Source organism: Rhinichthys klamathensis, unplaced genomic scaffold (assembly GCF_029890125.1).
Source record: "Rhinichthys klamathensis goyatoka isolate OS25496 unplaced genomic scaffold, OSU_Roscu_1.1 h1tg000068l_1, whole genome shotgun sequence".
In the NCBI taxonomy this organism is placed as follows: Eukaryota; Metazoa; Chordata; class Actinopteri; order Cypriniformes; family Leuciscidae; genus Rhinichthys; species Rhinichthys klamathensis.
In genome coordinates this window covers 5519537-5591625 of record NW_026606611.1, presented here as the reverse complement: position 1 = coordinate 5591625, position 72089 = coordinate 5519537, and the positions used below count along the sequence as shown (strand labels likewise).

Sequence of the window (72089 nt, the reverse complement as noted above, 5' to 3'; positions counted from 1 at the left end):
TTTGAATATTTGGTTACCATTAAAGTCCATTCTGTGTAGAAAAATCCTGGAATGTTTTCCTCAAAAACCTTAATTTATTTTCGACTGAAGAAAGAAAGACATGGATATCTTTGATGACATCAGGGTGAGTAAATTATCAGAATTAAATCTATATATTTTTTTTTTTTGAAAGTGAACTAATAAAACACAGTGCAGTTTACCAATCAGTGTAAGGCTGCAGTTCACTCATGCTCTTGCTCTTATCTTGTGGAGCCCTAAGAGGAGCCCTATGCCTAGTCAATCATGGTCATACTGTATAATTCAACATTAGATGAAACACAATATTTAAAACTACACACACAAGCACACATTTTAATTACAAAAATTATTTATTAGAGTGTATTCTACAAGATACAGTTGAATATTTTACATATCAATAGTTTTTTATTTTAAATTCTGCATCACCAGATTTCATTTTCATTTGTGACAATTTCTCTAAACTTTATCACAGTACTAAGATAGTATACTATTCTTAACCCAAACATAAAACTTTCCTTAATGTCGAAGTGATTCTTATGCATATCACCACCAGAGTTCATGTCACATATACAAAAATATATTCCAGCCAATTTTCAACATTTTATTCACTGTTCTAGAAACATATTTGACTCAACTTTGTTAATTTGCCGCACCCTCTGATCTAAATAACACTGTGACGAGTCACATCCGGGACATTTACCCGCTGAGCGCGACGAAACGAGCGAGCCCGTTCTCATCCCAAGGCGTAATATACAGCCCGTTCTCATCCCAAAGCGTTGTAATATACTGACTCTTTTGCCAAAGCGTCTATATCCCACGCACATGGCACCCTTTAGCGTCATATGAGACGCAGATATATGGCGCCTCCTAGTGGTCTAACCCTAACACTACCCCAGACCTAAACCTACCCAAAACCGAAGCGTGTTATATTGACGCTAAAGGGTGCCATCTTCACAAAAGAGTCAATATATTACGCTTTGGGATGAGAATGCGTTGAACGAGCAGAGACTTTTTTCACAGACGCCATTTTCTTTGATTCGCGAAGCAAGGCATACGATGAGGGAAAACGCATGGATTAAGTGTTTTATCGCATTTATATATGCATTTTATAACGTCTTATTATTGTTTTATAACAATGTGTATGTGCTGTGCACGGCTAAACCGCTCTCAGGGGGGCATTTCCGTTGACGCGCGATGCAGATCAGACCAGGATGGGTTTGCTTTTTAACAGGAAAACGGCGAAAGTAAGTGTTTTATCTAATTTACAATATGTATTTTATAATATATTGATTTATAGCAATATTTAAATGCTTTGCGCGCTTAAACGAGCCGAAACTTTTCTTAAAGGCGACTATTTTCTTTGAGTCAAGACGGAGCCGACGACGAGGAGGTTTGCTTGTAACGTTAACAGGAAAAACACCGAAAGTAAGTGTTTTTAACCTAATTTACAACATGTATTTCATGGCATTATATTGTTTTGTAACGATATGTATGTGATGTGCGCGCCTAAACCTTTCTCACAGACTAGGCCCACAGACGACTAGGCCTGCATCTTCTTTGAGTCGTGACGCAGTGCTGACACGGATTTTGCTTTTAACAGTAAAAACATATAGTAAGTGTTTTAACTCATTACAATACGTGTTTTATGACAATATTTGTGAAGTGCAAATATTAAAAGTATGTATTTATCCTCAAACTATCTTTTACTCTCGTTTACCAGCACACCTAGTAGCACTACAAGTTAACTGAAAAACAGAAGTACAACACTGACTGCAGACCAACAATGCACGTGAAATTGTCACTTTATTTCCTTTTTTGGAGGACCAATTTTCAGAGAATGGGTAACTAATTCTTTCAGATTAAATATTTATGCAAAATGTACTTATCAGAATAACTTTTGATTGATGTTTGGTGGTTATGCTTTCATGTTTAAATGTATTGATTTAGCTATTTGTGTTTGCTAGGAGCATTTCTATGATGCACTGAGTGGCTAAGGCTAAACCAGGCTTGGTGTTTAAAGAATGTACAGACTAGAACCTGGTGATGTTAAGATTTAACAGATAACATGAGAGAATCATGGGCACAAACATAAAAAAATAATCATAGCTTTGTTGCTATTTGGTATAACTAGATTTTCTGTGTTTCTTAACACTCATTTTGAATTTGTCCAGTCAAATTACTTAACAAAAGTCATTTTTATTTTTTACTTAAAATTAGTTTTCAAACCAATTGTTTTCATGATTTAACAGGTAGATGTTTTCTTGCTGTTTAATTTTAGACTCCACTGATTGGGAAATATCTGCCCATCACCTGTCCAACATCACAGCCACAAAAAGGGAACACAGATTCTTCCGGCGGCTGACTATTAGTGAGATTTCTTAAGGTGGGTGTCTTAATTTATTCTTAAAGGGTAACTAAACCCCTGGTCAGAGCCTGACTCCACCCACTGGAGTCAGGCTGCCGCTTCTCAGCACCAGCTGTGTGGAGAAGCCCATTTCCACCTCTACTGCATTACCATCCTGACCACTGTACTAAATACAGATAAATCTAACGTTACGCTAACTTGAAGCTATCCTAACTGATGCAATACTATACTACTAACTAACTATGCTTCTAACAATACTACACTAACAACTATGCTAATTAACTACATAGGCTACACGAAATAATCTAAATAACTATATAAATGCTATGCTAAATAGATGCTAAAACACTCTATCCTGATCGTTTTAAATACTCGCAATTCCAGCTCCTGACTCACAGTGGTTTTGACGAAACAAGATGGTATTTATACTGCCATGGGCGTGGTAGCTCGTACCAAGGGCGTGGTGAGCTGGAACCTGCTTACGTCACCAACAACCGCTTACGTCACGAACCACCGCAAACATCCAATAGGAAAATTCAACTGAATCAAAAATTCAAATTCAAATCTGAGAGCTTCCTGCCCCTCCATTGACAGTCTATGCAACTACCACTTTCAAGCCCTATAAAGGTACATCATTATGCTGCATTCACACCAGACGCGAATAGCTCGTCAAATTCGCGCCTACCGCGTCTAGTTATACGCTTGATGATTGATGTTAGATGTTTGAACTTTTTCCAACATAAACTTGCTGTATTTATAAAACACAAATTGTATTAATTGTAATCGGTCTGATTTTGTGTTGTGTTGTCTAGACTCTAGAGAACCAGCACTCCAGGATTTTTCGAGAAAGTTGGATCTGCGCAGCCATTCCTGCTCTATGAAACTCTACTGTTAGCAACTGGACACAACTGATCCACTCGTATCCTGCAACTGATCCACTCGTATCCTGCAACTGTTCTTCATCTGCTGAATGTTGTTGACTCGAGCACTGCTGTACTGTTGCAGAGTCGAAGGTACTGAATCAACTTCACTGACACAGGACTTACATTCACTGACATGTTCAGGATTTGAAGTATTACAGACCATTTGATAAGCAGCTTTCATATAATTCTGATGACAGAAATGCCTATAGTGTGCATTCATTGTTTATTTTAAAGGTTAACTCTCTGGGGTCGGCGGTCTCGCCGGCGATACCAGCTCACTTTTTTCCTTATCAGTGCAAAAGAGACTCAAATTACTCTGTTAATTTTGATCTTACATATAAGTGTTGTACATCATTCGATCCTGTTAAGTTTGTATTTTTTTTGTGGAACCTCATAATAAAAACAAAGTGTTGTGCTTTTCGCCTAATAAAGAAAAATAAACATGATGCGCGTTCTGCGTTCTCTCTGTCAGTGAAGTCCATTCTGAAACGCGTCCGAAAAATCATCTGTAACTCTGCAAATACTCAGTCAAACAGGTATACAGGCACACAGGCATGAAGCCTGAATTATCTTCTTTTAAATGAAGTAATTTATATAAAAAAAATTTTTTCTCATTTTATGTAATCTGTACGAAAAGAGAGAGATGATAGTCGTTCTCGTCTCAGCTCATTAAAGTTAATTTGACCACGCCCACAAAGCGCGCGCTCTATTCAAACACAAATGCGATCCACGCCCACATCAGCTGGATAACCCACGAAAGAGACTCAGATTTACGACGCTGTGAGGAATAATAGTTCTATCTTAATAATAATCCTGGAAAAAATTACCTCAGAAGTAGGCTACAGGTAGTTTCATTTGGAGGAGCAACGGATCCAGCCGAGGAAATAGGTACATTCTTTATTTTCAAGTGCTTTGTGCTAATCGCGCTATGGAATAGTGTCTGTAAACAAAAAGACTGTTTGAATCGCGTTTTTGTGTGTGAATGAATGAACAGCTTTTACCTAACTATATTCCAATAGTGAGATGAGTAAAAATCGACTGAAATATGTTGAAATAAAATATTTTTGTATAAGCAACGTATTAAACTGCAAATTAACATTTATATGTCCTAATCATAAAAACGATGTGTTACATATGAAAGACAAGATGTCGTTTTTACTGTAAAATACTGCCACATCAAATAAGCTTGTTTGCTAAGAAGTTATTATAGTGTTTGTTCGATTGTAAGCTATATTCAAACTAATTAATCCGCAACTGTGAAATATGTATGATAAAATGTATACTTTAGTATATAATACAAAGAAAGATTAGATTTGAAATATAGTTAAAATTTTAATTGTTGTTGTAATTGTAACCTTTTTATTAAAATAGCAAAAATATATGTAGGCTACATATAAATAAATCTTAGGTAAATCTTAAAAGCTCAATATAAGCCTCTTTAAATTATTTGTATTGTGTTTTATTAGTGACACATTTGGGATATATTCCCAAACTTTCTGTAAAAACAGTATGATAATTAACTGCACAATTACTAGACATTTTTACATTTGATATTATACAATTTGAAAGCACAATTTGAAAAATAAATAAATAATTGGAACTGTGAACCAATTTTGTATTATATAGGCATATATATATATATATATATATATATATATATATATATATATATTGTCATTGCATTCTTGTGGCTCAGTGACACACCTGTATGAAAGGGTCATTAGTATGCAGCCCCATTATGCGCTCATTATGCGGGCCATTGTCTTCTCAGGTGTGAATCACAGCAGGTCACACCCCTGCGCATATTGCCTTTCCAAACAAAAAGTGTCATTTTTAAATTTAAACCAATCTATTGTTTTACGGAATGATAAGGCAGGATGATTTTCAGATCATTTTGAAGAAAAAACTCTAGGCGACAACATCCATTAGTCAAAAGTCTTGTGGACAGATATTTAGTATGTGTTTTGTGGCCTTATTTCAGAAACTTTAAGTTTTAGTTTTTTCAATAACCACGCATAAACAATATTCTCTCAAAAATACAAAAATGTACATACATGTTGATAACACATTATGGTAGCCCTGTGTGTGCTAAATAGAGTGTAATTACACCTTTGCCAGTAATATGTTTATAAGCAACTGAAAAAAGCACAAATGTCAGAGTATGTCAAAACATCTCAAGGACCCAAAAAACACCTTGGACCCCAGAGGGTTAACCTATGATGTAAAGGGGCTTGTTCGTTAATAAAATAAATAGTTTGTTAAAACCACTGTTTGCATTTTGCCTTTATTTTTTACTTTACAATGAACAGAATTCTGCTATAATCCCAGACTAAGGTTACAATTTAACTTTCTGGATTGTTTTGAAATAAAGTTTTGAAAGAGTAATATAGAGTGATGTGTTTATTTCAAAGTGAATTTATTCTTTTCAGATTAAATGATTTGTTTATTTTACAGTTCTTTAAAGTAGGTAATGCAGAACCCTAATAAGAAAAACTGGTAACTCCTTTAGTGTTGTTTTTCTTTGTAAAAAGGTGTTCAAACACCAGGATGGTGTAATACTCGACTCCTAAGGCTGAGAAGAATTCCATGATGAATGATTTTCATCTTCTTTTAAAGTGTTCGGTCGACACCAGAACAGTGTAGAATTGTAACTCTGCCAGTGTTTGCTACAAAGCTGCACCCAGCTCTGCAACAGTGTTGTTGTTCTCTGCATTGGTGGTCATATTTTACTCTTAGTGTTCATATTGTAACACTGTGTCAGTGTTGCGAGTGGAAACACTTTTGAAAGTGTTGAGATTTCCAGATTTAAAATTTACTGTCCACATCCTGAAGGAAAATGACCAGTCCTCATAAAGGTCAGAGATATCTTGACACTACATCCTCCAACCAGCTTCTGCACTGTACAATTTCCAAACTTCATATAAGTGATGTAGGTCATCTAAACATGTAATCTGTATGACACACTTTATATAACACGTATAAAAAAATGACACAAAATGTGTATAAATCCTATAGGACTTTAATTTGACTAGCATATGATTCAATATAAGAACTTTAAATGATTTGTATATGAATTTAAGTTATTTTCTACTAATACCATATACGATTGCATATGTTTGTCATGTAAAACTCATATGATTCAATATAAGAACTTTAAATGATTTGTATATGAATATCGGGTGTTTTCTACTAATACCATACACCATTGCATACTTTTGTCATGTACAATTCATATAAGACTTTTAACAGTATTCATATATGACGCAAAAATCCCCTATAAGTTGTATGTGTGCTATTTAGTATGAAAGGGGCCATAATCGGTCTGATTTTGTATAAGACATGTAGGCTATTGGTCTTACATGAAACACATAAGGTAATTCTGTCCAATTTAAGTAAGGAAGATATATGGTTGCTGTATATGAACCATGCAGGTTTTTTTTCATATGGGAGGGCGCATGTTAAACTGATCAAGCTGAGAGAGAGAGAGAGAGAGAGAGAGAGAGAGAGAGAGAGAGAGAGAGAGAGAGAGAGAGAGAGAGAAACGACACGATGGTAAGGTAGGGAGACTAAAGTTTTATGTGGAGCATTCGGAGATTTGTTTTTCCTGAATTGCCGCTGGGTGTGAATTGTGCTAAAATACGTTGCCTTATCTTCTCTGAAAAGTGTTCCGCACATTCAGCTGACATAATCACACTTCAAATAAACGAAAAAAACGATCCAGTGATGAAATGTTTTCTGTGATGACACACATCTTGTGGGATGTCCCAACTGCCGGGATAATCACACAACGCGCACACGTCCGATAATGACACGTCCAATTCGCGAACTAATGACTCATTTGAACCGATTCGTTTTAATGAATGGTTAAAACAACTGATCTTTCCAACACTGAACTCACGGGACGTTTAATCGGTGTATAACTAATCGGTAACACTTTACAATAAGGTTCCATTTATTACATAAAAAGTACAGTTTGCTTAGTCAAGTGTAGCTTTAAAACAAATAAAACAACTTGTTTTTTCCCCCGAAAAAGACTACTTTTTCCCACACAGTGCTATCAGGAATCGATAAGAGAATCGTTAAAGAATCGGATCGATAAGCAGAATCGTTAGTGGCACTGATATTGATAAAATCTTATCAATTCCCATCCCTATTTGTAAAGGTGTAAATCGCCCTTCAAGTGTAAGGAAAAAATATTTGCAGCTTTTAACAGTTATTCGTAAGTGTAAGACATTTGCAACAGTTTATTTTTTTACACAAAGTTTGATTTTACGCAATTCATCTGTTTTGCAGTTCCTGCCTCTGTTGTTTTCGCTTGCAAATTGTTGTTCACAGGCTTAGGTCCTCTGAAGAATACAGATCTTATTTATTTTTCGTTAGCAATGAAGCTGCAGCTTCAAAATACATGAATTACACTTACGAATAACAGTTAAAAGCTGCAAATATTTTTTTCCTTACACTTGAAGGGCGATTTACACCTTTACAAATCTTCTCTTGCGCATGCAAATTTATTTTACACTTGCAATCTTATGTACTCTTTCACAAATCTTACCCTGCGCATGTGATTCTTTATGACATCATTTTACCTTCATAATTTTGCAGCTGCACAGCTAGCACAGTGAGTGTCTGGCTCACTCATTGGCTGTGCTGCGGCAACTGCACATCCAATGGCGCGGGCGGCTCCAGCGTGTGTGCCAATGAGCTATCATTACGTCATACACGTCAGAGCCCGCCACAAGGGGCGTGGCCATAGCCCATAAAAGCCCCCGAAATAGCCATTATAGCAGGTTACATCGACTGAAGCGACATATTGCCATGCTACTCAGTGCGGCCGGCTACGCAATACTCGTTCCCTTACTCTCAGGGAACCAAGGTTACGTTAGTAACCGAGTATGTCCACTTCATATTTCGTAGCTATACGCAGTGGGGACGCCATGCAAAACGCCGCACCGAGTAGCTGGTTGAACTGCAGCTCTAGAACTCTGAGCTTACAGAGCCAGCCAGAAACCAGTGTATAAAAATAAGAACAGACACCGTCGGGCCTCATAATATACCTTTCTATAATGTAATGTCCAAACATTCATTTTTTCTAACCCCCTAACATAAGACCAGACACAGTCGGGTCTTAAATTTCACAAACATAGAAGGCGAGGACCAACCAGCCGCCGCACAGATATCGTGAATGGGAACCCCAGAAGACCAAGCCCAAGAAGAGGACATGCCTCTAGTCGAATGGGCTCTAGTACCTGGGGAAACCTGACCTACTGAGGTGTATGCCAGAGAAATAGCATCAATTATCCATCTGGATATCCTCTGCTTTGTGACGGGTGACCCCTTGGACCGGCCACCAAAGCAGACGAAGAGCTGTTCTGATTGTCTAAAAGACACGGAATGCTCCAGATAAATTTTCAGTGCTCTGACAGGACAGAGTAGATTAGCCTCCCCATTCTCTGAGGAAGGGGGAAGGGCCAATAAAGTGATAAACTGTGCTCTAAACGGAGTTGAAAGCACTTTAGGCACATAGCCGTGTCTGGGTTTGAGAACGACCTACCCTGGAGGTCTGGAGGGGTTAAGCCTCCTGGCTCCTTTCAGAAACTGTACCACCAAGTCATTTCTTCCTCGTGACCGGCCAGCCACCGGAGCATGATAAGCTGCGATGGCTGCCACATACACTTTGAGCGTGGACGGGGTCCTGCCTGCGTCTAATAGCTCTTGTAGGAAGGAGAGCACCACTGGAACCTCACATGACACAGGTTCAAAACGTTTGTCCAGACACTAGCTGGAAAACACTGACCATTTAGAAGCATACAGACCTAGTAGAAGGGGCCCTGGCTTCATTGATCGTGCTTAGGACCTTCTCAGGAAGGTCCCCGGGTACCCATTGAGGGGCCACACATGGAGAACCCATAAATCGGGTCGTGGATGAAGAACACTGTGCAATGAGTGTTGTTCTTTGAGGCAAAGAGGTTGATTTCGGCCTCGCCAAACACTTTCCATATCAGGCGCACCCCTTTTGCTAGCAAATTGTGTATTTCGGAGCGAAGCACGTGACCCACGTTGCTTCTCACCGAAGTCTCTAAAACCAACTGAAACATTGGGGGTCTGCGAGCGAATTGGAGCGAGTAGCCTCGCTTTATTGTGTTTATAATGGCTTGCCAGGCCAGGACATGTGTGGCTAGGGTTAGACACATGTTTTGGGACAGGCCGCCTAACACTGGGGGACCTGATACTCTTATGTTACGTCCCAGGACGTAATGTGTTATTTTTCCTTATTTCTTTAAATTCTTGATGTTGTGATTTGATGTTGTGTGCAGTTCGTTTTCTCTCTCTCTCTCTCTCTCTTTCTCTCTCTCTCTTTTTTTCTCCCTCTCCTTCTGTGCTAGCTCTCTTTACGACACAAGAGATCTACCGCGCCCTCTGTTTTGTACAGCACACAGAAGAGCGCTTTCTAAACAATGAAAGGTTCTCTCTCTCTCTCTCTCTCTCTCTCTCTCTCTCTCTCTCTCTCTCTCTCTCTCTCTCTCTCTCTCTCTCTCTCTCTCTCTCTCTCTCTCTCTCTCTCTCTCTCTCTCTTCTGTGCAGGACTTGATTGGGTTCAGCTGCGGCAGATTAAGTTGAGGAGCAGGAGCGCTTAAATGCTGAGGAAAACGCTGTGTTAAATGCTGTGTTGATAGCGTAGGTTCTTCACGTTATGTAACCAAACTCGATCTTTTAAAGGGATACTGGCAGGTGCCATTGACACCACGCCCCTCTGAAATCTCCGCCTTTGTCACGCCTGATGCATTCATGCAATATACGGTAATGGCTTTCGGGTTGCGCAATGCACCTGCCACATTCCAACGGTTAATGAGGATTGTGTTGTCAGAGGTACAAAACTGTGAAGTGTATCTAGATGACGTTGTGGTGTACTCTATGACATGGAAATATCACTTATGCACCCTGAGTTTAGTCATGAAACGCTTGGCTGAAGCGTCCTTGACACTGAAGCGTCGTTCACACTTAACCTCAGCAAGTGTGAGTTTGCCAGAGCAGTGGTGACTTATCTCGGTAAACTAGTTGGGCAAGGTCAGGTTAAGCCTGTTCAGGCTAAAGTTGAAGCTATTGTTACATTTCCTTCACCCACTAATAAACGCGAGTTGAGGTGTTTCTTAGGAATGGCTGGATACTACAGGGGATTCTGTAGGAATTTTGCCACAGTGGTTGCACCCCTTACTGACCTTTTAAGTACGGAGCCAAAATTTGTGTGGAACGAAGTATGTGACTCTGCTTTTTCTTCTGCCAAAGATCTACTATGTAATGCTCCTGTGCTTTCTGCCCCGAATTTCACTCAATCTTTCAGCCTGCAGGTGGATGCGAGTGCTCATGGCGTCGGTGCGGTGCTGATGCAAGCAGATAACGCTGGTATTGAACATCCCGTGAGCTATTTCTCAAAGAAATGTACCCGGTGTCAGAAAAACTATAGCACAATCGAGAAAGAAGCCCTGGCGTTGCTGCTGGCTGTTCAACACTTTGAGGTGTATTTGAGTTCCGGTGATCACATTGTGGCGTACACAGATCACAACCCTCTAATATTTCTGGCTCGTATGGCTAATTCGAACCAGCGTTTGATGAGATGGGCACTCATCTTACAAGAGTTCAACTTGGATATACGCTATAAAAAAGGTGCAGATAATGTCGTAGCTGACGCATTGTCAAGGGCGTATTCTAGTGATGCTTAGTTGACCGTTGAAAACGGTATGACTTGTTAAAAATCGGGTTTTGTAACTAAGGGTAATGTGTTATTTTTCCTTATTTCTTTAACTTCTTGATGTTGTGATTTGATGTTGTGTGCAGTTTGTTTTCTCTCTCTCTCTCTCTTTCTCTCTCTCTCTTTTTTTCTCCCTCTCCTTCTGTGCTAGCTCTCTTTACGACACAAGAGATCTACCGCGCCCTCTGTTTTGTACAGCACACAGAAGAGCGCTTTCTAAACAATGAAAGGTTCTTTCATGCGCGTGCCGGCTTCTTTCCCTCATTGAGAAGCGAAGGAAGAAGCGCGCGGTCAGATGTGCACGCGGCTATCTCTCTCTTTACGACACAAGAGAGCTACCGCTCCCTTACATTCTGTTCATCATGCAGAACCTTCTCCGTGATTCAGACACAACAGCGCGGTTTTCATGCCTGGAATCAACCATGCTGAAACTGTTCTCTCTCACTGCAATCCCCCGGCAGAAGTGCAGCTTGAGCATGGGCGGAATCCAGGCACGTGACGCACTTAGCATGCCCGTCCGCCTCATGCAGACGAGAGCCGCAAGTGGCGCATGAAGAGCGAGGCATTTGAAACAACGCTCGCTGTCCTAAAAGCAAAAGCAAAGGATATGCGTTGGTAGCCGGATAGCGATAGCAGAGAGGCGACAGGGTGCAGATGATGCAGAAATCCGCTGTAGATGATGCACACTCTAACTGTAGGGCTGGTTTCAACAGTGAAGCTTTCAGAGGACTCAGAGACGTGAAGTATGTCGCTGAAGGAGATAAAATCTGCTATAATGGCTATTTCGGGGCTTTTATGAGCTATGGCCACGCCCCTTGTGGCGGGCTCTTACGTGTATGACGTAATGATAGCTCATTGGCGAGACGCTGGAGCCGTCCGCGCCATTGGATGTGCAGTTGGCGCAGCACAGCCAATGAGTGAGCCAGACACTCACTGTGCTAGCTGTGCAGCTGCAAAATGCGTTTTACATTTTAAGCTTCAGAATTCGAGGAAAAGGAGTTTCCCCACTGCGTATAGCTACGCAATACGAAGTGGACATTCTCGAAAGGGAACATGTATGTGTGACCTGAGGGATCTTTAACCAGATCTAGGATTAAAGGTTCTTGACTACGCCACCTGGTGCCTCTCACACCAGGATATACTTTGCACCTTAACTGCTAAAAACCTAATCTAAGGCAAGCAGGTTCGTAGAAATACACCAAAGATAAAATAGACAGAGACGTGCTTTCAGTAGTAAAAAACAAAAACTTTATTATACAATGGTATAATTAAAAGAGCCGCACCGTCATACTAGAGGCACAGTACTAAAGCGAGAGACCAGACCTGGTATGGCTGTTACAAGGGGCAATACAATTAACAATTTAACTGGAAAATACTGATTCACAGTCAAGGCAGGTTACCTGTCCGGGACACGCGTGACGTTCACCGCCTGTGCTCTGGAATCTGGTGCCCATGATCACATGCATTCACACACACACGCACACACACACAGGCACAACCACTACAAGCCAATGATTCAATCGATATTGTGAAGTGCAGTTTACCACTACAATACGTGGTGCAATGCGCGAGGACGGAACCAGGAACCTCTCTTGTGAGCAGTTACTTTAGTACTCTGAAAAAAAGGAATAAAAGGACGAGAAAGTTACCACTAGCAGAGTAGATAGAGAATGTAAAACTATACACTACTAGAACAGCCATTACCACATCAGTCAGACAGAACATTAGACGGAGACTACGGCAAAATAACCACAATAAAGAAAAGAAAAGATATATATATAAAACTTAATTTAGGCAAGGCAAAGCAGCAGGAGCAATCTGCCTCAATGTTGACAAACGAACTGACACAGTGGAAAAACAGCCCTTTGCGCCAGTCTTCACAATCCTTCTTGATGTTGCTGCTTAATTGCGGTACAGCTACCTGGCGGGTGCTTTGCCCAAGACCTTCAGTAATACACAGCACGATTACCCGGAAGCGTCTGGCAATCAGTCAAACACCTTCGTTGCACAGGAGAACCACATACCCAAGTAGTAACAGACTGAAAATGTATCTGAACAGCAGAGAATCTCCAAGCCAAACAGTGTAGACTGTTTTATAGAAACTGGCCTAGAAGCAAATGAGTTGTTTAGCCACTCACGGCTAGCTGGGTGACTTCAGGGGGCTACCGTAGCTGCAGAGGGACAAACTTCAACCAGACAGCGACTACTCTGCCGGTTACACTCGCGTATATACATATGCAAGTCTTGGTTGTGGTTAATAAAGTTTAAGTAGGCCTGCTGACTTACCACAATTATATTTGACAGGATAACTACAGGGTGTTTCATGTAAATGGAATTATGAATGAATAAATATACCATAGTTTGTCACAATGTCATTCTTAAAGGCTATATATAGTTTTTCGATAAAGTGAAAAACTTAGGCTATATACAGTACATTGTCATTTGCAGTGTTAAATAAAATGAAACGTGTTGTAATGTCTTGACAAAACAGATGTCGCTCACTGAAGCTTTTATTCAGGATTAGAGATAATAACAAAAGCAGCGTTCCCATACGTGCTTTCTTCCGTATCCTATAATCCAATGCATTAACCCCATAAATGCTGAAGCAAAGAAAAGAACAACAAATTTCAACTATTCACAGTTTGACTGCAGCACCGCAGTATACCTGTAGGCTACAGTACTGTAGGATCCTATATAGTCGTCATTGGATCATATTTTAAAATATTTTAAGTATAGTATATTTAGGAAAAAATAAAGTTCATCCACGCTTTCTTAATCTTAGGCTCACAAGGATGGCAATGCACAACTTGGCACTGTAAAACATCTTGTAATCCTCAGAGCATCTCTATTGTTTTGTTGCTGCAGTAATCCTGTGTTTGCGTCTCTCGCATGTACTACTATGTGAAACACGTGAATCGGTAGGCGGGGTTAAATAGGCAATGATGTAGAAGTATGCTTTGATCTTCTGAGAGGCGGTCTTTCGTCACACTATGATGTTATAATGTGACATCAAGCTGTCAAATCCGAAACAAGCTGTTCGGACAGCTTAGACAGGTTCGGACAGGTTTCAATAAAAGCTGTATGGGACTACTGCGGAAGTCTTGAGTTCTGAAACTTACAGGATATCTTTATAGTACAATTATCTCTTATATGTCAAAAGATCAAGGAAAATTTGATTTCTCAATTCATGACCCCTTTAACTATGTCAGTGGGCCAAGAGCACATGAGTTGGTTAAAAAGACTTTATCTTTCATTTGCACTGAAACCAGAGACCTTGACCTGTCCAACTTCTAATTCTAGCAGGCTCAAAGGAACTTGACCAACAAGAACGCTCAGCCTTCTGAAATGAATTATAACCAGAAGTATCATGCACATTTTTTCTTTGGTCATGTCTTACAGTATATTGTTTCTGGGTGAAAAAAATGATCCAGACCTAGCTGCATGTGATTGTTTCATTTTTTTTTTTTTTTTTTTTTTACCAGACTTCAAAAGAAATGCATGTCCCAGCCTATTTTAGTTGTTTGTTCCTTGTCCCTCACCTTGGCTTAGACCAACAACCTTTTACAGTAAGTTGTGACACCCCCCCCCCCCAGCCAAAATAGAAAGCTTAAGAGAAAACATCCGAGGGCTGCAATCTCCCAGGCATGCACTACTCATTCTGTGTCAGAAACAAAGACTTTGTTTTGTCCCTGCAATGTTGGCTTTTAATTTATTCTGCTGACGTTTGACAGAATTTGCAGCCAAGCCTCTTCTTAACACCCAAACAAATACTCATTAGTAGTCAAGTCTACAATAGATGCACAGGAGACCTCTTGTAGTGCATGAAAATGAGTACAAGTACATTTGAGCTGCCTAGTTATTTGCACAGACAGACGGGGCTTTCTGTACCTTGCATGCAATCCGTTTTGCTGTGATAAGACGGCTGTGTTGTGTGGTTAAATGTTGATCACTTATCACAACAATAGCTGTTCTCAGAGACACTAATCAGAGAATCCTGAATTGCTCTTTTCAAAATCCTTAAAAAACCTTTTATTCCACAAACTTGCATTTCAAAGCAGCCAGAACATGGATTGCTGCAACGCATGAGTGGATTGCATCAGGGCCTCACCCATCTCAGGTCAGGTGACAAAGCATAAAAAGGCCCATCAATATGACTTTATTACTATGAGTGAGTTAATGATACTGTAAGTCACAATGGGCCAAATAGTCAAGCAAAACATTAAACCAGATTGTCTGCCATTTTGACTGCACCATTAGTGTGCAACATGAACGTCTTTTTAATATTTTTATTTATTTTGCATGTGTTTGCTCTCTGTATAACTAATTTCATGCAGTTGCAGGCAAAACCTGATTTCACCAAGTGCAACATTTCAATCAACCAATCAGATTTGATGGACAAGTTTACAATTTATGTCAACTTTAGGTTTACAACTACGGTTACGTGCTTCTACATCAGTGTTATTCACCTATCATTTCCCTCTAATTTTAAGGATAACTTATTAGGTTTGGGGGTAGAGATATGGTCATAATACATTTCCGGGCAGGAGTGTTGTTCCAAAATCAGGATGTGCCAGTCCCCAAGTTTTTAATATTGTTTTTCCCAACCCCAAGGCAACTTCTATATTGTGTTTGTTGTGTAAGCTCTAAGGGTAACACTTTACAATAATAGTACATAATACCTGAATTAATAATTACTTTGAGTCATATGAATTCCTGCATGAATATACCATCTTAACTACACGTTAGTAAATGCTTGTTAATTAATGCATTAATTAACATTTCGGGGTATACTAAATCAAACATGTTCTAGATCAGAAGAAAGATGTACTAAAAGGGCACAATGTAAAATTGTTCATAAATTTGACACCAGCAACTGTCACAAACACCAGTGAATGACACTAGATGTCTTGCAATGTTTACATTTAACCTTACTCGTTGAACACACAATGATGCATTCATCATTAAAAATAATTTAATCTCATTCTGTTTTAAGTGATTCCACTGCTGCCATCAAGAGTGAAATACCTACACTAACATATTCATTAACAGATGCAATTTTCTAAATTAAAATCAGTGTTAGCACAGATGATGGTTATTTATGTGGTTATTTTATGGATTGGTTTACTGTCTTTATATCATAATGCAGTTGGATGTTAGTCAGTTAGGTTTCTTGCTCTTCTTTTGGGCCACAAAATGTGTCCATTTTCTAGAGCAAGTTTGATTTAGTTTACCCCGAAATGTTAATTAATACATTAATTAACAAGCATGTACTAATGTGTAGTTAAGATGGTATATTCATGCAGGAATTCATATGACTCATGTCGTAGTTAAGGTTAGTTCCTCATTAGTACATGTCTTAACTCATCATTAGTTCATAGTAATTATTAATTCAGGTATTAGCACATGACTATTCATGTACTATTATTGTAAAGTGTTACCGCTCTAAGATGTTCTAAGAATGTTTTTATGAACCTCCCTATTAAGTTATGAATACATTATTTCTGAATGTTCTCCAAACATTAAAAATAAATATTTGTTCTTTGTTGTGGAACTTCCCATTAGGCAAACAACATGGAAATGTTAGTTTTGAATGTTCTCTGAACATTCTGACACAAGTTAAAAATTGTAAACTTAAACATTTCAACAACAAAATTAAAAAAAATTCCATTATCGATGTATAGATACTGTTTTTGGGCTAACATTTTGAGAACATTATTGAACTTAAAAAAATATATATATATATTTATTTTTTTGTATGTGTTCACTCTCAAAATTCTTCTTTCAATTCCATAGTATCTGTGTGTCTTGTGGTTAAGTCAGTTGTGCCTTGGCCAAGTTTATTTCTCCACCCAGCCTGTAAGGCAATCTCTTCATTACGTTTGTTGTGTAAAAAAAAAAAAAAGTGGTGACATTTTGACAATATTAAAGACCAGATAAATTTGAACGAATGCTCTATTAATGTTGCTGGAAGAATGTGTTTTCATAACTTTGAGAAAACCTTGCCTAAACGTTAGGGAAGATCTGAGAACATTCCCTTTTAATTGGATTTACAACAGAGTACAACCTATATCAACGGATAGAGTTCATTTTCTGTCTGAGACTCATAGTTTGTGCCAAAACTTTTTGGAGAGCATGTGAATCAACAATATATTTCACAATGAAGGGAATGTGATTTCAGTTTACACAAGAGAGGATTTCAGACTGCTGGGTTGCACATTTCCATATGGTGCAGGTGATCAGAATCAGAAATTAAATTGAAAGTGGTCGAAAAAGTGCAATGAACTCACTGCTGGTTGTACCATTGGCATCATTTTGATTTAAGGCACGAACTACATTTTCAGTTTTAGTGGGTTGCATTTTTTATCTCTTCTAAGTCATGGATATGTCCACATACAAAAGTTCGCAAAACTTCAGTACAGAACTACTTTCCATTATGCCAGTGACACTGACACTGCATGTAACTTTCCACATGGACTGAAGCATTATTTAGGCTACAGAACGTTTCTTTACATCTCAACCTATAACGTTTCATGTCAAGGACTTGGCCACTGGAGAGTAAATGATTGTCAAGATTATAATTTAGATACAAATCAAACATTATTTTCAAGAGAACGTTTGTGGTTTGTGAAAAACATGGTTTTGTTTTATTTTATGTACAGCACCACATTCCAGGCATTCCTCAATCTATAGAGGAACTCCGACGCTCCGTAAAGAGTCACATGATTCACGCACTTTACCCATTATATTACACGATAGTGAGATGTTTGCAGCAAATTGTTGTAATCAGATCGTTATGGGTGTTGTTGGACAAATCTATTTTCGTATGCCTGCAACGCCTCCATACACACCCTCCTCGCCGATTTAAATGTGTGGATGAGACTGAACTTAGTTACCTTTGCTTTTTTCGATCTGACGAACTGTTAGATGAAGTTTAGGGATGTTTAGCGTCAACATTTAAACCGTATCAACGCCGACTCTTATGTGGAAATCTCCAGTGTAGATTGAGTCTGTTGTAGGCTACAATGACAGTCTTTCATCTGGATGATTTTTTAGCAGGATGGATTGGAGGTGAGTTTTATTTGTTTTGCACTTAGTAAGAAGCTTTGTATGTTTAACATTGCAAACAAACCCCAACCGTACATTTTCGGAGAGTAGCCTAATAGCTATTGTGCGATTTAACAGCTTGTATGCGTGTACAGTTTAGCCTATACTTTTTTTCGTAAAGTAGTTACAAACAGATGTGTAAGTTTCAATTAAACTAGCACTTTTAGCTGTTAAAGAAGCATATTATCAGCTTTTTTAGAATGTTTTTTTTTTAAGTACCGCAAAAAATTGTCAATATAAAAGAGTAGAAAAACAAGTTTGATTGAGAGATGGCAAGAAGCCGCGTGAGGGGCGTCGTTGAGTCGTGTTTATGTTTATTAGTTAGGTGTTGTTTCTGTTGTTAAGTCTTACATTAAAACACATCCGTGTCCATTTTTAACGAAATTTGTGTCACTTCACTTGTAGGCTACGAAACCATATCAGTAAAGTGTTACAAATCTTTGCTCCATCAGACAAAATATTTCACTATTTTCCGCGCTCTTGCAAACAAGGCAGATTTCGTGTTTTGGCAAAATTGGTCTACATTTCTCAGCCTTAAACGGTTTTTGGTGGAAAAACGGGTTTTGGTTCTAGAAAAGAAGAGTGTATTCTGTAAAGCCCCAATAATGTGCATGTCCTGCCCATCCACCATGAAATGTTCAAAACAATGTAACTTATTCATGAAAACGGACACTGTGTTATGCAAGAAGAGCCTCCCACAAAGCCATGCAATACATCTATCATTATAATTGTCTTTGAAGGTTTGTCACTGTTTGTGTTGCAGGAGCATCCAGTGTAATTGTAGGACATCCGCTTGACACAGTCAAGGTAAGGTTTGTGATTTGTTTTGTGTAAGATTAGTAGGCTACTTATTATATATTTATAAAAAGTTAATAGGTTTTACTCTCCAAGTGACTTCATAAGGCATTATTTTTCTATTTTTACCCACAGGGCAGGCATAACATTTTTTGGTTAGGAATGAAGTCAACCCAGGAAATAATGAGAAACATTAATTTGTGCTCTTTTACAGACTCGTTTACAAGCTGGCAATGGATACAAGAATACTCTCCACTGTATTGTATCCATCTACAAAAAGGAAAATGTAAGAATTTACATATTTATAAACTAAATGAAAAAAAAATATATTGAAAATATATATTTTTTTCAATAACCGTATCACAATTACCCCAAAGGGGCAGACAGCCTTGTATTTATTGAGCCATTTCTGTTTTGCTATACCTTTACAGCTATTTAGAGCTATAACCTCAGGCTCTTTAACTTTATAACATTTATAATATATAAAAAACTTATTTACAGAATGAAAATATTGTTATTACAGCATGGTATCAGCAAAGTTAGCCATTGTTCAGAGATTGACACTTAGCCTGAATAGTTAACTTGGAGTTACAGTAATTTAGATTTATTTAATTTAGAATTTTATTTACTTTAGATAATTTATATTAGTCATTTATAGTTTTCCCATCCTGTTCTCAAATGTCGTTAATATCTTACAGTTGTCAACATTTTAAGTGGATCAAAACCTTTCATCAAAGTTATACCTTATAGGCTACATGAATTTTTAACAATACCCGTTCTTGTCTTAGGACAACTTTGATTAACTTTTTTGATCCACTTCAAATGTTGACAACTGTAATTTCTACCAAAGAAAATGTCACTTCCTTGAGGATTATTGAAAACAAAATAAAACAATTATTACAACAATAAAATAACCAATAATGCCAAAGAAAATATTGGTTAAAACCTTTTAAATGAAAAAAAAGACATCTGAAATATCTCCTAATAAATATCCTGTTGTTCATGTAAAATGTTGCAGCATCTTGGGATTTAAATGGTAACATCTCAAACAGAAGTAGTAAAATGGTTAAAAAACACCCTATTTTTACTTAATTCTGTATAATATATTAAGATGTATAGGATTGACCAAAGTCACCAATGAAAATCACAGGACAACATTTGTGTAAGTGGGCCCCCTCACCCCCCAAGCCCAATGAGTAGGCTATACTCTCAATCACAGGGCCTGGGTCTATGTTCCCAGTTGTCCCCGGGATGGACTTCATATATATAAAAAATCACCCCATTTATGGTATGAACAGACTTTTCCTTTACTTAGAAGCAAAAGTAGACAACTCATGACAAAGACATCTCTCTCTTTTGTGTTGTCTCAGGTTGCAGGGTTTTTCAAAGGCTTGTCCTTTCCACTGGCTAGCATCACCCTCTATAACTCAGTGGTGTTCGGAGTCTTCAGCAACACACAACGCTTCATTAGCAGATATCGTTATGGTGACAGTAGACACCCTTGCAGCATGCTTGACTTGACTGTAGCGAGCATGTTAACCGGTCTGGTTTCGGTGGGGGTGGGCGCCCCTGTTGACCTTATCAAAATTAGACTGCAGATGCAAGCCCAACCTGTTCTTGCAGGTAAGCTGGAGTCTTGACATTTTAGCACCCTGGAGCTATGATGGATGGAGTAGGACTTAACATGTTCATGTTAACCCTTTCATACATGAATTATGATAACCACAGTCAGGATATGTGATTGTATTGCTCTTAGGCCATGAAAAACAAGATTTGAACTTTTTTTTACACATATTTTACATGAGTGGACAGTATGCGTTTATGTTTTTAATTGAAGAGATACTGTATTAAACAATACAGTAATAGCACCGTAATACTGTGTATTTAACAATTCATAATTGTCAGAATAAAATTATATAAAGTCATGTGAAAACTATAAAATATATACAAAAATATATAATATAGATTCAATTATTGCAAATGCACTTGAGTTTGTTCTCGAGTTTGCAATTCACGTGTATTTGATATCAGAACATGAGGATGTGATTCCACCAAAGACTTGACAACCGGTGAAGGTACAACTCTGTGAAACCCAATGCAGACTATGTAGATAATGCCTCAGCTATGTAGCTGAGATATAGCTAGTGATGCATGATGATGTCTAATTTAGTGGACATGACTTATCAGAATTTCCTCCCAATCTAAAATCAATACTTGGAAAATTGATACGAGTCCTTAGATGCAACAAATGTTACAAATGGATGGATATTCCAGTGCAACTTGGCATTTCTGACTGGCCGTTGGCAATCTTGGTTTGGAGAAAACTAAAATTCTACTGCTTGCCACTTGGTAGCATAGTGGTTGATGTGCAACTATGCCATCAAAACCCATGCATACATAAGTAAATGGCTACAGATGCCCACTGTAGTGACCTCTATGTGTAAAAGGGTTAAAGGAAACAATCCCATGTAATGATTACTGAAAGCTAATCATTTCCAAGGAAATGAACGATTGTGAAAAACAAAATCTCTATGAAAAGACACAGTATTGCTCATGTACTATTTTGTGTGTTTTCAGAGAACTTTAACATTGCTGGGAATGGGAGTGTCCCTCTTCGGTCAATGGGAATTCAGTCCCAGACTATGTACAGAGGGCCGCTGCACTGCATTAGTACTGTCCTGCAGAACGAGGGCATTCAAGGGCTCTACCGAGGAGCGGGCGCCATGATATTGCGGGATATACCTGGTTACACCCTGTACTTCATACCGTACACATTATTCTGTAACTGGCTGAATCCTGATAGCAATGGCACCCCTCATCCATGCAGCATATGGCTAGCAGGAGGTTTAGCAGGTAAATGAGACATGAGAGCTGTTCCAAAACCTAGTAGCTTCTATCTACTGCCTACACAGGCACCTGGCTTCTAACTAAAGTGGAACCTAATAAGTGACTGATCTGAAACCCTCTCAAATGCACAGGCTCGCAGTAGATTTCAATAGAATTTGATGTTAACATGTTGCTAGGCTAACAACATGAGTCCCACAATAGTCCACTTGAAATATATTGTCTGATATATATCGGCTGAATGTGATCCTTACCTACACTCTTATAAATAAATGTTCTTTATTTATTGTCATTAATGGTTTCATGAAGATCCTTTAAAATCCATGGTACCTTTCCATTGGAAAAAAAGTTTCTTTTTAATGATAAAATTTTCATCACACCAAGAAAAAAAAAAGTTTCTTTTGGTCACTTCAAGTTTATTCTGGGAACCCAGAATGGTTCTTCAATGGCATTGGTGTGAGGAAAAAAACTAACTTTTAGAACCTTTGTTTCCAAGAGTGTAAAGAAAATGTAATTTTTTTTAAACACCAGATGTAGTGTTTTTAAGTCTGTTTCCAAAAACACAGCTGTTTTCCAAAATTGTTTTCTCAAGTTCAACTGAGTTAAAAGGCTGTGTCAGAACCTCTGTATTACACCACATACTTCTCAGCAGTCATGCATAGATTAGCAAGTGTACTGTTGGCTAAGGTGAGTCAGAGGGTGGATTGTTTTGAGATTTCTCACTGCACTTCCCATTTAATATTTCCCTCCTATCGGTAAATGACTGGAAGAGCCTGGTTTAACGGAAAAATGATTCTAGTGGGAGTCAAGCATTTTAAGAATACTCTATTTCACTTGTGTTTATGCTGTTGTTCCACAGGATCCATCTCATGGGTCACCGCCACACCTACGGACGTGGTGAAAAGCAGGTTGCAGGCCGATGCCATGCAGCAGAGGAAATACAAGGGCATTATGGATTGCATCATGCAAAGTTACAAGACAGAGGGAATACATGTAAGTTTGTAATGGATGTTATACAATATTTGTTTAAGTAAGGTTGAAAACAAAGTTTTAATGTAGCAGCTGCATGACTAGTTACAATAGCTGCTAAACAGATACAAAAGTAAAAGTAAACAAGTACACTGTCAAACACGTTTGGTCAGCCTAAAAAATGTGCTTTGTGTGGTTACATCCAAATAAGATTGTTTTATTTAAGTCAGTAATCTTTTATTATGCTTTTTTTTAATATCATCTTCCATGTAGTCTGTAATTTTGCTGAATGTAAAAGGCCTGCAAAGATCAAAGTGCACGATAAATTGAGTTATTGTCTCATAAAAGAAAGAATTGATTCTGAATTGCCGAAACGAGTCGTCAGCAATTCCAGTCTCAGTACATACCAACAATGCAGTAGTAGGTGAGGCCTGGAATTTGAGTCTCCGGAGCTGAAATTCAGATATGGTAATAGGCATTTCATTTACGACATGCACTGTAAGCGTTAGACCAGTGGTTCCCAAAAATTGTTCCAGGAGACCCCTATTTTAACATTCAAAATCCTTAACGACGAGCTTGGTGACCCCTAGTAAATCTTTTGCGGCCCCCAGGGCAACCAATCACAACAGACTGGGCCATGTGACCAATCAGAGCCATCTGACCAATCAGAGCAGAGTAGACTAATCACAACAGACTGGGCCATCTGACCAATCAGAGCAGAGTAGATCAATCACAATCGACTGGGCCATTTGACCAATCAGAGCAGAGTATTTACACCATGGCTGAATCCGAAATCGCCCCTTAAACCCTCATTCACTATTCCCTACGTTAGTCCACTAATACTGTTCACTTGAAGGAGTGAATGAAAACGAGTGAGCGAATTCGGACAGTCGTTGAGTGTACATCGTCTGTACACACTCGTTATTGCGGTGCAATGTGGGATTGAATGAGTGCACTCAATAACATCCACTGTGGTTTTGGACACCACTACAAATGGTTGGTCCCTCAAATAATGCCCTATTTGAGGGTATAGAGGTCGATTTCGGATTCATCCCGTGTCTACAACGGATGTGACCGTTGACATGCCGCATCACGCCACTCCGAAAAAGCTAGAAGAAGCTGTCCACACTGGACACGACAAAGCGAACACGTGTCGCACCACATCCAGTGTAGACAACATCACTGATTATAATGGTACTATTGTCTTTTGTTGCGTCACATCGCGCCTATCTCATCCGGTTTAGACACAGAGTTAGAAAGGAGGGATTTAGAGACTAAATTAATGTTTTCAGACTTTTTGAGAAATTAGGTGATGTGCAATGTATATATTATGAAAAATGGTTGCATGCACTTTGGGTGCATGTAAACCTATAAGACCTCCAAAACAACATAAGAAACCTTTAAAAATAGCAAAATAGGGGGAACTTTAAAATGAGGGAGTCACTCAAATATGCACTATATTACACCAGTAATTTATATACAATATATTACACTAACTGAAGTAATTTAAAGGTCAGACCAGGTAAAATAGGTCATGGGCACAAATTAAGTTAATTGCTGTTTATGTTTAAACCTGCTGATTCAGAATTTAATGAATTATATGAAATATAATACTGATGCTTTTGTTTTTCATTTTATTGTCAATGTCCAATGCAGGTTTTCTTTCGTGGGGCGACCGTGAATGCTATCAGAGGATTTCCAATGTGTGCAACCATGTTTCTTGGTTACGAGCTTTCCCTCCAGTTTTTCCGCAGTTCCTAACACAGACTCAAGCTGAAACAAGCTAACGCACAATATATGCTCTCAGAAATGATTTTATAGGATTCGTGATTTTAATGGCATGTAGACTTACATGTGGCATTTATGTGAGTTCATTGTTGATACAATGAAGAGTATCAGGGAAGCTGTGTTTCTTATATTAAGAAAAAAGTGAAAAATAGTAAAGTATTTTGAACATATTTGTTTTGCTGAGATATTTTAATATATGATTATCTTTTTAGATAAGGTCGGTGGGCTTTCAGTGCGGAGTGCCTTTAGGTGTATCTGCTAATGCAATAATATGCAAATGGGAACAAATTATATAGTGAACCTGTAATATAAAGTGTTTGCATGCTTGTTTGTATGAATCACTTTCAAATGTATTTTACTTGATGTAAATAGGAATTTTTATTTTTTTTTAGAATAAGTTTGCTCTCAGCTGTGATATGTCGGAATATGCTCGTTTGAAAACATTGTCATGGGTGTTCATGTCCTTGAAAATACTTTTAATGCTTCATATCCTTTTTTACACAACCTCCACTCTCCTCTTATCATCTAATTGTTATGGAAAGAGGAATATAGAGGCAAGAAACGAGTTGTAAAAGTAATATAAATATAAATTATATAAAGTGTCTTTTGAATAAATCGTGAATGAATCGGACAGTGTTATTTCTGATTCTCTAGGTGGCGCTGTTTCATTATGTCAGAAAAGTCAGCAGTTGCATGGAAATATAAAGAAAAAATGTTTCCACCAGATGGTGACACTGTATCTAAAACAAACCTGCCAGAGCAAACTTTTCTAATAAGCATTGATGAAGGGTCATCTGTATGTCTGAATAATTACAAACCTTATTCAGAAACAAAATTATTTTCTTAAATCATATGCTATACTCTGCATTAATAAACCACAAATGGCGTTATGTTTGTATATTATGTCTCTATTTTAAATCCATCCATTCATCTAACGCTCATTGTTTGGCTTTAGCTGTGTACACACTAAAAAAGAAAAGTAAAGTTTAATGTACCAAAAGTAATATTTAAATGTTACTATTCTGAGAATAAAAAACAAACAAACAGATGGAATAATGATAACACCTGCAATTAAAAACTCTAGACAGACAGCAACCCTTGTTTTGAAATATTCATACCTTCGGATTAAATGATGACTCAGATGTGGGGGCTCCGTATGCAGCAGATATTTGATTTGTAATGTTCATCTTAACTTATTCGCGTGCATGAATATTGACAACTTCACATGTCACTGAATTCCCGACTGCGTGAAAGAGCCTAACGATGATGGATGACATGCTCATCACAATCAGCTGCACAATGCCTGTTCCTCCAAGCTTTCGTACAAAGAGATGATGTGTGTGCTTGAGATATCAGACCATCATGTAATAAAAATATTATTGTCTATGATTCATAGTGAGCTGAGCACACAAAGTAAAGCAATATGTTTTTTTACAGGTTCCCAGGTGCTGCTGCTACTACTACTACTTACTATACTAATAATAATAATTATTATTATTATTATTGAAACACCCCAACAACCACCCAGCTACTGCCAAACAATGAAAGTGTATCTATTACGGGAATTACTATCATCATGTTGTACAGTTCAAAACACATCAAAGTATTGAAAGTATGCTAATAAGTTACTAACACAGAATGAAATAGACTCACCATGTGACATGGTGTTGTTGGCGGCCGAATGCACACCAGACATTAATCTGTCCAAAACCTTCAGTGGATTTTATCTTTAAAGGATCCCTCAAGGCTCACTCAGTGACATATTAGGATTATGATTTCATTGTGGCTCCCATTAGCTACCTAAACTGCATTGTTCTCTTGTTCCAGACGTGATGTCATAAAGTCAGTTTTAAATGGAGCAGATCTCTGAAATCAGACCCCATATGGCTGGTACTGTTCTGCTTTGTTTGAACTGATTGTGTTACTAGCCCGAGCACCTGTCAGTAATATTTGTTCAGGTCTATGTACAGGAGGTAATGAGGGATCAGTAAGCTGTACACAGCGCTTTCACAACCAGATCCTGCTGACCTTCAGAAAGGAAAAACAGTCTAAAAGTCTAAAATAGCTGAATGCACATAATACCACACTGCTGACAGATAGTGTCACTGAACATTATTGTTAATTATTTGTATTGTTTATATTCAACACTGTTTCAGCACCTTTGTTTGCACCTTTAAAAAAAACCAATAGACTAGTCTTATGTTAGTCATCAAATGTTTGTCTTAAAGACTGTTAAGAACTTTTTAAAGCCAGTTACATAAAAATGCAGATTGATCTAATTTGATACCGAAAAGTAACACTGGTTGCACCTTGGCTTCTTAAGACACAGTCTTAACATAATGGCTATGCAATATATTGCCATATTTCAAGACTTCCAAATAGCTGTGAGCAGGGCTGGACTGGGACACAATTTCACACTCATCCAGGCCATCCCATACACCCACAACAACACTATTTTTTGTATGGCTATAATGGTCTAAAACCAAGCTGGGATTAAAGGTTCTCTCTCGAACATACCTTCACTTCACTTTTCCTTTTCTTCATTTTACCTTATATCTCTCTGTTTCTTCCTTGCGTGTATACTTTTTTTGTTTGTTTCTTGTACCTGTCACTTCTTCACCAGTTCAGCAGGCCTACTGATAAACAGAACTGCCTCCACCTTGTTGCAAAAAAAAAAAAAAAAAAAAAACTTGTTTGCACCAAATCTAAATTTTTCAAATGAATAGCCTGTGTTGATGGATTTTATTTTTCATCTTGGAATGACTAAACAAAACTTTATTTCATACAAATATAGAACTAATTTTCCAAATTGCCTAAATGTCAAAATAAGTATGACTACATCATGACAGAAGATCTTTTTAGGAAAATCCTAATACTGAACATGTTTTATAATAACGTTTTGTGTTGTCTGGCCTAGGCCTATAGCTCCCTCCCTATAAATCAATGTGAATAGGCCTATCTGTCTGCTAAATTTCTAATAACTTTACAATAGAGATATACCGTCCTTTTGCATTGGCTATAGTATTTTGATTGAAGAAAGCAATGGATATAAGTTCTACTGCTAACATTTTCTAGCCGTTTGTTTAATACTTCGCTAAGTTTAATACTTCGCTATTTACAAATGGAAGTTGAACTGACCTGTACTTGAAGCCCTGAACTGCTCAGTAATTGTCTTATATTTTGCTGCTCCTTCTTGCAGACATTTCCCTTTCTTCTCTCACAACTTTCCCAATCTTCGACTCCCCCTCGCATTGTTTGAGAAACCGTTTTGATTGGCGGAGGCGTGGAGCCGAATAGTTCACTAACAAATCGATTTAGCCTATTTATTCGGGAATTAATCACTTTGGTAAAATAGGCAGGCAAAAAATATAATATAAAATAATCATAATATTAATAAATAAATAAAATAAAAACAGGGCAGCGGCCTATGTCGGGCCTGTAGCAGCCTGTCTATGGTAGCAGCAACAAATTAAAATTTTATTCATTCAGCATACAATTTCCCAACCACTAAAAAAAAATGGAATTTCATTTGCATTTACACTCAGATTTTTAAAATGCTGAAATTTAACTTTTAAATAATTTTTTTTTTTTTTTTTTTTTAAGGAAACATCCCCATGGAATCACTATTTAATCTAGACTCGTCTTGAACAACACAAATTGTAATTGTGCGCGGTGAACTAAATGCTAATTAGCAAATTTTAAATAAAACACTAAAGTTTGATTTTGATATCTACATCTATATAATTAGAAGATAATGGTCGTATGTTTGTCGACCGCAAGTACCCTACTGAAGCGGCGTATTGTTGCTATGACTACCTCTTACTAACTTCCAAATCTAACCTTGGTGTTTATTGCAAGGTTTGAAACCCCGGCTGAAACGTATGCAAAATTGTTTTTAATGTAGCCTATGTACCCCCGCACCTTTTGTTTGTACTCTGGGATTGTTTTAAACCTCAAAGCTCTAGGATCAGTTGCTGATGCCAGAGGGTGGAGAGAGAGAGAGAGAGAGAGAGAGAGAGAGAGAGAGAGAGAGAGAGAGAGAGAGAGAGAGAGAGAGAGAGAGAGAGAGAGAGAGAGAGAGAGAGAGAGAGAGAGAGATACGATACGATACGGAGGAGCACACACACAAACACATCACATCAGACGCTGAATTCAGAGCAGTCAGGACCACCTCGCTCTTTCTCCCTCTCTCTCATCGCGGAGGTTTGTAAATGTTCGCTCCTCGCATGCTCTCTTTTCTCCATCCTTTTGATCAGACTCGGCGCGATGTTTCCATTGAATGCGCTGCATGTTCCTGGTGCTGAACGCACTCGGCGATGGAATGGGTTGGGCACGCAGGGTAAGGCGTGATCTGCCAGTTTAGGCTCCATGTGTGTAAGAAAAGGGCAAGTGAAATTGTCAGTGAGTTGTCAGGTGCTTTGAGAGATGCCTTGTGTGTTTTCAGGTAAGCGGTAGAGACAGAAGCGCGCGCGACGTGCATGATCAGAGAGAGAGAGAGAGAGAGAGAGAGAGAGAGAGAGAGAGAGAGAGAGAGAGAGAGAGAGAGAGAGAGAGAGAGAGAGAGAGAGAGAGAGAGAGAGGGAGAGAGAGAGAGAGAGAGAGAGAGAGAGAGGAGAGAGACGACAATATGCGCAGGTGCAGTAATTGGTGAATCTGCCAGCTGATGGACTGCATGATTGCATTGTATACCGGTGGAGGGCAAGGCCGAAAACAACTGAATAAGATAGGCCTGCCCTACATGATTCTACTGTTGATTGAGCTTCTCTGATGTACAGTGGGTGTATGAGAAACCAGTATCTGTGGCTACAATTGCCTTGAGCTCCAGTACAGTATAGCATACAGTAGGACAGCTCCTTTCATATTTACTGTCCATTGCATTGGTAGCCTACATTAATTCTTCAAACATGAACACTTAAAACATCTAACTGTCCTTAAATGAAAATGTAGGAAAGAGTTTATTATTTGATTATGGTTACCATGAGTTTTTCAGAGCTAAAGTAACAGGCTGCGTATTTAGTGACTGACATTGAGACAAACTGTTATTATGTGAAAGCCCTACGATGCAAGTGTATTATAGAAATTGTGAGATTTTTTTTTCAGCTTCAAATTTTTTAATATGCTTCTTTGAACCACGAGACAGATATTAACTTAAATTAGGCGTGCATTTTTTATGAATTTTAACCATGACCAATATAGTAGTGTTTTTGTGGGGTTAATTTGTACAATACAAATCTGATTCAAATTGGCAGGAATTTAGGCTATTTTATAATGTGCACATAAATTCATTTGTTTATGTAATGTTTATGTAATCTGGGGGTTGCTGAGAACCCAAACACAAGTATTGCAATATTTTTTAAGCACGTCATCAAGATGAAAATTAGTTTATAATCAGTTCTCATAAAATACAATTCTGAAAACCTGATACTTCAGTGTTACAGTGATTATGTTATGGGCTATATTCAAATGGCTTTTGCATGCAGCACGACTGTTTTTATATGCGTAACTCTAGCTTTCAAAAGTATTCGCCCTGATTGGACATAGCAAATGCACATTGCTATTTCTTATTTTTGGCCTCAGGCAAGAATGGGAATTAGGCCTAACCCTTGACCATTATTCATGCGCTGTGAGAGTGAAAAGAAGAGATAAAAGGAGCGAAAGAGAGAAAGGATGCATGAAATGGATGTATAGTAGAGGAACAGATAAGATCACGTTATTTCTGCTTCATAAAAACGTGTTGAAAATTGGATTGGCTATGCTGCAATTTAGATTGGCTATGCTGCTTGATGTTTACTGGGCGTTATAGCATTCAAACAAAGCAAAAAGCAAAGTACAGTGGTGTATGCACCATTTTCCTTGATTGTTTTTAATGTTTGTTTTAATGCACATTCATGTGTGATATTTCTAATAGCCTATTTAACCAATTTTTATGCTAAAGAGTTTGCTTTAGATTTGTCTATAGCCTACTGAATTAAAAGCAACAGGTTTTTAAAATGTGAACAAGAATTTAAACTTTTATTTCAAGCTAATTTGTTTCATTTTTGTGCCACTAGCGTCACTGAATTGAGTTAGCCTAGAGAATTGGTCTGCCTGCTGTAGCCAGTTTTGATTTTATTTTAAGTAAAATCAGTATTGATTGTATTTTAAAACCAATAAAGGAGAAATTCAGACAGGCATAAAGTTGATTCATGACTGTTTAAGTCAGTCATTTGGACACATCTGTCCACCAGCTCGAGTGTAAGGTGAGGTGTTGTTTGTGACAGGTGTGGAGTGGCGGTTTTGAAGCCTCTGCTGTGCGTTTGGTACTGAGAGTCGTCAGGAGAGGTCTAGCTGCAGGGGAGAAATCAAGTGCTGAATTATTTATAGCTGTGTCCAACCTCCATCAAATTGCATTGTGAGGCTTTATGATCATATTCCTTTTGGCAGGCTATGGTTCTGCTGTCACCATTGAAATGCCCTAAATTTCTCAGAATTGTGATAAAACAGCTGCTAAACTACACCCAACGGCCAATAGGTGTGGAGTGACAGTTTGCCAGAAGCTTTTGTCTCTTTTGTGATTATTGATAAACTGGTTTAGGAAATTTGAAAGATAATTCTTCCATCAGATAATCCCTTAATTAGCACGACTAGTTTTTGCATGCGATAAACACAACACATGCAGCACAACACTGACGTAAATCTAACGCTTCCTTAAAGAATAAAGCTTGGTCTGCACCTGGTCTGATTGGGCGATTTTGTGAACTAGATGTGTATGTTACAGTGTCAAGCTGTGGACAGATGTTGATTATAATTTAAAAAGACTTTTAATCTGGCTAAATGGTCTGAAAATAATGCTCTATGGGTGAAATGCTTGCAGCAAGTATATTTCAACTGAAAGCTTATCTCTCTTCCCCAGATTTCTAAACTCCCTCTGCATGGTTAGCCACTTGGCAGACACATACAACCACCAAACACACTTCAGACTCAAGGAAGAGGCATGATTTAGGTGAAATGGACAACCTATGGGTCAACAGCTATGTGTATACTTTTAAAAGTAATGCATTACAATACTGCATTACTCACTGAAAAAGTAACTAATTGTGTTACTTAGTTACTTTTTATGAAAAGTAATGTGTTAAGTTACTTTTGTATTACCAACACTGGTCAACTTGAGTCTGAGGTATTGTGAATATAGAATAATACAATAATTAAAAAATAATGAACGACTTTTATAAACTTTAAAAATCAAAAAAACATTTCTTGGCCCTAATGAAGATTCTGCCCAAGAACATCCGGAAAAACCATCTGTCTGACATGTAAAGCAATACCAGGCATATTTCATAATGCATAAATTATAATATCTTTGCACAGGTGGTCCAGTGTTTCACAGTATGAAGTATACACATTTATTCTGGCATTTTCACAAGATTGCACACGAAAATATTGTGTGCGTTCAGCACAACTGTTTATTTTTTTTACAGTCATGCCCATCTGTTTGCAAAGCACAGACCTGGTTTTGAATACATCAAAATGGAAAGTGTGAATCAGGTGTTAAGCAGTGCAGTCAACAGCAATGGTATATGACATGCTAACTTTAATGTGACAAGAGCTAATTGGCCCCCATTGGAGAGGGGGGTTCCCATGACCTCTTGTGTGAGCCCAACCCAGCACGCAGTGATAGGCTTTGACACTTACATAGCAGGAGCTCAGTGGGAGTAGCTGCAGACCCCCTTCCTGAAATCAAGTGTCCTCAACTGCTCTCACGCACCAGGAGGTGTAATATTAATATGCTGGCTTAAGTGGGTCAATGTTGACTCTTCATACGTTGCAGTAAAATATCAGGTTTTTCTTCCGAGACAGTGATTCCCACCCAGGGGTATAGGCTGTACTTTGGTTGTACACTTAACCCTCTGGGGTTGTTCGTTTAACAGTCACACTTGGGGTGTTCGGGTCCAAATGGACCCAAAGGGCAGGATTCATATTTTAAAAAAGAAAATCATAAAAAAAAAATTTAACTTGTTTTCTACAATTTTTTTTCTTTTCTTTTTTGTTGTTTTGAGATGTTTTATGATTTATAATTAATATTTATGCAATAATTATGACCCATTTTTTCCCATTGAACATAATAGAATTTTTTTTTTTTATTATTTAAAAAAAAGTTTTTTATCAAAGCTGTATTACATTTTAGAGTGAAGCCTAGGCCTCATGAAAGCAATTTAAAAAAAAATATAGATGCCATCTGGTGGACACACTGAGCATTTTTATCACGCAATAGCACATTTTTTACCACTAGTGGATTTACAGCTCTCTGTAGAAAGGCTTGGGGATTCTAGTGATTTTTGCAAATATATACCTATTTTTTTTCAGGTTGTTGATTTTTACAATATAATAACAGATTCTCAAAGACTATTTTTGTCTTGTTTTTTGTTTGTTTGGTTGGTTTAAATGATAATTTGAAGTGCCAGTTTTACTTTATAATACAGATTATTATAAATATATAATACAGTGTGTGTGTGTGTGTGTGTTTGTGTGTGTGTGTGTGTGTGTGTGTGTGTGTGTGTGTGTGTGTGTGTGTGTGTGTGTGTGTGTGTGTGTGTGTGTCTGTGTGTGTGTCTGTGTGTGTTTCTGTTTTGCACTCTTGATGTTTTAGAGATTCACCCCTTCACCGTTGAGTCATTTTTTCTGCATTCTGGCTGATTTGTATATTGTATGCACAAAAAAACTGTTTTCATATTTTTGACATTTGGACCCGAAGGTCCTGAGTGTGAGTATTTTTTTTATTTTTTTTACAACCACTTAGACTATTCAAATAGACTATTCTATTTGAATAGTCTGTGTTTTCATATTGAATAATCTGTGTTTTCATATTTTTGACAATTTCACATTCATTTCCTATGGGGGTCCATTTGAACCCGAAGGTCCTGAGTTTGACTTTTTTTTTTACAACCACTTAGACTATTCAGATCCTGTCCCCATTTGTTTTGTGTGTTCACATACCTAATACCATAAAAGTCACCTAGTTTCGTAACATTCCGATTAAGCTGTGATTTTTAAAAATTCAAAACAGATTTATGTACAGTAATCTGAATTTATGAGTGTGTATGTGTATAAAAGTGTGAGTGTGTTTGTGTGTGTGTGTGGATGTGTCTGTTTTGCACTCTTGATGTTTTATAGATTCTCCCCTTCACTGTTGTGTGCTTTTTTTATGGATTGTGGCTGATTTGTAGATTGTACGCCCCAAAAAACTCTGTTTTTTCACATTTTTGCCAATTTCCCATTAATTTCCTATGGGGGTCCATTTGGACCCGAAGGTCCTGAGTGTGACTATTTTTTTTACAACCACTTAGACTGTTCACATCCTGTCCCCAATTTTTTTGGGTGTTCACATACCGAATACCAACAAAGTCACCAAATTTCGGACCATTCCGAAGAAGCTGTGATTTTTAACATTTTTTTTATTTGAATGATTCGGGTCCATTTGGGCCGAACAACCCCAGAGGGTTAAAATGGTTTTATTTGCTTTGTTAAACCTATAAAACAGAAATGACAACTTACTGTACTGTAAAAATACTGTACAAATTTCAACCTACTAAAATTGAGTTCCACTAAGAGTTCATTGCACTTTTTCCACCACTTTTAATTTAATTATTGATGGCAATTCTGTCATTTTTGTCTGAACAGGAAAATTCCCATCTGTGTTATTTCCACCACATCTCAAATTATGGGTTTCATAGGATTCTGTGATACCAAATTACATTTTAACACATTTTTTGGGACTCTCTTGTCTTTAGGCAAATTGTATTGCTACAGTATGTGTATCCCAAATTTAATAAACACACAATTAAATAATATTATCTTACTTTTTCCTAATTAATCAGACATAATTATAGCACATTAAGGTAAATATCACTTGTGAGCATTATATTTTTATTGTGTGCCATGCACACAAGTGATATTTACCTTAATGTTTGTTTCTTAGCACATTATATCTTTAATTATTATCTTCAAGCATGCTTGTCGCTAAAACGTCTTTTTGGTAAACAAGTAGACTAAATTTAGAAAAGCTTTTATTAGGGGCAAAAGAGTTATATGTTTGAAAATGGCAACTCAAATGGAACATTATAATCATGCTCAAAGTTAAAGAAACACTCAGTGACAACATTTTACAGTGGACAAAGTGTGTAAATGATACTTAAAGACAGACTTTCTCTTTTGGTGGCATGCTTGCAAAGTCTGTAGAAAAAGAGTAAAAGTCTTTAGAAATAATATTTAAATATAATTATGATCCCATAGTGAAATGACCACTGTGACATTGTCAAATAAATATACAAAGTAAACCATTTTATATGGAATTCAATGTCACATGTATGTTAAATGATTTAGAATTATAATTATATATATTATTTTTCATTACAGTCAAAACAAAACATTGTTTTTTATATTTATATTGTACTTTTTTTCAGCCAAGACATTAATGTCTAGCTATACAGACCCTATGTGGTTTTCTGAGACATTGAAAAATGTATTGCTGCTGCCCTGCTAGATCATGATAGACCTCTGAGGAGACCTTTTCATCCGGCTCTGTGGCATTACATTTATTCTGCAGTGTTTTCAGTGATATAGCACTGGACCTGCAGAACAGGACACATGGTCCACACGCTCTGCACTAGGTCTGTGTTTTGTTGTGCTAATAAATGCAGATTCCCGGCAAAATGATTCCAGGCATGATGTATTAATATACATGCTGAGAATGAACAGATTGCTTTCCTGCTTCTCTGTGTTGGGATGGATCTGTATAGTATTGTAGCCAGGCCCCATGCCCTATATTTAATCTAATTGTGAATGGTGCTTTTCTGTCGGAATCGCTTTGTAAACCAGGCAGAGCTGCTCAGAGTTTAACCTAATTACCCTTCATGCCCTGCCTTCCTGTATCCCTCCCACATCTCCCCTTTTGCGGAAAGTGTATCAGTTCCTTATTTACTGTCCAGACTAGTAGGTTGAAACCATTTGGTTTGCTGTTACAGTTGTGTAATCAGTGCTTTTATTTTTTTATATTATGACAATAAACAAAATTATGGCATATGGTTTAAAGATTTTGCGCTGGCAGACTTCCAGGCGCCAGATTGTGTGCATGATTTCATAGTTCTACATGATAATTTGGCATTTTTGCTTTTTTTAATCAAGTAATAATTGAAGCACAAAGTGGGATTGGCAAACCTCAGCAGAAATGTCACAGAATAAATGTAACTGGTCCAAGTGAACGACTTGCCATAGGCATCATGGACATACAACTCAACCGAAAAATATTGTTCATTTCAGTCTTGTCTCTGGCTGCAACTGTCAGGAACTATTATGTTAAAAACTTAATTGCAGCAATAGAATTAAACAAATTATTAATATATTTTCTTTATCATTTGCATTTTATTGCTTTACTCAAGATAAACATTTTTGTTTTCATCTTGAAATTCGTTTTATAGTTTGAAACGGTAATTATTGGTCATTTGTAATAGTGTAAACTTCAAAACATTTCTTTGTAAATGTCAGGAGTGTTTATTACCCTCAGGTATATGGCGTTCTTGCAGCTTTGGGTTTTTATTAAAACCAGGAAAACATCCTCATTTTAGAGGACACAAAATAAATGGGACAGATCTACTCACCCATTATTTTCTCCGCAATGCGACCTAGTAGAACTTCTCTCCTAAACACCTGGGGAAAGTTGATCCTACAGTGTAATTGCAAAATTGCCAATAATCACACAGTACTATGCTACTTTATGGTGCTAAACTGATTGGATGGTTAGAATACAAGCAGCTTCCCTTGTTTTTTTTGTCATTTTACAGTATGCATAAATAATACCTGTCTATAAAAAGGCTCACTCAAAAGGTCTTATGCTGCCTTCACGGGCTATCGGAAATTTCCTATTTTCCAGTTCTGAATCATGGAATCATGAAGGTTTATTCTTGACTATATATTGGGAAAATCTTATTAATGCCAAAATTATATTTAGTCAGCTATATAGTCAGCTTGCTGACAGATTTTAAGTCAAATACAGGCTATGTTCGCTGTGTTTAAAACATTCAATATGCTTCAAATGATTATTCATGTACTTTATGTAAATATGCACTACTTTAATGACAAGACAAGGCATGTAGCTGTTGTGGAAAAAAAAAAATAAAGAATACCAGTCACAGCAGCAGATGTTCTTCCCTCCTCCATGTTTAAAGTTTATGGCATGCCCAACTCGGGAACTTGGGTACAGGGTCGTCGGTAGAGGGGCGAAAGGTGATGACGATTCTAGATTTCATCCGAGGGATATCCGAAGTACTCCTAGAGGAGCTGATGGTGAACACAGCAATGGAGTATCTGACAGTGGAAGGAACCAGGGAGGAGGTGATTGCAGGGTGGAAAAGGTCGACGCCCAGAGCACAGGTGGTACAAAGGCCCATGGCGGAATCGATGGTGGGAGGAGCCAAGGCAGAGTTAGCGGTCCAACGACCAACGGTGTAACCGAGCGGTCTGGAAAGTGGAGCCGAAGCGCAGAAGAAAGCTTGAAAGTCTGTGGTGCAGGCAGGGCGATATCTGACCAAGGTGGAGCCGGTGGGACGAGGAAGCATGGTGGAGCCAAGGAGACAACGGTCCCTGGTAGAGCCGAGGGAGGGTGGAGCCAAGGCAGACTTGACTGCTCGATGGGCCAAGTTGGAGCTACGGGCCTGGAGGTCTGAGGTGGAACAAAGTAAATCGACACATCTTGGCTTGAGCTGGCAAACTAGAAGTCCCCGGCAGATCAGAGCAGGTTATAGCCAGTAGAGGAGCCGAGGGACTGAAGGGTGCCAGAAAAGACGGGGCTGAGGGAACGACTGGCCTGGGCAGAGGAGGCGGGAGAGGGAGGCAGGGTGGGTGGATTATCAACGGCATAGCAGTCTTTGAGCTGGGCAAGGCCAGCAGACTTATTTGGAAGTTCCAGGGAGCTATAATAATTCACCTTATTCAAATAAAGAGAATTTAGTGTCTCATTGTTAAAGTCTGCTTTTACAGCCAAATTGATTACTTCATTTCCCAGCGTTCTGCTCTGTCACGCATAGTTGAGTATGCACGCGTTTCAAAGGCTGTGAGCTCTAAAGTGTGCACTATACGGACCTTTCCTAAGTGGACCTTTCTTTTATATTGTCCGTGTTCAAGTCCGTGTTTCACGGACTGTGCACAGACATTAGAAGAGATGAAAAAATTATGCAGACTATGATTTATCCCTGCACATATTTTTGTTTTTAAATAATGTGCCCTCACAATCTTTAATCAAAATAACTTCCCCTCCCTCTTGCAGGGACATCTCTTCTCTGATGATATATTTACAGGCGTCAGGGCGGGACAACCCGTCAATCACATGAGAGCAATAGAGTCAACAACCATCCAATCAATTCCTGATAGACAAAATCAAGTCCTGCCCAACATTTTTTTTATTGTTTAAGAAGCGTTTCACTCAGATATACGTCATATGGAAGAAAAGACTATCGCAACTTCCATTTCATAGGGACTTTAATGCACAGACTGACAGTCTGTCTGGAATGAACAAACACAAAAAAGCAGTGATACAAATCTGTGTGGTGTATTCATATGGCAGAGTTCATCAAGAAACAAGAAAAGATGATGAGCATGCTGATATTTCCTCAAGGTTTTGATGCTATTGTCTCTCCCTTTTGCTTTCAAGGCATCTTTGTGAATAAGAAACTCTCTGTCAGAAAGGTTTTAGAGTTTTAATATGTTTTAAAGCTGTGTATCTGCACTCAGTCCTCCCTTCAAGCTGAAAGCTCTAGGGTTGTCGGGAAAGTCAGGAATCTTTCCTTGTCCATATCTATTGATTTGAACTGCCCCAAGGCGTCTTTTACCTGAGTCATTAAGCTGTGGCTGAAGGTAGCTTCCAATAGGCTTAATGGATGCAATCAGGGACCATGTGTATCACTCCTAAATGCCTGTCCTTGAAAGGATCTGTAAGAAATTAAGAGAGGATGCGGATAGAATCATGGTGAACTAATCTTCACTGAAGTCATCATTATTCCACTGCCACAGAGAAAGTGACTTGTTGTGGGAAATCTACCAGTTACAATGTACCAGATACATTCACAGTTATTTACTTTATTTAACAAGTTGTTCATTTGCCCAAGCAAATCAATTGATTTGTGAATGTGTGTTCATGCAAAAAATATGGGGGAAAATCTCTCACGTACAGATCTGCTGTGATCTGGCTGAAGTGTTTTCTCAACCAGGCATGTGAGAGTCTCTTATAATTGCTTCATATTATTGCTGGTTTTTGTGGCAAAGAAATGTAATAGGCCCCAAAACCCATAAAAAGCATCTATTATTCTTACCAAAGCTGAAACCATGACTTCCTCAGAGAGGTTTCCTGTACATGTGCAAAGACCATGTTTCTATTCATGCATTATTGTGTTGCATAATTGTGTAAAGTCTTTAATAGGAAAAGTAATAATTTCATGCCTGATTGGGCAAAGTCTTAGCCAGCTCCATCCATGCTTTAAGCAGCTATGTTGTTTTCCTGAGACCTTTGATTTCAAAAATCCACCACAGCATTTAGTACATAAGTATCTCAAATTAATTGTCATATTATCGCAATGCTATTTTGTGCCATACATCAGTGAGTCTCTGTTTAGGAAATCAAACGCCCTGCGGTGATCTCGTAGTTTGCCACTGAAGTAGAGCTTACATAAGGATCCACTAATAGCTTCAGAAAAAGTATATGATCTCCTCTTCTTCATTATTTTTAGTATTACACTATACAGCTGTCTTGTGCAATCATGTGTGCCTTAAGAAGATCTAAAGGAGTTTCATAATAAAAAACACTTTTGAGTTTCAGTTTATGCTTTCAGTTAGCAAACTGTAACCTTGAGGCTTTCGTTCTAATCCCATTTTATCATTTTAGAAGCTCAAAGATGGATGAGATGCACAACCAGAATCAATCAGAATGTCGTTTCTCCTTGACATCTTCCCACCATTAGTGCATTGTGAGATTTCAGATGACATATATACTTTTGCTGTCTTACAAATCTTCACATTCGGATGTCAGATAATTTGCATTCACCAGGACTTATGCTTGAGCTGGATAGAATATGGTTTTATAGGGGATGACAGAAAAAGATTTATAATTAGATGCAAAGCAATGTATGATAATGCAAATCATTCAATGCAAATGGTTATTGCAACACATCTTTTCTCAGTCTCTCAATTTATTACACATATGAAAACACTCTAAAGACAGTTCAATTGAAGCATTTATTAAGTGATAAATAGCATACAAACCCGACCTCAAGGTCACACAAGGACACTATGTGTTATGCTAATCAGACATGGTGGGTGTTATCACAGCCCCATTTTGACTCTGGAATAGAAGATCAGCCATTGCATGTAAGGATAGGCCAGGGTTACTAATTTGTGTAATTTTTTTAGCTTTAATATGTTTCTTGGGCAGAGGCTATTTACACTAATTAAAATTAGCAGTGTTTTCTTTGCACTAAGTGTAAAATTTAGTAGATAGATGCTATTTGTACTAAAAGTAAATAGTGGGTAGATGCTATTTAAACTTTGTGCAAATAGTGACAGATGTAGTGTAAAACAGTGTGCAATAATAACAACATATTGAGTGTAAATGGCTAAATTCATTAAATGGATGCCACCATATTGGGACAATAAAACCTTCCCTACCTACCCCCCTACCCTATAAACACTTTTTTCCTACTATTAAATACCACTTTATTTCACTTTCTGATCTGTAATGTGGAGAAAAATTAGTTAAGAAAACTTTGGTCAAAATTGCTTTACTCTCCACACCGCTGCTCCTGTTATTAGACAGATTTATTTTGTAATTGTGTCTGGTCCAACCAGAAATTGGTGGGCGGGGTTAGTGTAAATAGCCTCTGCCAAAAGGTGGGCTATTTGTATATAGTCTATATAGACACTAATTTTTCTTTAAATGTAGTACTTGTTGTTGTTGTTTTTGTCTTCTTGCCTTAAAGAAAAAAAGGGATTTTAATCTCAAGGGTCTAGCTTTGTAAAAAGCAATAACAATAAATATTTTGCATGGGGATGTTTTAGATGGGATGAATTTAGCATGTCATGCTGTTTTGCTCTCTACATTCATCCCCTTTTTATATGTATATTATGTATCCATGTAACCACTGCTTTTAAATAATTTTGTGTTTGTTTAAACAGAAGTGTAGGAATATAAAAAAAATATTTCTACTATAATACAGGAAAAACATGTTATAAAAGTAAAGAATTGTTTTTTAAAAATTAAGCAAACAGACACATGCAGTAATTGGGGTAATCCGTCCTTTAAATTTAACAAAATGAACTTCCTTTTACTGAAGGGAGATGGAAAGATGAGGAGGCGGAGTGTGGGGGAGTATGAATGAGGCTATTGGAGCGACAGCCAGAGAGAGAGAGAGAGAGAGAGAGAGAGAGAGAGAGAGAGAGAGTATCAGAGAGAGTATCAGGACCCAGTGAGCAAGTCGGGGTTTTTTTTATTCATCGTTCAGTTAGGAATACTTCAAGAAGATCAAATAGCAAAAGTCAGTAAACTGGTAAGTGAAAGCAGATTCATTTAAGCAAATACATAACTGGCCTTAGATGCAAATACATATCTGATTGTACCATAACTGGTTACAAACAGTTAAACACATAATGCTAGTTTGTTCAAGGTTTTTTATTTTTATTTATTTTTATATAACTGCTGTTCTTTAGTATCTTGTCTTGTCTCTTTAGAGTGGTTTGGCTACCATCATAGGGTTTGTTTTCGTTGTTCCTGTGCTGAAAACATTTTCAGATGATTTTTAGTATTCAAAGGCTTAGTGCAGCTCATATTTGCTGAAGAAAAGCAACCTTCCAAAAAGTTTCAGACAACTCCTTGAGATGAAATCTGCAATAACTCTGATAGCCTTAATGTCACGGTGTGGCTGCAAATGTTCAGTGTGTTCCTGTAAGCAATAATTACTTTGACTTTCGTGAGTTTTCAGAACTGACTGTGAATTTATTTTGAGCGCCTGCATGCTGTGTGGGATTTGTCTAGAAGCTCAGAGTAACATAAATGTGCATTTATTTGCAGATATTACGACTTTTTATGGTAGCTTTGTAAAAATTTCAGCTCAAATACTTACAGATGTTATGGAGGTTGTATTAACAATATAGTGATCAATATTATACTGTACTCTGAGTGTTTCTGATTGACGTTGCATGCTGATCAGGTTTTCTTCCCATTTTTTCCCAATAGGTGTGAAGGATTCATCAGGACACAGAAGACTGACACACTGTGGTGGAGCGGCAGAATCAGGATCACATCAAGACTAAATGCAAAATTTTCTTTAGCTATAAGAGGACCAGATATCTGAGTGCATCATGGATTTTGTGATGAAGCAAGCATTGGGCGGTAAGTGTCATGTTATCAAACTGGCATATTAGTCTCGATCCAGGTCAAGACCAAGAATCAGATATTGTTTCTATATGTTGCATTTTTTTGTTTCATTATTTAACTTTCATTTGACCCATGGCAGAAATTGATGACGATTAGACATTTTTCGTAAATTAAAATAATCAATTAAATAAACAACAACAACATGTATTGATGATTAAATAAATGAAACATTAAAATCATTTTTAAAGTTTTTATTAATAATACTAAAAAGTATTTATTAACAATACCAGTTAATTTGCTACATTAAAAAAATACATTTCATAATTGTTGCATTTCAAATCGCCTGCTGTAAGCACAGGATATGCCTGTTATTATACATAATATTTAGGTCTATGTTTGGTTCTGATGACTATATATGGTCAGTTTTTATATTTATATTTTATATACATATATTATTATTTTTATTAAATATTTATATATTTAAAAATTGTACATGCATATTAGCATGTAACCAGGAACTGATGATGGTTTTTAAGAGATGCATTTGTATTCACTGTCAAATGTATTAATGTGCAATTAAAAATGATTTATTCCATAAAAACCAACAATATGTATTGATAAGTATTAGATTCGATTATTTATTATTAAAATAATAGATTCATTTAGAAGAAATTAATTAAAAAAATTAAATGTGGTTGCTAGTAATTGGATGCAAGACAATAAGTCAGCAATATCTTTTTTTGTAATTCATACATTTTTAACAGTAACAAAACAAACTGTTTATTGATCTCTGGTTATAGTTTATTTTATTTGACATTTATTTGTAGTGTGTATAGGTTATAGATTCACACCATACCATGAACATAACTTTGTCTAAAGGTCAAAGAGACCTTAAATCAATTTCATGATTTTGTTTTTATCAGCTGAGTGACTATGGGCAATAAAACGAAATGTATTTCTCTCTTTTCAATTCCCTTGAGTGGGCCAGATGTGGCAGATTGTGTGACCACACAATGACCTTCTGCGTGAGGTGTCTTTAAGAAACACAGATTGTCTTTTCACTGCACGTCATATTTTACACAGTTCCTTTGGTGTTCCACATGGATGAGGCCAAGACGTCAGATTGTGACTATGAATTGTGAAATGTAAAATGAAATATGAAAGAAATGTTTCGTGTAGCACTTTTAATACATCAAGAAAGCTTTGATATGTAAATGTGCCCTGAATTTGATCCTGAAGTCTAAAATCTTTACCAAATGTAGTGATTTGTACTGTGATAGCAGCATAGACGTTATAAAACGACATAGTTTAAATTCTGCTCCATAGCTCTGAGGTAATGAAGCATGATTTACTCATGAAAATCATCCATTATTAAACAGACTTTCCCTAGCTAGTTTTTCTCAACCCTTGCAAATTATTCAGAAGCATATAGAATTTCTTCAAGATCCCACAGAGAAGTCACCCCACGCTCTGCGTTCAGCAGACTGTAAAAAAAAACTGTTTATGTTTGTTGTCTGTTGGTGTGAAAGACTTTTATTAAAGAAAGATGGAAAACAGAAAAAGACATAAAATGTAATAAAAGTGTGCTTCAGGACAGCTATGCTTATATAGGGCTGTAGTGTTCATGTGATATTATAAGAGGGAATAATCACACAAAATATCTCCAGATAGACTCACCAACCTCTTATTAATCAATTCTCAGAATATCTCTCCTTATATTTTATGCAAGATATTTGTTTTTGAGGATTTATTAAAGGCTAGCAGTGCTTCTAAAATACAAGTGACCAATTTTACTACTACTACTTTACCGTTATAAAAGAACGTAATTAATATGCTAATTTTCAAAGCTCCGATAATTCACATATCATTAAGAATTAGCCTTTTTCCAGAGATACTGGAATACAGTTCCGGCCGCTGCGCCATTGTTATCCAGAGCCCAGATTTGCTCTTCCATCCATAACCATCACTGCTGTTCCTGCCAAGCGCTTTGATGTAAAGCCATGAAGAATCTGATAGAGGGAAGCAGTTCTTTTGTTATGTTAACCACCCTCTGTGTGGCTTTAAACTTGACAACAACTACATTCAGTGGCCTACATCTTGCTATAAGCTCTCAGGAGCGGCAATTGCTTTGTGTTTGTAGAACAATTCCTGTGACATGAAAATCTGAAGAATGTTTCAATCTTAATGCTGTGTAGCATGTCATTTTTAAATACTTTGTCATATCCCAGTTTAATATGCAGAGACAATTATAATTAAGACATCTGTGGATTTATTTCCCCATAAAGAGTAGCACTGTGGCTATTTATCATTATCCAAACATTACTCTGTTTGTTTGAGTATCCCGACTAGCCCGACAACAGCAACATTGGCTCAACCAATTGTGTGAGTTCAAGGCAGGGCTATTGGTTTGATCGACCAATGGCAGAAAGGAGGAGTGTTCATTAACCTTGTTTAAAAAAAAATCATAATTTGAACATTTTGTTTGGTAGCACAGAAATTACACCATAAGAGGCCATTCACACTGAAGGCATTTTTCCATGTAAACATGCACTAGACAGACATGTTTGCCCATGTTGTGCAGCCTCTCGTGAGTGACACTGCATTCTTAAAATGTGTCGCTAAGTTAAAGGTGCTGTATATAATCTATATAGTATTCCGAAAACCCTGGGTTGCCATTTGGCGGTAAACACAGCAGCCATGAAAGCCAACAAACAAACTCAGAGATCGCAGATTATACTCGACTAAAAAGCAATGCAACTAGCACTTGGATGCTTCAAAAAGTTCATAAAGAGATCGTAAAACTAATCCATATGAATTGAGAGGTTTAGTACAAATTTTCTGAAGAAACTCGATCGCTTTATATGATAAACAGATTTAATTTAGGCTTTTATTCACATATAAACATTAATCTGCGAACATAAAGAGAAGCTCGACCTAACCTGCTTGATGCGCAAGAAAAAAAAGTAATTTGTTCTTGCAGAAGCTCAAACGTGCTGTGTAACACAAGAACAAACCTCATTGGTTCTTGAAGGAGCTCAAACGTGCTGCGTAACACGAGAATGAACCTCATTGGTTCTCGCAGAAGCTCAAACGTGCTGCGTAACACAAGAACAAACCTCATTGGTTCTTGAAGAAGCTCAAACGTGCTGCGTAACACGAGAATGAACCTCATTGGTTCTTGAGGAAGCTCAAACGTGCTGCGTAACACGAGAATTAACCTCATTGGTTCTTGAGGAAGCTCAAACGTGCTGCGTAACACGAGAATGAACCTCATTGGTTCTTGAGGAAGCTCAAACGTGCTGCGTAACACGAGAATTAACCTCATTGGTTCTTGCTGAAGCTCAAACGTGCTGCATAACACGAGAATGAACCTCATTGGTTCTTGAGGAAGCTCAAACGTGCTGCGTAACACAAGAACAAACCTCATTGGTTCTTGCTGAAGCTCAAACATGCTGCGTAACACAAGAACGAACCTCATTGGTTCTTGCTGAAGCTCAAACGTGCTGCGTAACACGAGAACGAACCTCATTGGTTCTTGAGGAAGCTCAAACGTGCTGCGTAACACGAGAACGAACCTCATTGGTTCTTGAGGAAGCTCAAACGTGCTGCGTAACACAAGAACAAAACTCATTGGTTCTTGAGGAAGCTCAAACGTGCTGCGTAACACGAGAATTAACCTCATTGGTTCTTGAGGAAGCTCAAACGTGCTGCGTAACACAAGAACAAACCTCATTGGTTCTTGCTGAAGCTCAAACATGCTGCGTAACACAAGAACGAACCTCATTGGTTCTTGCTGAAGCTCAAACGTGCTGCGTAACACGAGAACGAACCTCATTGGTTCTTGCTGAAGCTCAAACGTGCTGCGTAACACGAGAACGAACCTCATTGGTTCTTGCTGAAGCTCAAACGTGCTGTGTAACACAAGAACGAACCTCATTGGTTCTTGAAGAAGCTCAAACGTGCTGCATAACATGAGAACGAACCTCATTGGTTCTTGAAGAAGCTCAAACGTGCTGCGTAACACAAGAATGAACCTCATTGGTTCTTGAGGAAGCTCAAACGTGCTGCGTAACACGAGAATTAACCTCATTGGTTCTCGAGGAAGCTCAAACGTGCTGCGTAACACAAGAACAAACCTCATTGGTTCTTGAGGAAGCTCAAACGTGCTGCGCAACACGAGAATGAACCTCATTGGTTCTTGAGGAAGCTCAAACGTGCTGCGTAACACGAGAACAAACCTCATTGGTTCTTGCTGAAGCTCAAACGTGCTGCGTAACACGAGAACGAACCTCATTGGTTCTTGAGGAAGCTCAAACGTGCTGCGTAACACGAGAACAAACCTCATTGGTTCTTGCTGAAGCTCAAACGTGCTGCGTAACACAAGAACAAACCTCATTGGTTCTTGAGGAAGCTCAAACGTGCTGCGTAACACAAGAACGAACCTCATTGGTTCCTGAAGAAGCTCAAACGTGCTGCGTAACACAAGAACGAACCTCATTGGTTCTTGAAGAAGCTCAAACGTGCTGCGTAACACGAGAATTAACCTCATTGGTTCTTGCTGAAGCTCAAACGTGCTGCGTAACACAAGAACGAACCTCATTGGTTCTTGAAGAAGCTCAAACGTGCTGCGTAACACAAGAACGAACCTCATTGGTTCTTGAGGAAGCTCAAACGTGCTGCGTAACACAAGAACGAACCTCATTGGTTCTTGAAGAAGCTCAAACGTGCTGCGTAACACAAGAACAAACCTCATTGGTTCTTGAGGAAACTCAAACGTGCTGCGTAACACAAGAACGAACCTCATTGGTTCTTGAAGAAGCTCAAACGTGCTGCGTAACACAAGAACAAACCTCATTGGTTCTTGAGGAAACTCAAACGTGCTGCGTAACACGAGAATGAACCTCATTGGTTCTTGAGGAAGCTCAAACGTGCTGCGTAACACAAGAACAAACCTCATTGGTTCTTGAGGAAGCTCAAACGTGCTGCGCAACACGAGAATGAACCTCATTGGTTCTTGAGGAAGCTCAAACGTGCTGCGTAACACAAGAAATAACCTCATTGGTCAGGAAGGTTTATCGGTCAGGAAGTTTGGGGTTGGTGGTGGATTAGTGTTGGGTAAAGAAAGGGAGTGGATTCATATGGTCTTTGTGGACCATGGGAAACCTGCAGCATGACACAATGCGAGGACTGTTATGTCAGCTCAAGGTGTCCTAGACATACACACTCAGACAGTTAAAGGCCACTTAAAGAGTACACTCTCACTCCCTTCCCTTTCAGTGTCCTGAGCGTTATACGGAAGCAATTAAACACATGTGAAGGTAATGCGTAGACCTTGACGCTGGATTTCAAATGCACACTCATGCATAATAAATGACAGCCTTTAATAATAAATGAGTGTACAGTTGCTTGTAGAGTCACATTATGCAAAGCCATTATGCAAATGATTAATGACTTAAAGCAATAGTACAGTATTTGCAACCAAATCTTACCACTAATTTTGAAACACAGCTGTGCAACATATAGTTGAAGTTGACATCTAGGTAAATGCAAACATGGCCATTGCTTAAAAGCATGTAATGCCTGCGTTATCCATAATAACCTGTGGCTGTTGTTTGCTGAAACCGAAACATGATGTCAAATACACCGCGTGATAGGCAGAGTCGCACCATTTAAACAGATGGCAGCGAGAGGAGTTGCAGATGCATCATTCTGGTGTCTCTGTTTGCCTTCATCATTTTTTGCTGTGGAATTTGTGTTTTTGAAGTCTCTTATGCTCTCCAAGGCTGCATTGAACTGATCAAAAATACAGTAAAAACAGTAATATTGTGAAATATTTGTAAAACTGTTTTCTATTTGATGAATTTGAAATGTTATTTATTCCTGTGATGGCAAAGATGAATTATTAGCATCAATACTCCTGTCTTCAGTGTCATATGATCCTTCACAAATCATTCTAATATGCTGATTTGCTCAAGAAACATTTACTATTATTATCAATGTTGAAAACAGTTGTGCTGCTTAATATTTTTGTGGAAACCATGATACATGTTTTTCAGGATTCTCTAAAGAATAGAAAGTTCAAAAGAACAGCATTTACTTGAAATAGAAATCATTTGTAACATTGTAAATGTCCTTAGTGTCATTTTTTTATATAATGCATCCTTGCTAAATAAAAAAACATTCCTTTTTTAAATATCTAACTGACCCCAAACTTTTGAATAATAGTGTAAATAAATAACAGCTTACTCTCTTCTGGGAAGGCTCTATATATCAGTTTCAGCCATTGAAAACCACTTATAGGTGACTTCTATAATAGTAATAATATTTCTTTGTCGTTTTTTTTTTTTTTGGCACAGGGGCCACCAAAGACATGGGGAAGATGTTAGGTGGAGAGGAGGAGAAGGACCCTGATGCCCAGAAGAAGGAGGAAGAAAGGCAGGAGGCGCTGAGACAACAAGAGGATGAACGGAAAGCCAAACATGCTCGTATGGAGGCAGAGAGAGAAAAAGTCAGACAGGCCATTCGAGATAAGGTACTCATTTCACATTTCCCATCCACTTTAGCTTCTCGTGACAACTGTTTAGACTGAGACCGGGAAAATGAGAAGAATTGGTAAGCATGGGATTATTTGCTAATTGCTAATCAATTTCAAACTAAAGAAAGATGAAGCCGTTATACCATGATGACGGGACTTTGTGATTAATGTGTGTGTGGGGGTAATGCATCAAATAAGAATCTCTATTACCCTTTAATGAAATGTCACATTAGCAGGAGGTCTTAATGTCAGCTAATTACAGCTAATTTAACAGCTCCTTCTTAAGGAAGGAAAATAGAGCCGAGAGTATGAGGTCATTACAGGATCATGGATTTAGCCATAAGAAGCAGGATGAGAACATCTGGACATGGCCTGATCCAATTCGAGCTTTTAGAAATGTATCAGAACTGGGTGATTTTAAGGCCAATATAATAAATATTGTTGGCTCTTTAATGAATTGCCTGATCCTCTTTTGTAAGTCGATTCAGATGCAAGCGTCTGCAACATGCAAATAAATACGACAATTAAATCCTGCAAAGAATTAACTTTTTTAAAGAAATTCATACTTTTATTCAGAAATGATGCATTACATTGATCAAAAGTCACACACAAAAAAATCTATTTCAAATGCTGTTCTTTTGAACTTTGTTCTCATGTAAGCCTGAAAAAAATCTCGGTTTCCACAGAAACATAGGCATTAAATGTTTCTTGAGTAGAAAATCAGCATAGAATGATTCCTAAAGGATCATGTGACTCTGAAGACTGGAGTAATGTGTAGTATAGTATAGTATAGTATAGTATAGTATAGTATAGTATAGTATAGTATAGTATAGTATAGTATAGAAGAATAGCATATAGTATATTATATCATACAGTATAGGCGTGTAGTATACAGGTCCTTCTCAAAAAATTAGCATATTGTGATAAAGTTCATTATTTTCCATAATGTAATGATAAAAATTAAACTTTCATATATTTTAGATTCATTGCACACCAACTGAAATATTTCAGGTCTTTTATTGTTTTAATACTGATGATTTTGGCATACAGCTCATGAAAACCCAAAATTCCTGTCTCAAAAAATTAGCATATCATGAAAAGGGTCTCTAAACGAGCTATTAACCTAATAATCTAAATCAACTAATTAACTTTAAACACCTGCAAAAGATTCCTGAGGCTTTTAAAAACTCCCAGCCTGTTTCATTACTCAAAACCGCAATCATGGGTAAGACTGCCGACCTGACTGCTGTCCAGAAGGCCATCATTGACACCCTCAAGCAAGAGGGTAAGACAGAAAGAAATTTCTGAACAAATAGGCTGTTCCCAGAGTGCTGTATCAAGGCACCTCAGTGGGAAGTCTGTGGGAAGGAAAAAGTGTGGCAAAAAACGCTGCACAACGAGAAGAGGTGACCGGACCCTGAGGAAGACTGTGGAGAAGGACCGATTCCAGACCTTGGGGGACCTGCGGAAGCAGTGGACTGAGTCTGGAGTAGAAACATCCAGAGCCACCGTGCACAGGCGTGTGCAGGAAATGGGCTACAGGTGCCGCATTCCCCAGGTCAAGCCACTTTTGAACCAGAAACAGTGGCAGAAGCGCCTGACCTGGGCTACAGAGAAGCAGCACTGGACTGTTGCTCAGTTTTGCATGTCATTCGGAAATCAAGGTGCCAGAGTCTGGAGGAAGACTGGGGAGAAGGAAATGCCAAAATGCCTGAAGTCCAGTGTCAAGTACCCACAGTCAGTGATGGTCTGGGGTGCCATGTCAGCTGCTGGTGTTGGTGCACTGTGTTTTATCAAGGGCAGGGTCAATGCAGCTAGCTATCAGGAGATTTTGGAGCACTTCATGCTTCCATCTGCTGAAAAGCTTTATGGAGATGAAGATTTCATTTTTCAGCACGACCTGGCACCTGCTCACAGTGCCAAAACCACTGGTAAATGGTTTACTGACCATGGTATTACTGTGCTCAATTGGCCTGCCAACTCTCCTGACCTGAACCCCATAGAGAATCTGTGGGATATTGTGAAGAGAAAGTTGAGAGACGCAAGACCCAACACTCTGGATGAGCTTAAGGCCGCTATCGAAGCATCCTGGGCCTCCATAACACCTCAGCAGTGCCACAGGCTGATTGCCTCCATGCCACGCCGCATTGAAGCAGTCATTTCTGCAAAAGGATTCCCGACCAAGTATTGACTATTGAGTGCATAACTGAACAAAATTATTTGAAGGTTGACTTTTTTTTTTGTATTAAAAACACTTATTTTATTGGTCGGATGAAATATGCTAATTTTTTGAGACAGGAATTTTGGGTTTTCATGAGCTGTATGCCAAAATCATCAGTAATAAAACAATAAAAGACCTGAAATATTTCAGTTGGTGTGCAATGAATCTAAAATATATGAAAGTTTAATTTGTATCATTACATTATGGAAAATAATGAACTTTATCACAATATGCTAATTTTCAGAGAAGGACCTGTACAGCACATAATTGCCATAAAACAGTTTTTCCTAGACATGTTGATCATTTTGCATATAGTTGGATCAATGCATTCATGGTATTTTACTTTATTTCCCATAAATGAGATATATAGGCTATACAGTAGACCTACAGTACAGTGAGAAATGGCATCATTTCAACATTCAAACAAGCCCTCTTCTCCTATTGTCTAAATATCTTCATTATATTGTATATGTGTTTATATAGTATGGACTAAAGAAGAAAGAAGAGAAGGAAGCAGAGGAGAAAGCGGCTATGGAACAAGCGTGCGAGGGCTCCTTGACTCGCCCCAAAAAGGCCATCCCAGCCGGCTGTGGGGCAGATGATGACGAGGATGAGGAGAGCATTCTAGACACCGTTCTCAAATTCCTGCCGGGACCTCTGCAGGACATGTTTAAAAAGTAACAGACACAAAGCTGTTTCTGGAAGAAAATGGGTGAGGGGGGATTTTTGCCAAACAGCTGAAAGGCTTTTCACTGCCTTGACGGAATTTTATTTGTTCCTTTCTACGGATAGAAACACAAATCATAACCCAACAACGTTTGGTCTTTTCACTGCCATTCAGGTTCAAACTGTTTACACTTTCTATAGATATATATATCTATTTGTTTACTGATCACCGGGGTTTCTAATACTTAGAAAGTTATCTGCCTTAGGTACTCAACGATCAGCCCCACAGTAACGGCACATTCCAGGATCTTGGTACTGAGCTCGGGCACTGGGAATATGATGGTTACTTGGATATTTATCTATCTATTTCAAACACGGTGGGGTCAGAGCATTTTAAAACAGTAGCTTGGTATAACTGTTCCTTCTTTCACAGAAAAAAAAATGTCAGTGAAGTGCAGAATGCAGCCGTAATGCTTTAAGTAGTGTGCATGAGGTCAAAATCTTACTGTAAGATGAATTGTGTTTGCCATCGATACGTATTTGTGAAAATGGGAGACGCTGATAAACTGTCTTAGTTGTGCCATGTTAGACCACCTGAATGCAGCCTGGCAGTTCTCATTCGTCTGTGATGTATTGATATTAATTTTATTTTTGTTGTACACTCTTAAAAAATAAAGGTTCTTAATTGGCATCCATGGTAATGTAAAGACCCTTTAACATCCATGGAACCTTTTCAATGCACAAAAGGTTCTTTATACTGGAAAAAGGTTCTTTAGATTATAAAATGTTCTTCACACTAAGAAAAAACTTTATTTTTAAGAGTGTAGTGTAAAATAGAACTTGATTTGACCACAACTAATAGTCACATTAGCCTTGCCAGCAAAAGATCAGGAAAAGCTCAGTATTTACTAGAACTGTGACAAAACCACAGTTTATCCTTTTTTACAAAACTGGACCAAATCTTTACAATGGAGAGTTATCCAGGACGATTCAAGTTCTGGAAAACATACAGAGCATGAAATACAAGATTCTACAAATGTATTCAGAGGTCAGTCACTGTTTTACAGCACATTCATCACTGCCAAATCACACACGACAATCAGAAATGAAATGGTCCCATACAAACAATTCAAAAATAATCAATTGGCATTCAAATTTTATAAAAAAAAAAGATGTGGGATGTTCTGCAATATGAAAATACCTGCCTTAGCTGAAAGTTACGTAAACGTGCTTTCAGTAAAAAAAAAAGTAGGTAATTGTTAACGTTAAGAAACAAGCCTACGTGTAGGATAATAAATTGAGTACTGTTGCAGAACATGGAAGCATGGCGTTATTGAAATTAATAATTTATTCATGAAAATATACTAAATTAATACTGAGAATACAATCAGAGAATACAACAGTAAAAAATACCAAAGAGAGAGTTATACACCTTAGTAAAGATGTAAATGGCACAAGAAACAGTTAAATGATCTATTACAACGATATATGACGTGGTCATTTTGAGAAACCGTTTTATTCTGATCCTGCTGTGAAACTATATCAACATGATTTATAAAATCATGATTTATAAAAATGCTAGCTCATATTCTGCCCAAATTCTTACTGCTGGTAAAATCGGATGTGGGGTTGCAAATATGATGAACTAAGGCTTTTTATTTCAATTATCAATGTCTTCATGTTTTTAAGCTTTGAGTAAACACTGCCATTTGATAAACATGTTGGACACTTTTTTTTTTGGGGGGGGGGGGTTAAATGTTTACATAACTGTTTATGAAACCTGGGTTAAAGAGGCAAATTCATTTTGTCAAGTAACGCTCAAATGGCTATTCTATTGCATGATGGGAAATATAAACCTATATAAGTTTTCATTTTGTAGATTACACAAAGTTAGTGCTTGTTTTCCAATCAGCCAGATTGAAAATGTGTCCCTTTTTAAACTCTGTTAGAAAATGATATAACTACAGGAATGTATCCTTACCAAATAGGCTTCGTTGTTCTGTGATCAAAATGCTTTTAAGATTGTAAAGTTTGTCAAAAATAAAATCTTAGTAAGAACAGAATGACATACTTTAGAATAGCACATGCTACTCTCAAGTAGACCTTGATTTTAGCAGTACAGAGGTATTTTTTTTTTAAAATTATTATTATAAGGAAAGAATGAGACTGACTTTTTATTTTTTTGTAGTGCTGAAAGGTTTTTCACTAGTCAAAGCCATATTGTTAGACTGCAATAATTAATGAAAAAATGATCATCTTGTAGTCATGCATATGTTACCTGTAAAAATATGTTGATATCTATTTAACTCTTCATAGTACATGTCAGAAAGTGTATATACTAAGGTATATGACATTTCCGTGTTTCTATGTTCTCAATGTAAGTGTGCATTAATGTGTGTCTATACCTGTTTGTGCTGTAAAATGTTACTTCTTGTTATACCTGTTGATGTCTCTTATGTGCAGTCTAAAGCAGGCTGTATTCACTGTCATGAAGTTGGTGGAATCGGTTTATGGGAGTCCTAATGTTCCTGTATGCATGCAGATAAACTTTGCATTAAATACCAAATCAGAACGTCAGGTTGTACCTGTTAATGTATCTCTGTCCCTGCAAGAGAAGCTGCTCCCTTTATCCTGAGATTAGTTCCCATCTGTCTGATGGGATATGGTGAATTATCATCAGGCCTATCATTCAGGTTGTTTGGTACTGACAGAACTGAGAGATCACTTCAAAACCCTTGCTACTGCTAAACGAGGATCATTTCTAGTCATTTATCGTTTGACTAAAAATGTCATATTATAGTTGCACTTCCAATATACCTCTCTTGGCATAAACATTCATGCAGTGTGTCCTGAGCCACAATACAGTGGTTCACCCCAAAACGTATTTGGACACGTTGGGTTGTACTTAAACATGTATGAATGTCATTGGATACAAAATATCAAGTGGCATCTGCAAACAACGGATTCTAGACTCTTTCTCAGAACTAACTTCAGTTCATCATCAATGAACTTGTTCCACTTTTGTTCGATAGACATTTGATATTTTGGGTAACACTTCATTTTACAGTGTCCTTGTTACACGTTACATGTACTTACTATAGTAATAAACTATAAATTATGCATAATTACATGCAAGTAACCCTAAACCAAACATTGGTAGCACTTTATTTTACAGTCGTGTTCCGCATGGACATACTATGTACTTATTATAGTAATTGTAATAACTGTGTAATAACTAGGTACTAACCCTGAACCTACCCTTAAACCTAACCTTAACCCATTTAGTTGCCTTGTATTGCCCACTACTTTCTTAGGTAAGTACACATAAGTGCACATACTGTAAAATAAAGTGCAAACCCTAACCCTATTGTGAGTACATGTAGTTACTCATTACTCAGTAATTTCATTGTAACAAGGACACGGAAATAAAGTTTAGCCATTTTGTTATCCAACGCAAAGAAATTTGTACATTGATTGCGGCTCACATGTTCAAATACTTTTTGAGGTCACAGTATAGTTGGTTGATTCCCCACTTAATCAAAACACTTTAGGTTTCAATTCCCACTTTATCAATACTTCCATCTTTCCGTATGTATCACATTCATATTTTGAATTTTAATTTATGTAATTTCTATTACATGAACATTACATAATAAACTGGGCAAAAGGGCTGACTGTTGGTGATTCTGTAATCTTTAAGATGCTATCGGACTGTAGATGTCCAGCAGTAGAAAAATAATAATAATATAGATTTGAAATTATTTTAATGATGAGATCTGAAGCACATTATATTATACCTGATCTCTTTTCATTCTCTTAAATATTGAGATATTGTCACTGCTGCTTTTGTTGTTCCATAAAGAACGTGTTATATAGGCTGTTTTTTAATTGATTATTATTTTAAATAATTTACTCCTGGGATGCTCAGCAACATTGTTAATGAATATATAATATTTTTCACTTATTTTTCCTTATTTTTCACATAAGAGCGGGAGCCGCCATTTTTGAAATATAATGTGTTAAATTTCCGGTAAGCCCCTTCCGCTAATCGTAGTTGTATTATAAACCCGTAGTTCCCTTTCAGTCGCTCACGTTTGACATCGTAATTGGGATCGCTTCAGGGAGCCCTATCAACTTCGAGTATCTACAGAACGAGCCAATGAACGTTGGTGTGCGTGAAACGTGTCACGCACCCGCCCCGCAGCATGGGTATAAACAGGAAGCGGGCGCACGCACACATTGTCTTTCACTTCGGAGCCGAGCTTTCGTTTTGACTCTGAGTTTCTGCAGACTGCTGCTATTTGAAGACTTACTGAAGACAGGAAGAAGAGAACTTTCTCTTCTTCGGGGAGTGTAGCGTTATGAGCTGAAGCAGTTGTGAGCTGTAAATGCTCGCGGCCACCGCTGATCGCGCCGTCACACCAGCACTGGAACAAAATTCTTCTTCCTGTCTTCAGTAAGTCTTCAAATTAGGGCGAAGCCTTCGGGGAGTGTAGCGTTGCCCAAGTTCGATCCAAAATGGGCGGCTATGCTTTCCCGGGCCGGCGAGAAGGTCGGGCTTGTGTGGAACTCTCCACCACGTCCCGAACCTTCCCGGTTGGACGATTGGTTTCTCCGGGCGGGCCATGCTGGTTCTCAGCGCCCCTCCCTAGTACCATTCTTTCCGGAAGTGCATGAGGAGCTCACTAGGACGTGGACAGCACCGTATAGTGCCAGAAGCCGTCCTAGTGGCTCCTCCCTCCTCACCACCCTCGACGGCAGGGCACCTAAGGGGTATGTGGATATCCCGCCAGTGGAGCGTGCTGTTGCGATGCAGCTGTGTCCAGCGTCCGTTTCCTCTTGGTGGGGTAATCCACGCCTCCCGTCCAAGGCCTGTAAGTTTTCGTCCGGTCTCTCGGCGAAGGCTTATAAGGCCTGTGGACAGGCTGCTTCTGCCCTCCATGCCATGGCGCTGCTGCAGGTCGACCAGGCCCAGGCGTTCATGGACATGAACGAGGGTGGTTCTGACCCAGAGCTTTTCCAGGAGCTCCGTGTGGCAACTGACCTCGCTCTCCGGGCAACGAAGGAAACCGCACGTTCCGTGGGTCAGGCGATCTCCACCTTGGTGGTCCAGGAGCGCCAACTCTGGCTCAACCTGGCCGATATGAGGAACACCAATAAGTATCGGTTCCTGGATGCCCCTCTGTCCCAGGTTGGGTTATTCGGCGACGCGGTCGAGAGCTTTACCCAGCAGTTCTCGACCGCCCAGAAGCAGACGGAGGCCATCTGACACATCCTGCCCCGGAGGGCCACTGCTGCTCCCATCCGTCAGCCGGCCGCAGCCCCTCCGTCCACTCGTCGCCAAGGTCGACCTCCTGCGGCGTCCTCCGCTCCCGCGAAGCCCCAGCAGCAGCCACCATCCAGGCCTCAGCGTGAAGCAAGCCAGAGGAAGTCGACCACGCCCATCCAGGCCGCTGCCAAACCAGTAAGCAAGCGGGGTGCAAACGACCCTGAGACAGGCGACCCAGAGGTGGATTGAGTTGCTCTTCAGGAGATGGAGAACGCACTGCTCCTTCCCCCGGTGGAGGGCCGGGCGGAGAATCTTTTGTTTCCTTTTCTTTGTGTTCCGCACTTTTTCAATAAAGAGCCATTTCTGAAACCTCTGGGTCCCAAGAGGGCACGCTTGGTGGTCGACGACGCTATGCCTTGTCACCCTCAAGCCCCTCTTTCATCGCCAGCGAGCAGCAGTGGCTGTGTCCCGGATGCACTGACGCCTCCGCACACTCACTCTGCCCTTCGACGGAAGCAGGTACGTGTTGCACCACACACTCAGACCCCACTCCGGGCTGCTATGCCGTCCGAGTCGGGTCCCTGCATTCCGCCGCGCTGCTCCACCCCGGGTACATCTGTGCTGCCGCTGGTCCCGCTTGCACGGTGTCTGGGAGCCTGGCTAGAGCTTCCCAGCCCGTCTCACTGGCTCATCCGTACTGTCAGACTCGGCTATGCGATTCAGTTCGCCCGGCGCCCCCCCAGCTTACAGGGGCATTCAGTTCACCCGTGTTCTGGCGAACAGTGCCCCTGTGCTCAGGGCATTGATCGCTGTTCTACTGGCCCGGTCCCTCCAGCCGATATGAAGACCGGCTTCTACAGCCCGTACTTCATTGAAGGAAGACAGTGGGTTACGACCAATCTTGGACCTGCGTGTCCTGAACCGGTCCCTTCACAGGCTGCCGTTCAAGATGCTTACGCAGAAACACATTTTCAAGTGCATCCGTCCCCAAGATTGGTTTGCAGCTATCGACCTAAAGGACGCGTACTTTCATGTCTCGATTCTCCCTCGACACAGACTGTTTCTTCGCTTTGCGTTCGAGGGACGGGCATATCAGTACAAATTCTTACCCTTCGGGCTGGCCCTGTCGCCCCATGTCTTCACAAAAGTCGCGGAGGCGGCCATTGCTCCCATGTGCGAGTGTGGTGTTCGCATTCTCAAATACCTCGACGACTGGCTTATTCTCGCCCAGTCGAGAGAGCTGTTGTGCGAACACAGGGATATGGTGCTCAGTCACCTCAGCCACCTAGGGCTTCGGGTCAACTGGGAAAAAAGCAAACTCACCCCCGGACAGAGGATCTCTTTTCTCTGTATGGAGTTGGACTCGATCAACATGACAGCGCGCCTCACCGAGGCCCGCGTCCAGTCAGTGTTGAGCTGCGTGAGCACGCTCAGACGCAGAACAGCGGCACCACTGAAACTTTTTCAGAGGCTCCTGGGGCATATGGCATCTGCAGCCGCGGTTACGCCGCTCGGATTGCTTCATATGAGGCCGCTACAACACTGGCTCCACGATCGAGTCCCGAAATGGGCATAGCAGAGCGGCTCGTGCCGGATCCAAGTGACCCCGCACTGTCGCCAAACTCTCAGCTTGTGGTCGGACCCTTCGTTTCTGCGGGCAGGTGTTCCCCTAGAACAAGTGTCCAGGCATTCTCTGGTCTCCACGGATGCCTCTGCCACCGGCTGGGGGGCCACGTACAACGGGCATGCAGCTTCAGGTCTGTGGACGGGGCCTCAACTGCATTGGCACATCAACTGCCTCGAGTTGTTAGAAGTGGAACCGGACCTGGTTCCCCGAACTGGTGCTCCTCGCGACAGCCCCTCCCTGGCCCATTCCTCTGAGTGAGGACCTGCTCTCTCAGAGACGGGGCACCCTATGGCACCCGCGTCCAGACCTCTGGAAACTCCATGTCTGGTCCCTGGATGGGACGCGGAGGTTTTAGGTGACCTACCCCCAGTGGTAGTTGACACCATCACTTCCGCTAGAGCCCCCTCTACAAGGCGCCTCTATGCGTTGAAGTGGAACCTATTCATTGAGTGGTGTTCTTCTCACAAGGAGAACCCCCGAACTTGCTCGGTCAGAGCCGTGTTTTTCTTCCTGCAAGTTGGGTTGGAGCGAAGGCTGTCTCCCTCCACCCTTACAGTGTATGTTGCCGCTATCGCCGCACATCACGATGCAGTTGAAGGTAAGTTGTTGGGAAAGCACGACCTGATCGTCAGATTCCTGAGGGGGGTGAGGAGACTAAATCCTCCTCGCCCACCCTCTATACCCTCTTGTTATTTGTCTCTGGTCCTTTCGGCTCTTCGGAGACCACCCTTCGAGCCTTTGCAATCAGCTGAGTTAAAAATTCTGTCTGGTAAAACAGTACTCCTGGTTGCATTGGCCTCCATCAAGAGGGTAGGGGACCTGCATACATTTTCGGTCAACGAATCGTGCCTAGAATTCGGCCCGGCTAACTCTCACGTGATCCTGAGACCCCGGAATGGATACGTGCCCAAGGTTCGTACTGGCTGTCTCCAAGCAGAGGATGGCCCACTGGATAGTGGATGCCATCGCTTTGGCTTACGAAGCCCAAGGCGTGCCTTGCCCGCCTGGGTTGAGAGCCCACTCCTCTAGGGGTGTCGCTTCTTCTTGGGCGCTGGCACACGGCGCCTCGCTGACAGTCATCTGTAGAGCTGCGGGCTGGGCGACACCTAACACGTTCGCTAGGTTTTATAGCCTACGTGTTGAGCCGGTTTCTTCCTGTGTGCTCGCTTTAACTAGCCATTAACACCAAAGTTCCCGCTCTAGTGTCGGCTTGCTGTGCCACTCCCCTCCACATGTAGCAGATACGTGCGCTTTCTGCTCCAGTCCAGTTCCCCACTTAGGCGAACCCTATAGAGTTCCTCCGTACCCCTTCGGCAGTCAAACGTTGCGGAGCGTCTGATGTCAGGCCTAGTGCTCTTATGCTTGTAACTTGTGCTAGGCTGGGTTCCATATGTGGTGAGCCCTGCGGCGATCCCATATGCGTATTCTTCCACGACCAGCTCCCTGCGGTGAGCTTTCCCTTGGCAGAGTCCGCTCTGCCGTCACTGTCCGGTGTAGCCTCCCCCTTCTCAGGCTGGAGCCACCCCAGTGACATTCCATATGTTGCACTGCCCCTAAACTGGCCAGTCCATATGAGTATTAATAATAATAATAATACATTTTATTTATATTGCGCTTTTCTTGTACCCAAAACGCTACAAGTACAGTACCAAAGTAAATACATTAACAATTAAGATACATTAGCATACACCAATTAAGAGACAAACACCTTCTTAAAAAAGATGGGTTTTTAAGTTTCTTAAAACTCGTTAATGTTGTAGCATTCCTAACAGTTAAAGGAAGTGCATTCCACAACCTGGGGGCTGCCACAGAGAAAGCTCTTTCACCCATCGTTTTCAGTCTGCAAGAAGGCTGTTTAAGTAGAAAAGAGTTGGCGGAGCGGAGAGATCGAGAGGGCATATATGGCGTAATTAGATCACATATATATGATGGTGCAGTTCCATGTACAGCTTTATACGTTAAAATAAGAGTTTTAAAATCAATACGGGCATGTACCGGAATCCAATGCAGGTTCCCAAGCACACCAGAGATATGCTGACGAAAAGGAGTGTGTGTAAGAACACGTGCAGCTGAGTTCTGTATGTGTTGTAGTCGCTTAATAGACTTTGCTGGTAGGCCAAGATAAAGGGCATTACAATAATCAAGCCTAGAGGTCACAAGTGCATGGACAAGTCTTTCAGCATCAGGTAATGAAAGAAAAGGCCTGATCCTGGCAATATTCCTTAAATGGAAGAATGCAGATTTTGAAATGCTCTTGATATGTGCTTCAAGTGTTAAATGACTTGAATGTTAAATGAAGTGTATTCTCCACATGTCACCTCCCTTCGGGCAGGATGTGGCTTCCGCAGTGTCCCTTTCCCCTGGAAAGGCACGCTTTCCCAGTGTTATCCAAGAGTTCCACTGTGTGGGTTATAACGGAACAGCAGTCCGAACTCCCTCTACGCAGGCCTTCCGCCCCAGCCAGTTGGGGGTCTGAGAGTCTTGCGTAGGGCGTTGGATGTGGCAGCAACTGTGGCGTTTTCCATGGGATCCCAATTACGTCGTCACGTCGACGTTACGTCGAAAGTGAGCGACTGAAAGGGAACGTCTCGGTTACTATTGTAACCCTCGTTCCCTGAAGGGGAGACTTAACGTCCCGTCGCCATGGTTGCTGATCATCGCTGCACGGCCGTCTCAATCGAAAAACAGCGAAAAACAATGTGTGCGTGCGTCCGCTTCCTGTTTATATCCGCGCTGCGGGGCGGGGCACGTGACGCGTTTCACGCACGCCAACGTTCATTGGCTCGTTCTGTAGATACTCGAAGTTGATAGGGCTCCCTGAAGTGATCTCAATTACGTCGTCACGTCGACGTTACGTCTCCCGTTCCCTCCTTCAGGGAACGAGGGTTACGATAGTAACTGAGACGTTTTGCGTCGACTGTGGAGTTTTGACTGGCTAGCTACTTTTTAATATGGACTACAGACAGACTGGCGTCCTTTGCACAGTTAGGGTGTGCCATAATAGCTGGTTCAAGCGTAAAAAATACATGCAAGATATTTGTTTTGACCATAATCCACGCACCAGAACTGAATGTGGACGTGGGGCACCCTGTGATCTGCGCTGCCAGAAGCTTGTCGGCTTTGGTTAAAAGCATTATTGTAATGTGTGAACACGCTGGCAATGCGAGTTGCTTGTTATTTTTATGTTTTAGTCAAATAGTTAAGTGTATCTGTTGCATTAACCATTCAATCACCATTTTGAGTTCTTTGTACGTACATGCTTAATGTGTGACACGACGCGTTACATGTGAAACGGTGCATGTTAAATTACATTATGGTTTTAAATGCAGCAGTAGTTTATGTATTTCTCTTGTGTGTATTTGACCGACACATTTGTGAGAAAACGCCAAAATTTCAGTACGTTTGCTCATTCCACTTCGTTAATGGCAGAACCATGGAAGATCATCCCTTTAATATTTGGCCACTTCTTTACAATAGAAATGTTACAGCCACTGTAATTTCTTGAACAATAACATGTGGACATCAAAACTGTCATTTATAACACCCAGGTCTTTAACTGTAGAGAATGAAGTAACAGTACATCCTTCTAAATGCAAATTGAATTCTAGAGATTCTGTGTACAAGTTTTTGGTCCAATAAGTAATACCTCAGTCTTATAGTCCAGTCAGTTTAAGCCAAAATGGGGGTCAACCTTGAACAAATTGCAACAGAAGCAAACTCAACTGATTTTGTAACCTCAATATGTCCTGAGTAAGAAAAAAAAAAAAAGCCCCGAAGAATCCCATTAGGGGAAAGTTTAGAAAAAGACCCAAATATATCCCATTCATACGCCTATTCATTCTTTTTCTCACGTGAAAAGGGTAAAAATTTTAACCTTTAGATATCATCATGAAAATCACTGAGTTGATTACTTACATCAAGACAAACAAAAAATGTATTACAAGTTTTTTTGCAATTGTTTGTTAACATGGACAAATTGTGCATAATCTAATTACATATGTGCTAATTTGCATAAATACCCAAACAGATCTAAACATTGGGTATATAGCAGGTGAAAATGTCTTGTAGAATTTTGTTGACTTATAACAGTAAAAGAATTAATGTTAAGGTCTGAATGGAACCCATTTAGGCTACCCATGAACATTAATGCAGGAAGAAGTACTTTAGAAACCAGCCTTTATTAATTGATGGGGTTTGGGGCTGGGTCCGTGGGACTGTTTCTGGGGGATGAGTCTGAGGGAAGAACAGGAGACATGGGTAAGGAGAATGCAGAAGACAAAAGGTAGGTGAAATAAAAAGTGTCTGGATCAAAAAAATCGAATTACGTACACAATGCACTCAATGCCCAAACCCCATCTCTGCAATAATAATTAATAAAGGCTGGTTTCTAAAGTACTTCTTCCTGTATTAATGTTCCTAAATGGGTTCCATTCAGACCTTAACATTAAGTCTTTTACTGTTCTATGTCAACAAGATTCAAAAAAACATTTTCACCTGCTATACCCAATGTTTAGATCTGTTTGGGTAATTATGCAAATTAGCCAATACGTAATTATATTATGCACCGTTTGTCCATGTTAACAAACACTTTAAAAAAACTTGTAATACATTTTTTGTTTGTCTTGATGTAAGTAATCAACTCAGTGATTTTCATGATGATATCTAAAGGTTAAAAATTTTACCCTTTTCACGTGAGAAAAAGAATAGGCGTATGAATGGGATATATTTGGGTCTTTTTCGAAACGTTCCCCTAATGGGATTCTTCAGGGCTTTTTTTTTCCTTACTCAGGACATATTGAGGATTCAAAATCAGTTGAGTTTGCTTCTGTTGCAATTTGTTCAACCTTTTTTCATAAAATGACTGGACTATTATCCGAATTTATCGAAGAAAATGACTGGTCGTCCAATTTTTTTATATCTTTAACACACTCTTGAGACTTGGATAATTTCGAGTATCATCGGCATAACAATGGAATCTAAATTAATGTTTTCTTTTAATATGAACATAAAAATGCAGCATATATTGAAAATAGCAGACGGCCTAACACAGATGCTTGCGGCACTCCATACTTAACTGGCGTTATCTTAGATTTTTCCATGTTTAAATAGACAAAATGGTAACTGTCTGATAGGTACATCTAAACTACCTTAATGCCTGCCCCTGAGTATAATTTTGTAGGCGATCGAAAAGCATGTTATGATCTATAATGATCTAGTTGTGGTTTCTTGATGAGAGGACTGCCAACTTGCCACATTTCCACCACATACCTTTAATTTGGGTTGGACTAAACATTTGCGCACTTTAATTTACTTCAAGAATGGAGTGATACAAGATATTTGTTTTCATTCTTTGCCTGCAAATGCATGATACTCTTTAACGTTGTCTCTTTTTACTTCAGCACTGTCCATTCCATGTATGTGCATAAATAAGAAAAGAATTTGGATTGATCACTGCAAATATTCAATTAAATACATCCATTTACTGTGACCTTCACATACTGCAAAATCTTCAACACTGTCAATCTGTGGGCCTTTTTGTTTTAAGCATTACAAAATATTAATAATTTTGTACATATTAGGTACTGGATTTTAGAAACACTTAATCATAAAAATGACATTTATATAGATTTTGACATTGTGCCATCATTTTGTGGCTGTTTGGGGTGAAATAATGAAAGCACTATTCAACTGAGCTAGTTTCTGTTGTCTGTTGTCAGAATTAATTTGTAACAGTTCATTTCAGCTTCTTAAACACCTGTAAATTACTGGTATGTAGTAAAACAGATTTGCTGTGTGTTTGAGGCTTTGATTTCTAAAACAACTTTAGAATGTGATTTCTTTAAAAGCACCTGCAAACATATGGAAATGTAACTTTAGTTTAGTCCACTGTTTACTGCATCAGAGTAAACAACTATTCTATCAAAATTAACCTCAGATTAAACCGCACTGCAAAATATCAGCTTCATCTGGTCAGAAAAATATATTTGATTATGATACATTTCTTAAAACTGCAATGGAGAAAAACAAAAGTGTGCCACAGACATCAAAATAGCCCTATGTTTCTGTTCATCCTGAGGCTCAATACTGGATGATATTTATAGCTAATAAATTAATACTTCCAATCTGAACAGGCTTTCATGTTTCAAACTCATATAGTCGTGTAAGCTGTCTGCATCAAGCAATACCATTTATTTTCATGCATAAGTTTGCTTTACTGTGTAACAGACTTGTTTCGACCGCCTGTCATCACATAAATGCCTGTCATATGTGAATGATAAAATTGAAAGGCTATCAGAAAAAAAAGTTTGTTGAGAAGCATTCAATCATCTGAGGTTTTGAACCACGGTATGAGTGTGGAGAATATATAGAATCAGTTTCTTATTGCATGTTTTGTAATAAACATCTGTCAAACCAAATCTGTAAATCTGTTACATTAATAAACCTAAATGAATTTTTGGAAATGTCAAATCAAAATGCCTCATAAATTGTTTTAATGTTTTTGTGAATTTAAATAAAGAGCTAACAAGACTGTAGTCTGTCTAGCACTAAAAAAAAAGGGGAGTGCTAGTGGATGGACGTCTCATATCTTTGCCTTAAAACTCCCACTGATTTCCTGAAATGTATTGGGCAAGGTTATGACTGAATTTCATGAGCAAATGCTGACGTGGGACTTGCTCACCAAAACCCACTCACGTTTATATATATATATCATGCTCCTATTAGACTCTGATGACAGGTTTTGTGTTTGTTACTTCATATGATTGTCCCTATTGGATTTAGAAAGTAATTAGTAATAAGTAATGTAATGTAGTACAGTAATCTAATTACAGTTGAAAATGTAATTAGTAGCTAGTAATTCATTATTTTGGGGGGAATAACTTACCCAACACTGGTTAGGCTTGCCAATAGTTAAACTTTGCACATATTTAAAAGAAACAAGAAACATCCTGATATTAAGAAATGTAGTTCAATCTGAATATTTGAGCAGAAATAGTGCAGGAAAGTGTCTAAGCATAAAATATTGCACCTGCATGTGAATTGCAAATTTGATTAATTCAAAAGCTGTAAAAAAAAAAAAAAAAAAAAAAAAAAAAAAAAAATGTTAAGAGAGCCTGAATTGTTGAACAGCAAAGGTTACTGTGTGCTAATAAATTGCATGTCAAAAATGTTTTGTTTCACATCAAGCCCCAGAAATTACTGGAGCAAAGACTGAAAGACAAATTGGAAGAGTAACGAAAGCCAATAATATGGCTGGTGGAGAAAGTAATCCATTAAGACCTGAGGGACCGAGAGAGTCTCATAAGGGACTTGGAAGCTCTATCTATTGAAATGGAAATTAGGGGAGATACGAAAATGTGTCGTGTCATTTTAGCAGAGAAAAGCAGAAAGCATTTCACTTCTACCTCTTCATTTGTGTGTTTGTGTGCGTTCTGCATGTGTTTAACCAGCGGTGTTTATTGGCATATGACAACGTGAACACAATTCCACTGTTACCTGAAGCATAGACTAGTAGTTAAAAGAAACATTTGGCTTTCTGCATCTTGGCTAATAAATGCATACTTACTATAGATCATAAACACAATAAAACTATATGAACAATATCAATAAACACACACATTAATCATCCTCATGTCAGCAAGTCCTGACAAAATGCAGTAAATTGAAGTTATTTTAAGACAGATTCATTCTCCCTCGATCAGAGATTTCATTTATTTTATCACTGGTAGCTGTTCATTTAACAAGATCATTCTTCTATTCTAATTACATCTGAGTTAATTTAAATGCAAACACTCTTATCATCTGATTGTATAACCATATTAAAATTATTACTCATTCTTATACAATATGCAAATGTTAACATTTTTACCTACATCAAAAATTGTAATGTTCTAACAAAATGAAGCAATTACTAGATGTTCTGCAACATCGTCCTCCCTTGAGGAAAACATGAACCAAACATCTTTAGTCATTAGATAGGTTGTGTAGGCCTATGTATAGAATGGATCAGAGAAGCTCATCTAGACAACTGTTAAATAAATTTATGTCCAAGAAGGATTCTCTAGTTTAGAACCCCATAAATTAACTGTTCGATCAATGTTTATTATTATTGAATTTCTGTAAACTGAACTCATTATAAACTGCTAAAATTGTATCCTTGGACAGTGCTAAAATGCAGCAGTGCGCTACTCTCTTTAACAACATTTGTATGCTCTTGTTACCTACTGGGTAATGTTTTTTTTTTTTTTTTAATTGAACATGATAAACATATCAATAATGGTATTCATAAGTCCAAATAAATTAATAATAAAGCAAGGCCCACCAATAAAATTGGGGAGAAAAATAAAAAAGTAAACAAATGAAAAAGAGGGGTTGTCATTCATCTTCCAGAAAATTAAAGTCTCTTATAATTCCAGCAAATGTTCAGGCCTGTTTAAGAAAGAAATGAGAAATAATTACAAACAAGATATTTTTTTTAATTACAAAGAAATAATGTTTTGTCTTCATAGTCTTTATGGATTTAGATTTTTCCCATTAAAAAGAAAATCAACATTACATTAATGTTGATTTGAATAATGGCACTCAATGTTGCTCATCTAATCAAATTCAAATTCAAAGACCAGAACTAACACTTCAGTTTAGGGAACACATTCACAATTAACTAGTTTCTTATAAGCATGCATATACTACTGGTTGTTCATTTGTACTTATAAAGCACATTCATGCCTTATTCTGCATGACCATTTTCCTAAACCTACCCCATACCTAAACTTAACAACTACCTTACTTACTATCAATAATAATTAGGACTTTATTGAGGGAAAACTTAAATTGTAAATAATTAATGTGTTCCCTAATCTAAAGTGTTACCGAAATAATGAACAACTCCAAGCTAAAGATTTAAATCACCAACCACAAACAAGAGGATGAAAATAATGGTGATGGGCCAAAGCCAGGAAACTGGACATCACAAGGGAAATGACCTCTGCTGAATGAAACGAAATATAATTAAGCATCAATCGAAGGACGCCTGTAGAAAGTGAGCCACCCTGGAGCCTGCTGAGATGAGTCACCAGAGAAGGGTGAGGCCAGCTGCCACCAGCCAGACTGGTGGCTCTTTAAGTGGGCAGGGAGGACGAGCGTGCTGTGTAAGTCTGTCACAATGGACAAAGATTAATGATGCCTAATCTCACTGACAAACTATTCCCTGCTGACTGGACACTGCTCCAAGTCTAGACTACTGCTGTTTTGCTCCACAGTGGCCCTCCACCAAACTGCGTAGAACGGGATTTCACCAAGCACGTTCTTGGATCACCATCCTTGTTGATCCTGGAACAACATTTCAATCACCCAATCAGATTTGAGGGATAGGTTCACAGTTAATGTCAAGTTTAGGCTTACAATCAGGGTTAGATGCTTCTACATCATCTTATACGCGTATCATTTCCCTCTGATTTTAGAGAAACATTATAGGTAGTTAGGTTTAGGGGCATAGGTATATGGTTAGGGGGACTATATTTTTGGACTGGAATGTTGTTCCAGGATCAACTAAAGATGTTGTTAAAGGTTAAAGGAGCTTGGCTGCATCCGAAATTGCATACTTCCCTATGGGCGAAAAACAGTATGTGACAAAAGAACACTGTAAAAAGTTATATGATCAATAAGTTATGACAAGTTTTTACATTACTTTAGCTCATTAATGTAATTTAAAATTAAATGACTTCAACAAGCAACTTTCTTTTTTACAGTAAGTAAATTAAGAGAGTAGGCAAAAAATCCAGAGAATATATGAATGAGGCGACGCAACCAGACTGTAAAAGCAACTGACGCTGTAGGTCACATGATAATAATGACAACATGGCGAAGTCCTACGTCTAATTACCTTTCTTTTACTGTTTATGCTAATTACAGCCATGCATACACTCATACAACATATAACTGACTTTTTAAGAACTCACGAATCAATTACTAATTACTTATTCAAAATAATCTACTCAAGAGAGTGCGATTTCGGACGCAGCCCACGTCTTGCAAAATCACGGCCTCCGGAGACAAATCTATCCACACTGATCTTCTAAAATAGCTACAAACACTTTTTACCTGAAAATGCAATTAACATGTAGTATGCAGTGATATTAGAGACAGGCTTAATATTTAACTCGCCTTAATATTTAAAGCTTAATATTTAATAATTGAATTGACAAGCAGAGGTCCATAAAAAAAAAAAGATCACGTTTCCATTTAAGTTTTTTTTCTTGTTCTCCCTCTCACATTAAGATATGGTGCATGTTTTCCAGCGAAGACTTTTGCTCACCATAAAATCATATACACACAAAACATCATATAGCTTTTAAGTCAATCATATTTTATGAAACAATTTTCATTAAAAAATACAAGTTTATTTCTGTAACAAAAAAAACAACATAAAAATGCCTGTATTAGAGGGTATTGCCATGCCTTGCCTCTTTGAGCTTATGATGTCCTCTGCTGGTCATTTCTAAAACTGGAGGTATGAGATGTGCATTTGAACAAAAGAATGTCAAGATTCCTAAGGGAAAAAATCCATAATTTTTTTTTAACCCAAAATGGTCAATCATGGAAACAACAACAACATGTGCTTCAAGTCAAATTATTTTCAAGTCCTCTACACAGACATGATAAAATGCACAGTGCAATTTTTTTTGGAAAAAGTTGAACATTCTTATGTTCTAAAGATGAGCTGCAGGCCGTAGTTATTTATACTTGTAATTTAGAGCTTGTTCATTCAGGAACTCATCAAGTAATATGAGAACAGACCATCACAATATCTTTGATCCATTTACAGCTTTTGCTTCAAAATAAGTTGGAATCTAATACAAAGTCAATCAAACAAACTATTCATTAAACCTCAAATGAGGCCTGAAAAAAAAAAAAAACAACAACCTAAAAACACTGGTTCTTAAGAGTCATTGGGAAGTCCAAAGAGCTTGACTGTCCCTGCCTCTCGGTTGCTGTCGTATTTGCCCTCTTTATCGTCGCAGGCGTACGCCAGCAGGGGTCTCTTTGGATGCCACGCTACAGTGAAGGTTGGAGACTCGCACTGAATTTCCCAGAGTTTCTCACCTACAGCAATGACACACCACAACAAAAATGAATAAGTTGGTAAAACACAATTCAAGCTTTCATGATCATTTCAAAACGTATCTGCTCACCTGTCTCTACTTCAGCGATGTCAATGAAATGGTCCTCAGAGGCTGACGCCAGCATTTTACCATCATGACTGAAACTAAGCGTCCGCACAGGCCAGTCTAGTCTATGGGATTCAGAATGAAAATATGACTTTATATAATATAAGATTATATTATAATATAAGAAAACAAATTACAATGTGTTTGCCTGCTGACAAATAACAATCAATACAGCTTAGTATCGTGATATTTTTCTTGGGGATATTGTAGCAAAACACAATACATAATTTTACCGTAAGCACCGTGCTTATGCAGGAAATAATAATAATAATAATAAAAGTTTAATAATTGTTCTTTGTAAAACTGCTTATAACAATATGTATTGTAAAAACAAATATACTAAATTGAGTGTGCAAACATTATTATTTGACTGTAATTAAAAATACGTCTAAAATACAAGGAGGGACAATTGAACATGGACGTGGATATGAAGATGTGAAATGAACAGATTGAGAACTTTATGTTATTAGATAAAACATATGTAGACAAAGTATTCTTTTGGGGACATTTGTATTTGAAAAAAGGTAATAAATCACAATATATTTTATCACAAGATTAATTGCATTAAATCATTTACATGTTTCAGTTTCTTATTGTTCATAGGTAACCATAATAAAAGTAAATACAACATAACATCAGCTCAGTGTATTATTTATTACATATTATTTATATAAAGTATTTAATAATTATTTGAATTATCTTTTATTTAAATATTTTATGTATTCATTTCCATTTTAAGTAATTTTGTTATAGGCATTTTGTTAGTTTTGCATTATATTTCTATTTAAGTAGCACTTCAACTTATTTTATTAATTTTTAGTTGATCTAAAATTTATTTTGTTTCAGATTCATTTCAATTAACAACTGTTTTTAATAGTTTTAGTTAACTGACCTGGAGGAAAAAATAATAATGAGATACTAAGTAAAAATTATGAGGGGGAAAAAACTGAAAATTATGAGATAAAAAGTCACAATTATGACAGTCCAAATTATGATAAGCAGTCACATTTATGAGAAAAGAAAAAAAATCTAAATTCTGATGAGCTGACCTGGAGAAGCAGCGAACACACACCAGCTCCTCCACATCCCACAGGCTGACCAGGGCATCTGCACTTCCGGTGGCAAAATACTTGCCAGTGGGATCAAATTTAATGCAGATGCAGTTGGACGGATGGGCATTAATTGACTGTATGAGCTTCAGTTCAGGGTAGCTGAAAAAGAGAGAGAAACATGACGTTTGATTTCCCATTTACTAAAATCGCCATTAGTACAATACAGCCTATTAGTAAAACGACACTCTGTTACTAACGTAACCTCGGTTCTCTCTAGAAGAGGGAACGAGTGTTGCGTAAGCTAGCTTACACTACGGGAAAATCCCTTTTCTCGAGAATACTGAAGCCAAAAATTATCCTTTAATTTTTCATTTATTTAAAACGCAGTTTTGCACAGAGCAGACCTAGGCGAGGCAACTCGCGCGCCTATTGGTTGCTCTGCGGCAAATGCTGCAACCTATCAGTGGACTGATCATGACGTAAGCACCAATGAGGGCGCGGGCGCCCTTGCGCATCATGTCCCGCCGAAATAGGCGTGGCTTATCCCTATATAAGCCGAGTCCAGATAGGGTGTTCCTTGGTTTTTCATACTGAAGCAAACCAGAACGCAGCACTAGCACGGCGGGGTTACGCAACACTCGTTCCCTCTTCTAGAGAGAACCGAGGTTACGTTGGTAACCGAGTGTCGTTCTCTTACGAAAGTACTCTTGTGTTGCGTAAGCTAGCTTACGCTACGGGAACCCAGTTTAAAGCGCCATGCGTGCTGAGATCATCCACACATAGCCCCAAGGGCAAGTGCCCGGGGAGCACATAATAGTGAAAGATATCCGGGCCGACAAGAGCTGGCCTGAAGGTTCATGATGACCATATATGGGGAGTGTGACACATCATATATACAAAGATGAGTGCTTAACACAATATAACAGTCAGCAAGGACGAAAGTCAGACTGAGCTGTGTAAAAGCAGAACTTAACCAGTTCGCCAGACAAAAAATGGCCTTAGACTGAGAATAGTTTAGCCTGTAAGGCAGGAACCTCCAGGTTGTAAAACCTTATAAATATAGACGGAGAGGCCCAGCCTGCCGCTCTACAAATATCTTGTAGTGAAACACTACTAGTCCAGGCCCAGGAAGAGGCCATGTTTCTAGTGGAATGGGGTCTAACGCCTAAAGGGCATTGAAGGCCTTTAGACTTATAAGCCAAATCAATACCATCAACTATCCATCTGAAAATGCTCTGTTTCGAGGTAGCTAGCCCCTTAGTGCGGCCACCGAACGACACAAAAAGCTGTTCTGACTGCCTGAAAGCAGCAGAACGTTGAACATAAATCCGTAACGCCCTGACCAGGCAAAGGAGATTTACGTTGTTCTCACCGTCAGTTCCCAGAAGGGCTGACAGAGAAATGACTTGCGCTCTGAACGGATAGCACTTTGGGGACATATCCGTGTCTTGGTTTGAGCATAACTTTAGAGTCATTAGGCCCAAATTCCATGAATCACCCACTCGCTTGACTGAAGCGAGAGCCATGAGAAAAATGGTTTTGAAAGAGA

General features: G+C 38.7%; 3 protein-coding genes across 8 annotated transcripts in view; 2 read left to right on the top strand and 1 right to left on the bottom strand.

Moving 5' to 3' along the window:
• The first annotated feature begins 17938 nt into the window (after positions 1 to 17938).
• Positions 17939 to 25168, top strand: slc25a48 (solute carrier family 25 member 48). Its single transcript, XM_056250395.1, has 7 exons — positions 17939 to 18121; positions 18921 to 18964; positions 19167 to 19238; positions 20323 to 20575; positions 21530 to 21805; positions 22656 to 22789; positions 24422 to 25168. Exons 1-7 carry the CDS (start codon positions 18076 to 18078, stop codon positions 24524 to 24526), a joined length of 930 nt encoding a protein of 309 aa, XP_056106370.1. The 5' UTR covers positions 17939 to 18075; the 3' UTR covers positions 24527 to 25168.
• A 3519-nt stretch (positions 25169 to 28687) lies between these two features.
• cplx2b (complexin 2b) lies at positions 28688 to 52572 on the top strand. 6 transcript variants are annotated; one of them, XM_056250407.1, is made up of 4 exons: positions 28688 to 28756; positions 41805 to 41960; positions 48302 to 48477; positions 51185 to 52572. In XM_056250407.1, exons 2-4 carry the CDS (start codon positions 41930 to 41932, stop codon positions 51380 to 51382), a joined length of 405 nt encoding a protein of 134 aa, XP_056106382.1. In that variant the 5' UTR covers positions 28688 to 28756; positions 41805 to 41929; the 3' UTR covers positions 51383 to 52572. The 6 variants fall into 6 exon arrangements, with proteins under 6 accessions (XP_056106382.1, XP_056106383.1, XP_056106380.1 ...); XM_056250408.1 differs by lacking the exon at positions 28688 to 28756 and adding an exon at positions 28780 to 28892 and having other exon boundaries at positions 41813 to 41960; XM_056250405.1 differs by lacking the exon at positions 28688 to 28756 and adding an exon at positions 28780 to 28892.
• Positions 52573 to 68860: 16288 nt separating this feature from the next.
• Positions 68861 to 72089, bottom strand: part of thoc3 (THO complex 3) — a 9893-nt gene continuing 6664 nt past the window's right edge. The window contains exons 4-6 of the mRNA XM_056250392.1: positions 70538 to 70699; positions 69453 to 69553; positions 68861 to 69363 (exon numbers count right to left, since the gene is read on the bottom strand). Of these exons, the coding sequence (XP_056106367.1) occupies positions 69200 to 69363; positions 69453 to 69553; positions 70538 to 70699 (427 nt within the window). The 3' untranslated portion in view covers positions 68861 to 69199. The remainder of the gene's footprint in view (positions 69364 to 69452; positions 69554 to 70537; positions 70700 to 72089) is intronic.

Excerpts from the sequence above, each read along its gene's own strand:
- slc25a48 (XM_056250395.1), top strand. The coding sequence starts at position 18,076 with ATGACAGTCTTTCATCTGGATGATTTTTTAGCAGGATGGATTGGAG. Across the intron at positions 18,122-18,920 it reads TTTAGCAGGATGGATTGGAG|GAGCATCCAGTGTAATTGTA; the intron begins GTGAGTTTTATT and ends TTTGTGTTGCAG. Across the intron at positions 20,576-21,529 it reads AGCCCAACCTGTTCTTGCAG|AGAACTTTAACATTGCTGGG; the intron begins GTAAGCTGGAGT and ends GTGTGTTTTCAG.
- cplx2b (XM_056250407.1), top strand. The coding sequence starts at position 41,930 with ATGGATTTTGTGATGAAGCAAGCATTGGGCG. Across the intron at positions 41,961-48,301 it reads GATGAAGCAAGCATTGGGCG|GGGCCACCAAAGACATGGGG; the intron begins GTAAGTGTCATG and ends TTTTTGGCACAG. Across the intron at positions 48,478-51,184 it reads GACAGGCCATTCGAGATAAG|TATGGACTAAAGAAGAAAGA; the intron begins GTACTCATTTCA and ends GTGTTTATATAG.